At 38.0% G+C, this 68,774-nt stretch overlaps 1 protein-coding gene across 1 annotated transcript; it reads left to right on the top strand.

Moving 5' to 3' along the window:
- Positions 1-8,421: 8,421 nt before the first annotated feature.
- LOC111142178 (mitochondrial ribosomal protein L42) lies at positions 8,422-41,857 on the top strand. Its single transcript, XM_022495185.1, has 6 exons — positions 8,422-8,480; positions 10,073-10,236; positions 16,582-16,645; positions 18,500-18,584; positions 26,825-26,988; positions 41,689-41,857. The coding sequence occupies exons 2-6, from the start codon at positions 10,167-10,169 to the stop codon at positions 41,732-41,734; spliced, it is 429 nt and encodes a 142-aa protein (XP_022350893.1). The 5' UTR covers positions 8,422-8,480; positions 10,073-10,166; the 3' UTR covers positions 41,735-41,857.
- The last annotated feature ends 26,917 nt before the right edge of the window (positions 41,858-68,774 follow it).

Raw genomic sequence — 68,774 nt, 5'->3', positions numbered from 1 at the left:
ACTCTGGAGCAGAGGATTCCAAACTTTGGAGGGTTAAACACCTCAGAGGCTGGTTAAACATACAGGTGCAGGGGCCCCACCCAAGGTCTTCTACGTACAAGTCACAGGCCCCATGCATCTGTGTTTTTAACACACTCCCCAGACACTACTGAAGGGCCCAAAGTTTGAGAGTCACTGTCCCACATTGTCTGATCTGCTGGAGAAAACAAAACAGTTGCAACAGCAACCTTGACTTTTATTGTTCTTGTTCCTGTTTTGCTAGATCCTTTTTGACCCCAAACCCATAACTTTCCTCCTGCTTGCTCCAATTTTCTTGGTCCAGGTCTTAGATATTTCACATTGTTCCTGTTTAAGTTGGCCCAGGTGCTCAGTATTCCAGGTTGTTGGGTTTTGAGGAGGCCAAGAAATAAAACCCACTTTCCCCTCCTGAAACTACAACCAGATTGAAAGAGATAGAGATCAGTACATTCATTGCTTTCATTACTAATAAAGCTGATTGGAGAACATAGCTCTAAGTCTGCAGTAACTTGGATTTACTCACACTCCCCCCAATCTGCTCCCCAGTCACTTAGCACAGCCAAACAATGGCAAGCCCCATAACCCCAGCCAGAGCAGAGCTGGGAATGCTGGAGAACAGAAAACAAACTGCTGAAGAAGAAAGAGAAGAAGGAGAGGAGGAAGTGGAGGGGGAGAAAGAGGAGGAAGAGGAGGAAAAGAAGAAGAAAGAGGAAAAAGGACATAAAGAAAGGAAGAAGAAAGGGAGAGAGAGAACAGAAAAGAAAGGGGAAAAGGAGGTGGGGGGGAGAAAAGAGAGAAGGAGACAAGGCTGAGCAGACCCAGCTCATTATTTTAAATTCACCCATCAGAGAACTTATTCCTAGTAGCTTCAATTTACAAAACCTCTTGACATTTTCTTAACCTACTGCTTACTTTCTGTCTCCACTCCCCATATGCAACCTCAGCCCAGGGGCCAGACAATTTCATCGAAGCTTTAAATATCCCATGATTCATCATACCTACAATCTAACACCCCGATTTTCACATCTGGGTGCCTTTTTGCTCACGTTCCCCACCCCATCAGCCCACTCGTCTCACCCTCCTCTCCAAAACACCTTGCACAATATGTTCTAGCAAGTGCTCACTCTGATCATCTGTTTACAAATGTCCTTTACCACGCTGTGTGCCCTTGTAAGGCATATATGCAACTGTTTCTGTGTGTCCAGCAGTAACCTAATGCCCGACACACATTCCCCCTTCCTGCCTTTCTGCCTTCCTTCTTTCTCTGTCTATCATGTACTAGACCTCTCTAGCAACCGGTATTTTTTTTTCTTACTTAAATTCAATTATCCAACATATAATACATTGTTAGTTTTTGATATAATGGTCAATGATTCATTAGTTGCAAATAACACCCAGTGCTCATCACATCACATGCCCTCCTTAATGCCAACAAATATTTTAAAATGAACTGGGTAGGATCTCCAATCTGGAACGTACTTTCTAGTATGGGAAACAGATATTAAAACAAATTAATATATTTTATGTGGTAAGTCCTATAATTAAGATATAGAAGATACAGTGAAGAGTATACATAAGATACAGTGAAGATTTCATTCACTCAATTATTTAATAAATATTTAGTGAGTTCCTATTAAGTACCAGGCACAGCATTAGTTTCTACAGGTAAATGATGAGCCAGATCAGACATGGAATTGCCCTCTAATGGAATACTACTCAGCCATCAAAAAAAGAAATCTTGCCATTTACAACAATGTGGGTGGAACTAGAGGGTATTATGCTAAGCGAAATAAGTCAATCAAAGAAAGATAATTATCATATGATCTCTCTGATAGGAGGAATTTGAGAGGCAGGGTGGGAGGTTGAGGGGGAAGGGAGGGAAAAATGAAACAAGATGGGACAGGGAAGGGAGACAAACCATAAGAGACTCTCAATCTCAGGAGACGAACTGAAGGTTGCTAGAGTGGAAAGGGGTGGGAGAGATAGAGTGACTGGGTGATGGACATTGGGGAGAATATGTGCTATAGTGAATACTTTGTATTATATAAGACTGATGATTCACAGACCTGTACCCCTGAAACAAATAATACATTATGTGTTAATAAAAAAGAAAAAATAAATAAAATGGTGCTCCTTAAAAAAAAATTAAGGAACCTCAAGTAAACTGAGATTACCTACATAAGCAATTTAGGGGTGCCTTCTAGATAGGTTGTGAGGCTGAAGTCTGGAAGGACAGACTTCCAGGATCATCTTCTGAATGACCTGGAGGGAGAAGCAGAGCCCTCTTTTATGGTTGTGGTGCCAGTAGGAATTCCAAGTCAATGTCCACCAAATAGGGTCATCTCACTGCCCTTGTCACTTGAACTCACATTACACATTTACTTAATTCTTAGTGTGATTGGAGCCCCTTATCTTTTACCAAGGTTGTTTCACGGTTTGATTTAGCAACATATTCAATAAAGCTACTATTGCTTGAAACTATTCAGAATTCTTTCCACATCCTATCAGTATGGGAGAGTTGCATTGCTTATACATAAGTGACATCCAATTGGATTTTGCACCAATCTCTGGCTTTACAGTTCAACACTAGAGGTATGCTAACAACACTTATTCTGATAGGATGCCAGTTATCTTCCTTTTAGTCCTCCAGATCCACTCTTTACTTTGTCCATCCTGCTCTCTGCCCAGGAAGTTGATCTGAATGTACTACCCTGTGTGGAGGGGGTTCCCTGCCCTCTGGTTTGGGGAAGGATGGGGAGGTCAGCATAATTATTAACCTGGATTGGTCCCCGCAAGGTCACCTTAGGCTGGCTATGCCCTTCGACAAAAGATTATTACTCCTCTTAAGGTAGCCAACTATAGGATTCTCTCTTTCTGGGCTGCAGTTAGTAACCACTCCCTCTCTTTGTCCCTTCTGGTCTGGAAGGAACAGCCAGTGCTACTAAGCCTGAGTTACACTACTGTTAATTCCTTGTAATTCCACTCACATTTCTGTAAAGAATCTCTCTGTAGATAAACTCTTCTGGAATTATACCATTTTGAGTATGACATGTCTTTTGCTGTCACCCTAAGTGATATACCAACTTAAAGCTAGAAATTATTATTGTCCATTTTAGACTAACTATATTTTTCACTTTTAATTCCATTCATTAGATTATTTCTTACAGTCAAAAGGGAAGGATTAGGGCTCCTGGGTGGCTCAGTGGGTTAAGCCTCTTCCTTGGGCTCAGGTCATGGTCTCAGGGTCCCGGGATGTAACCCCACATTGGGCTCTCTGCACAGCAGGGAACCTGCTTCCTCCTCTCTCTGCCTGCCTCTCTGCCTACTTGTGATCCCTATGTCAAATAAATAAATAAAAGTCTTAAAAAAAAATCTTTAAAAAAAAAGGGAAGGATTATATTTTCGTGCCTAAGAAGTAAGTAATCTCCTTGGGCAAGATATTCATAAAAATTTATTATACAAATATTTACTAAGTACCTACATGGTATAATTATTGCTAGCATTGAATGAGTGATAATTACATTTGCTAAGCATTTTACTTACTTTCTTTTTTTTAACCCACCCACTCAACAATTCTATAAAGTAGGGGAGATCATTTTTGTACTCCTTTTATAAAGAATAAACTAAGACTCAAAAATATTAAGAAAATACATTTTCCCAAATAACAGAGTTAGGAAATAAGGGAATCAAGATACAAATTTGGGCAGAGAGGTGCACCTGGGTGGCTCAGTCAGTTAAGCCTCTGCCTTCAGCTCAGCTCATGATCCCGGGGTCTTGGGATGGAGTCCTGCTTCAAGCTCCTTGCTCAACAGGAAGCCTGGTCCCCCTCTGCCTGCCACTCCCCCTGCCTGTGCTCACTCTCTCTCTGACAAGTAAATAAATAAAATCTTTCAAGAAAACCCCGGACATTATTTAAGCTATTCACAGGAAAGATGTTCATGATACATTGTTGAGTTATTCATCTATTATACATATACATGTAGTTTTAAAAAAAGAAAATCTGTAAATGCAAGTATATGTTATTTATTTGTATATGTATATTTTTGGAATAAAAGAAAACATAAATATGTGTTTGTGTGAAAAAGAGAGAGATTGAGGGAGAACCAGGCTGTCTGGTTCATATGTCAGCTCCACTATTTACTGGCATAGGATTTTTTAAAAGATTTTCTTTATTTATTTGACAGAGAGAGACACAGAGAGAGAGAGTGAACACAAGCAAGGGGAGTGGGGAGAGGGAGAAGTAGGCTCCCCACTGAGCAGTGGGCTTGATCCCAGGACCCTATGATCTGGACCTGAGTCGAAGGCAGACGCTTAACTACTGAGCCACCCGGGCTCCCCAGGATCTTAAAACAGTACACATAACGTGTCCAATAAATGTTAGCTATTTTAATATGGACAAAAGAAGAGATGAAAAGTGGCAGATTATACACTGAAGTGTTACAGTGACTATCTTATTGGGTGTGTTTTTTTTAACATCTGTTAAATGTAAAAAACATTAGTTTTTTTTTTAATATACATTTTCTATTTGGAAATGAGCATTGCACAGGTTACACTGACGGGTGCTGTAATCAGTAGTTCCCAGGCTCAATTCACAGGTCTACCAGGTGTACCTGGCATGACGCTGAACAAGTTATTTCCCTTCTCTGTGCTTCTGGAACTTCATTTGTATAACAACAGTCACAATAATTATACCCACCTCCTAGGACTCTCAGAAGGAATAGGAAAAAAAAAAACCAAAACCTATGTAAACTGTTTGAAGATTAATGTCTGACACGTGGTAAGTACTCAAAACTGTAGACAATTTTATGTAATAAAAAATAAATTAGGGGTTGGGCGCCTGGGTGGCTCAGTGGGTTAAGCCGCTGCCTTCGGCTCAGGTGATGATCCCAGGTCCTGGGTTCAAGCCCCGCATCGGGCTTTCTGCTCAGCGGGGAGCCTGCTTCCTCCTCTCTCTCTGCCTGCCTCTCTGCCTGCTTGTGATTTCTCTCTGTCAAATAAATAAATAAAATCTTTAAAAATAAATTAGGGGCGCCTGGGTGGTTCAGTGGGTTAAAGCCTCTGCCTTCGGCTCAGGTCATGGTCTCGGGGTCCTGGGATCGAGCCCCATATCGGGCTCCTTGCTCAGTGGGGAGCCTGCTTCTCCCTCCCCCCTGCTACTCCCCCAGCTTGGGCTTTCTCTCACTCTCTGTCAAACAAATAAAACCTTAAAAAATTATTTTTAAAAAATAAATAAATTAGAGTTTTTAGAAAGATTAGCCCTCATGGCTTGGCAGTTATTGCTCTGGAGTCTTTGATCTCTGATTTATATAAAAAGTGACTTTATTCTGTGAAGTTAGGGAAGAAAAAAGGCCATCCCTTCTCAGCTGAAACCATTTGAAGCCAAAATTTTGTCTGTTTCATCACTTTATTCGCATGAATTTAAACTGCTTTTACGTAGGCCAGTGTAAGTTATTGCTGCCATTTCCTGTTTGTATTGGGGGGAATTATAGTTTTAAACTTGAGGGCATCAAATTTCTTTACAACATGCCTCTCTTAGCTACTCTAACCCCATGGTCTCTTGGTTTTCATAGTGCCTCTCTCCTCGCCACCTCTGAGACGTCCTTGCTGGGTGTCCTCTTCCACGCAACCTCTAAATGTTGGAATTCACTGGGCCCACATTCTGGGGCCTTTTTCTTGTTCTTTTTTCCTACAGTCTCTCCGTATATGCACTCAACATTCCCCTGGCTTCAAATCGGCATCTAGCCTACACTCTATTCTTCAGACACATCTGTCCAACCACCTGCCTCCTTTTATATTTTTATTATAGCTCTATTTACATCTCAGAGATATCTCAAACTCAGTAATGCCCAAATGGAATTACTCATCTCTATTCTCACCACCCCCCCAGCCCAGCCTGCTCCTCTTTCAGTCTCCCCTATCTCCTGAACCACACCACCTTCAAGGTAGTCATCAACAACTCCTGAGATGTCTTTCCTCTCTCTCAACTCCCACATCCAATAATCCAGCAGCAGGTTCAGCCATCATTTCTACTTCCAATGTATACCTGGACACTCTGCCCTTCGCTTCCTCTCATGATTGCCATCCTTTACCACATCACCACTCCTCACAAGTAGAGCCGGAGTAACATTTTAAAAACATAAATCTGGAGCACCTGGGGTGGCTCAGTTGGTTACGTATCTGTCTCAGCTCAGGTCATGATCTAGGATCCTGGGATCAAGCCCCATGTCAGGCCTCCCTGCTCAGCAGGGAGTGTGCTTCTCCCTCTCTCTCTGCCCCTCCCCCTGACTCTCTCTCTCTCTCAAATAAATAGATAAAAGCTTTAAAAATTAAAATATAAAAATAAATACAAACATAAATCATATCATGTTTCTTTTTTGGTGGTAGAACATTTCAGTGACTCCATACTGCATTTAGCATAACATCGATGCATATGGCCTCTGTTCTGATTCCATGTGGTCACTACACGGCCTATATGCCCAACATGACCTGGCTCTTACTCTCCTCATCTCCTGTCATTCTCCTCCACACCATATTCCAGCAGAGGATAAGCTCTTTCTACCCCCTTTAGACTTCTAAGTTATTCTCTTTGCCTAGAGCCAAACCATGGTTGGTTTCTTTTCTCATCTCAGCTTTGTCATTTTTTTTTCCTGGTCCCATGAAGTGAGTCTTCCTGTTGGTCAGTGGTCCCCACGCAGCTCTCAGCCATCAAGATGTGTCCTCTGGAGTCATTGTTGATCCAGTCCTCTTCTGCATTGCATAACAAATGTTTAACAAGTCCAGTTGATTGTTCATTCAAGTCTGTTTCTCCTCTCTGTCTCTTCCTACAACATAGTTCAGAGAGACATTACAAGACAGCTTTGAAGGATGGACAAGATTAGAAAGGACAGACATGGGTCCTAAGATTAGTAGCAGAACAAGCTTGGTATTCTGTAGAAGTAAGGCAAGACACCAAAGCAGCTCACATTTATTTTTCTTTACTGTGAACTTATATCACGTCCACTTATTTTCAATATTAACCACTCAGGATTATGGCCTTAAGTTTTTATTTTTGTTTTTTAAGTAGGTTCCAAGCCCAGCGTGGAACTTAAAACAGGGCTTGAACTCACGACCCTGAGATCAAGACTTGAGCTAAAAATCAAGAGTCAGACACTTAACCAACTGAGCCACTCAGATCACATGGCCCTTGACTTTCAAGGAGTTTATTGTCCCCCTTGAATACATGATAAAAGTTATGAATTCTTTTCAGAAAAATGTAGATATGTACTGATTTTTGCAAATCATTTAGGAAAGGAATTCCAGGCTAAACTGCTGCTTCAGCAGTCAATCATCTATTGTTTTGGATATCTGCAGGGTTATTGTTTCATTCATTCAACAAATATTAGAGGCCTACAATGGGGCCAAATGCAGTCCTACATGTTGGGTTTATGCAGAGTATAGAACAGGATAGGTACTTGTTCCTGTCTTCATTGAGCTTGCATTCCAGCATAAGAACAGACATTAAGCAAGGAAACAAATGATAATAGAATGTTGCATAATGGTAAATGTTATGAAGAAAAATAAAGGAGAGCAATGGGTTAAGAGCAGATGAAGTTATTTTTCTTTCTTTCTTTCCTTTTTTTTTTTTTTTTTTTAAGATTTTATTTATTTGACAGAGACACAGTGAGAGAGGGAACACAAGCAGGGGAGGTGGGAGAGGGAGAAGCAGGCTTCCTGCCAAGCAGGGAGCACATTGCAGGACTCCATCCAGAAGCCCCTGGGATCATGATCCAGGCTCAAGGCAGATGCCTAACAGCTGAGGCACCCACTGATATGGTCCTCTCCGAGATGTTATCGGAGCAAAACCTGTATGAAATAAGGCAGTTGTCATGAAAAGAGGTGAGAGAAAAGCATTGCTGGCAATAAGAACCGGAAGTGCAAAGGCCCAGGGGCTTTCTCTCCTCACAAAACAAAAGGCAATGTGCAGGATTTTGCACATTTTCTTCCTCTCCTAATGAATAGCCAGTATAATTCTAAGAACACAGTTTTGGGCTTTCAGGTGGAAGGGCCTCCCCACTTCCCTGTGTCAAAAGTCAAATCCAACCCCACAGGCCTTCAGTGCTTCTCTGAAGTTACTTCTTCCCCCCCCCCCCACCCCCGGAACCCTTAGCTTACCCACCAAGGGTCGGCCTTAAGCTCCTCTAATAATTTGTATAAAGTTTTTAAAAAGATAGTGCTTGTTACTTTCTAAGGATGTGTGCGTGGGGCAGTGACTTTGTGTTCTTTTTGAGGTAAGGTTGAAGCAAACAGCTACAACTAAACACAGAACAAATTTAGTGAATCCCGCCCTCACGATTCCACCCGGAGCTCTTCCCGCGGAGACTACATTTCCCAGAGTGCCCCGCGGGCCAGGGAGGCGCGTGAGACGGTGTCTTCTAGGACCCGGATTGAGGTAAAATGGCGGGCTCGTGGTGAGCGGCTGTCAGGTAACTGTTGCCCTCTCTTTCTCCGGTCAAGGAGTCTCTAGAAGCTAGGCAGGTCCAGAATCCTTACGGGGAGATGTCGATGTCTCCTACCTGTCGTCCCTGGCTGGGTAGAGCCCCTAGTTTCAACATTCTGGGTTCGTCCTGCAGAAGGGTTGGCGTATGGCCTTGCCCCTCCTGTGGGGCTCCCCTCGTGCCTGGGCTGATCGCTTGGGGACCTCTCCAATCCAGGTCTTTCGGTTCTGTCCCTGGGTGCTAGTCCCGACGCGCATGGTAGCGTGTTCCTCAAACCGCGGATGCTTTGAGGCTCTCCGCAGCTTTTGCTTCGGGGTTGAATTATGGGCCAAGGAATTTACTGTCTGAATTTCTATTCCTGGAGTAAGTAATCTGACCTTCCAGCTGCCGTGATTGAGGGGACCTAAGGTCCCCCCAGATATTTTGTTCCTTGGTTCGTGGTCAGAAGCTATGAGTTTGCGTTCCACCTATGCAACCTATAAAGCAGTGGTATGGTGGGCAGTAAATCGCTTGACCTCTCTGAGCCTCAGGTTCTCAGTATATAAAATGGAGATGCCTACTTCACAGACTTGTGAAAGAGCATATAATGTATAGGGCAGCGAGGTTATAACCTGTAAAAACCACGCTGTATGAACTCAGGGAAGTAGTGCAAATGTACTGACGGTGCAAGGAATCGCGCTGCATAATTTAGTCTAATAAGTAAGACTGCGAGGCCTATGTCCCAATTCCATTTTATCACTGTTGCGAGAAGGGAATGAAAAATCATCGAGGCGGATTAAAAACAAAGGATGTAGCAATGTTTATAAGTCATTTACTGACAAAAACCATGGAGGTTATGGTTGTTTTCCCCATTTTACCGTGAAGAAACAAAGGGTCGTTTAATTAATGACTTGCCCGAAGTTTCCCAGCTTATAAGTGACTGACTGTAAAATTCTTGGAAGCAAATCATTTAAATTTTGTACTTCATTTTTTTCATGAATGAAATAAAGATACCTGTCATGATCAGTAGAGTAAAATGAAATGGTAGTGAAAGCACATTGCAAAGTTAAAAAACCTTATACATATATAAGAGGGTGAAATTTTACTTGGGACTTTAGTGTTTATATGTGTTCCTCTAAATCGGTGTTTAATAGGTAAAGGATAGACCTTGTTTAATATTTAATTTAATTAGAAACAATCCTACTTCAAGTGATGTAATAAGATCTTGTGTATGGTACCTGAGAGGGTATATACAGACACTTTAGCATTATGAAGGAGGGTGCTTAGTGTAGCATGTGTGAGTGACTGTTTCTAAGCAGAATTACACATTTCCTGAGTGCTCATTAAGTGGAAAGAACTACACTAGGTGCTGAGAAGTTTTCATTTGAGAAAAATAGTAATGGACATAGTTCCAGGGCTTTAGGTCTTATATTTTGGTGTTGTTTTTTGTCATATATCACATGGAAATGGGAAGTTGTTTAGAAGTTTTTCTTGTGACTGTAGTTCTAGCTAGCAATTCCTCTTGTTCTGGTAGCATTCAATATATTGTATCATTTTAACTTATCATAGGTGGTACTAATTTTTTTTTATCTTTTATACAGGAATGAAAATAGAAATACCTTGAAGAAGATTTTAAAATCGGTTTCTCTTCAGATCATCTTCTCTCATACCACCCGATAAGGATCTTGATATATCATGGCGTTAGCAGCAGTAAAATGGGTGATATCAAACAGAACTCTCTGGAAACATTTATTTCCAATTCAAAGTGAGCTTTTTTTCAATGTTTGAAATTTTTCAAATATAGAAACCCATGTTCACTGTAGAAAATTTATAGTATTTAGTTGTTAGGCAAAAAAAAAAAAAAAAAGTGTTTAGTTATTTTATAAGCCTCTTAATGGGAGTGTTTGCAATGATGGGAAAGGGGAGAAAGTCTAAATGGCTCTCAAAAGGGGACGGATAAGTTTTTGGCACATCTTTTTTTTTTTTTAAATTTTTTAATTATTATTATTATTTTTTATTTATCTGACAGAGAGAGAGAGATCACAAGTAGGCAGAGAGGCAGGCAGAGAGAGGAGGAAGCAGGCTCACCGCTGAGCAGAGAGCCCGATGCGGGGCTCGATCCCAGGACCCTGAGATCATGACCTGAGCCGAAGGCAGAGGCTTAACCCACTGAGCCACCCAGGCGCCCCTTGGCACATCTTTATATCAAACAGCTGTCATCAACATGAAAAGATCTCTAAATAGAAGGGGGGAAAGTGTGTCACAGAACAGTATTTATTGTATGATCCCATTTGTGCATTTAAAAGATGATCTACCGGGGCACCTGGGTGGCTCAGTGGGTTAAAGCCTGTGCTTTCGGCTCAGGTCATGATCTCAGGGTCCTGGGATCGAGCCACTCATTGAGCCCCGCATCGGGCTCTCTGCTCCGCAGGGAGCCTGCTTCATCTTCTCTCTCTGCCTGCCTCTCTGCCTTGTTGTGATTTCTCTCTGTCAAATAAATAAAATATTAAAAAAAAAAAAAAAAGACCTACCATATACATATGTGTGTGTGTGTGTGTGTGTGTGTGTGTGTGTGTATATATATATACACACATATATTTATATACAGAGTAAAAGGTTTGGACCAAAAAGGTTTTCCGTATATACCACTAGTGGGATTTAGCTGAGGGCAAGTGAGGGATTGACAAAGAGGAACTTTCTGAATCACTTTACATTCATTATGTTTTCACATACCGCTTTTTTAGTAGTCCTTAATATTAGCAAGTAAAGGGCAAATTTACAATTCCATCTTACAAAAATCATTGCTAATATTTAGGATTTAAGTTTGTATTTTCTTTGTCCTTAGCCATTTAAAAATATGTATGTATGCTTATATTTAACATAAAAAATTTTATATTTAATAGTATATAAAATATTTATAATTTATAGGGGCATCTGGGTGGCTCAGTTAGTTAGCAGAGTGTGCAACTCTCAGTCCCAGGGTCATGAGTTCAAGCCCTGTGTTGGGCATGGCACCTAGTTTTAAAAAAAAAGAAAAAAATTTTTTTAAAGATTTTATTTATTTATGACAGAGAGAGAGAGATATCACAAGTAGGCAGAGAGGCAGGCAGAGAGGGAGAGGGGGAAGCAAGCTCCCTGCCAAGCAGAGAGCCCGATAACGGGGCTGGATCCCAGGACCCTGAGATCATGACCTGAGCTGAAGGCAGAGGCTTAACCCACTGAGCTACCCAGGTGCCCCCCAAAAATAAATTTATAATTTATGTAATATATAATATGTACTTTTCTGAAGAAATGTGCATGGTCTAATATTTTCTTCAAAGCCTAGGGATACATGTTTGATAGTCAAAACATTGACCCATATAAATAAATAGACTATTAAAATCTTATTTCCCAACCAGTCTTGCTTTCACTCTCCCTTTCCTCTGTGAACTCTCTTCTTCCATATCTAAAGCAGGTATGGTTAGAGTGTAATAATCGGTTTGCTTTTTCTTTAGTTGCACGAGCCAACTTTTTTTTACACATCTCTGGCTGACCTTAATCTCTTCCTTCATGTTTCCTATTTATTGCCATTTGTAATTGAATGTTTATTGAATTAGGGAAAAGAGTTGAAAACTGAGGTAAAAGGTTTAAGTATAATTAATCAAGTGAATTAAGGAGGAAATTGTTATGAGACTAGATATAAACTAAAATCAGGGGGTCCTTGGGTGGCTCAGTTGGTTAAGCGTCTGACTTTATTTCTTTTTTTTTAAGATTTTATTTATTTGAGAGAGAAAGTGAGAGACAGAACACAAATGGAGGGGGAGGGGCAGAGGAAGAGGGAGAAGTAGACTACCCACTGAGTAGGGAACCCAGTAGCTGGCTCTGTGTGGGGCTGGTCTGGGATTGTGACCTGAGCCTAAGGCAGACACTTCACCTGCTGAGCCACCCACGCACCCCTTTGGCTCAGGGTATCAGGGTTGTGAGACGGAGCCCCGCATTGGGCTCTGTGGAGTGTGGAGGCTCCTTACGATTCTCTTTCTCCCTCTCCCCTCCTTTCTCTCTCTCTCTTTCTCTCTCTCCCCATCGCTTAAAAAACAAAAATGAGAACAAAACAAAACAGTAGTCAGTTCTTGATCATTTAGGAGTATTTTTGTTGTTGAGAATTGGGAGAGAGACTTCCACTTGTCCTCCGCTTGGCTCTGACTAGAACCCAACCTCACGGCTGATGATAAATCAGACCTAATCATTTTTTCCTAGTTTATGTAGCAATTAGCCATCACTGAGGTCAATCTGAAAACCAGTTAATCTGCCCCAGGATAAGTGAAAATTATCTATGTATACTTTACCGACTAGATTATAAATTTGTAATGTTTATTTTGGTTTCCTTAGTACCTCTCATACATGGTAGATGATAAATGTTTGTGAACTGATTGGAATGGACTGGTGTTATCAAAATATCTAGTTAACTACGAATTAATTTAGGCTACCCCAGAAAATTACTGCATTATTACTTAGTCATCCTAATATTCAGTGACTGCCTAACTTCTTGTATCCTGAAGCCCCTTGTTCTCCACAAGTCCTATCATTACTATTATTGAAGGTAAAGTAGAATTACTGTTACTGATACCTCATATGAAAAGGAAGAACAGTAAGATTAGAGGCAAAGCAAAAGGGAGAAAGTTCAGTGAGCAGAAATAAAAAGGCCTCTCATATGCCAAAAGGAACATTTAAAACCTTCCAAAATATGCAATCAACAATGGGAATGTAGGGAATATTTTACATGTTTTTAAGCATACTAAGTCATTTGATCTTTACAACTTTGAATTTTGCAACATTGAATAATACTACATGGTAGGTGTTTTATGAAGATGAAGGAACTTAAATTCTCTGACCCCTCAGAAACTTACCCAAGGTTGTATATCTGGTAGATGAGAGCTGTGATCGAAACTTGGGTCTTCCCATCTTATTTAGTTGAATACACTTTGTGCTGTATATTCTTTCCTGTAGTAACTTAAAATATTGAGTATTTGAAGGTTAAGTGGGGCTGTCAGGTTTGTTTTTTTTTTTAAGATTTTATTTATTTATTTGACAGAGAGAGAGAAAGACAGTGAGAGAGGGAACACAAGCAGGGGAAGCGGAAGAGGGGAAGCGGAAGAGGGGAAGCGGAAGGCTTCCCGCAGAGCAGGGAGCCCCATGTGGTGCTCCATCCCAGAACCCTGGGATCATGACCTGAGCTGAAGGCAGATGCTTTACTGAGCCACCCAGGCACCCCAGGACTGTCAGTTTTTATAGATCTTATCAAAAAGCAGTTAAACGTGTGTACATAAAAAGAATAGCCTGTAAGTTATGGAGAGCTGACTCATTGAAGTTCTTTTTGATAAATTGAGTTGACTGATGTTAACTTTGGCATTCTTTTTTTAAAAAGGTTTACTTATTTGTTAGAGAGCGAGAGAGCATGCTCTCATGTGTGGGGAGGGGCAGAGGGAGAGGGAGAGAGAGAATCCCAAGCAGACTCCCCACTGAGCACATAGCCTGATGTTGGGCTCAATCTCAGGACCCTGAGATCATGACCTGAGCTGAAATCAAAAGTCAGACGCTTAACAGTCTGAGTCACCCAGGTGCCCCAAATTCTAATTATATATTTAAAAACCCTGATATTTATCATATTTAGAGTTTTTCTCTTGATAAAGTGTCAGATGAATATCTCTAATTATGTACTAATTGTGAACGAGTTAGCGTTTTAGAGGCAGTTCAGCAGTTGCTTCTCTGTTAGTAACCACTGTAAGGGAGAGAGTCATGATCAAGGTGTGGTTCCTGGCCTTAAGGAATTTATCTACACTTGTAGGCGAAACAGACGTTTATGGAAAAAAGAAACAACTGAATATGACATAGAATGTTACGTATGTGATGAAGGTACAAACAAATATCTGTGTAAGTACAGGGTAGAAATTTAACAGTTTCTTACTGAACTGAAATACTGTTGTCTTGAGTTTTCTCTCCTACCTATTTTAAAAACACTTAATTCTATCTGTCCTGCCTCTGCCACCCAACCCAACCCTGTTTCTTTCAGTGAATGTGTATCACCTAGCTGGTTTATATTCAGAGACTACAAACTTCTTTTAGTATTAATTCATACCTAATTGAGAAGATTCCCAACAGTGTGAAGAAAATAAGTGTAAATGATGTTTACGTCATCCTCTGACTTGTCATGCTGAATGCTTCTCTCTGTATTAGCACAGATCATTGAAAATCAAATCTTTTGAGAGATGAGGTTAAATTTCTAATTCTTTGTATTTTATTATATTACATCAATAGAATTTTGGGATTGACATTTTGCTGAGCAGTCTTTTGTGATAAAAGTGAGTTTTGTTAAGGCACTTTTTATGCTTTGGAGTAAGAATTTATGTTAGACCTTTATATGCAGTCCTGGGGAAGGGAGGAGTATACAAAGATGGAAAATATATCTTATTTACACATCTTTGATACATATAAATAACTGAAGCAGGAAAGAAAAAGACCACAAGGAAGGTATAGCAATGTGGTATGAGGCATAGGTTTTGGGACATGTGCAGCAGACTACTCTTTTCTCTGTGGTGGGAGTTGTGGGGAAGGAAAGGGAAAAAGGACTTCATGAAAGAGTAGCATTAGACTTTGAAGGATGAGTGGTGTTTAAACAAAATGGAGATTGCATTCCATACCATGGAGCAAGAGGCTCAGTTGAGAGAAGTTGATCCTTGGCTTTAGCCGGCACATACAATAGCTCACCCTTATCCACAGAGGTTACATTCCAGGACCCCCAGTGAATGCCTGACACTGTGGATAGTACTGAACCCTATATATACTATGTTTTTTCCTATACATACATACCTGTGATAAACTTAAATTTACTGATTAGGCACAATAGAGATTAACAACCATAATTAATAACAAAAAAGGACAATTCTCACAATGTACTGTAATAAAAATTATGTGAATGTGGTCTTTCTCAAAATACCTTATTGTCCTGTACTCACCCTTCTTCTTGTGATAATGTGAGATAAAATGTCTATGTGATAAGATGAAGCAAGGTGAATGACGTAGCATTGTGGTATAGTTTGGTTACTGCTGACCTGACACTGTGTCAGGAGGAGGCTCATCTGCTTCTGGACTGCGGTTGACCTTGGGTAACTGAGACTGCAGAAAGCAAAAACACGGATGGGGGGAGGACTCCTCTATTCAGAACCATTTTTAACTGTCCTGAGCTACATTTACATTTTTTTCTTTGTATTTAAAGGAGCACTGTTTCTCTGAACATAGGAGAAACTTAAAGTAATTATGGCTCTTGAATTTGCAGGTATTCTTAAAAAGGAAAATATGCTTTGAAATGTGAGCATTTTGATTAAGAAAAGTTAAATTTGAACAGTTTATTTTGTATTTCATCACTTACCATTCTCCCTTTGTGAACTGTGCACCTGGTCTCACAAAAGCTTTTATTTATTTATTTATTTTTACAAGTTTTTAGAATACCTAAATACTTCCTGTATTCCTCTGATCCTTAGCACTTGTAAATTCCTGGAAGGAACATTGTACTCACCCCTACCAACTCCTGCTTATCCCTCCATCCTTCAGAGCACCTTAGACATCATCTTTTTTTTTTTTTTTAAGATTTTATTTATTTATTTGACAGACAGAGATCACAAGTAGGCAGAGAGACAGGCAGAGAGAGAGGGGGGGAAGCAGGCTCCCCGCCGAGCAGAGAGCCCGATGTGGGGCTCTATCCCAGGACCCTGGGATCATGACCTGAGCCGAAGGCAGAGGCTTTAACCCGCTGAGCCACCCAGGTGCCCCACCTTAGACATCATCTTCACTGGAAAGGTGTTCTTAAACCTGCACAGTCCTATTTTGTAACCTGTGTGCCCTCTCCCAGTGCCTACCCTTCCTAACAGGGCTTGTCGTTTATTTTGGAATTGTTTGTTTACTTGTCTCTCACCAGATTTTCACCCTTTCTGAGAGCAGGGACTAGATCTTGTTGAATCCCTGGTCTCTATACGGCCCTGTTTCCTAGTAAACGCAGTAAATATTGGTTGAGTGAATATATGAGAACATATGCTCAAATTAACTAAATCCATTTTACTGCTTGGGGTTTTTGCAGACGGAGCTTTATATTGTGTTTGTCATAAATCTACATATTCTCCTCTACCAGATGACTATAATTGGTATGTATTTAAATTCAATTGGAAAAATAACAGTCTGTTAGTTGTATCTGAAATGATTTAATTTTATTTCTTGTTTTTGGTATCTTCTGCTTTCTTTTCTGATTATTCTTTAATTTTGTATTTAAAAATCATTTCAATGGCCTTATTTACACAGTATCTGGGCTCATAAATGTTTTAAATAAAAATCATTACCATTGTGTTTCAGTGAATCCTTAATTTGTTGTTAAGACAGACATGCTGTTAGAAATGTTGTCTTTTATCCCAAAGCGTTCTTTAGCTTTTTAGAAAAGTTAATTCGTTTTTATAGTTTTTTCTCTTGGGGTTTCTATCTTTTAGCTTAAGCAGTTATTTATCTCATCTTTTGTTTGATGGTGAATAACCCTAAATTACAAATAATTTGATTCAGTCACAATTTATTTGGTACTTATTCAATTCTAGTCACTATATTAAGAACTAGGCATAATATATGAATAAGATGTTCTTTTCTTCTCTGTAGTACAGTCTGATGTACAGAAACTGCAGCATACTTTCTTAAGCTATGATGTTTTTATTGCAATTTTAGTAAAAATATATTTTCTTCCCTCTTGACACTAGTTTTAATTTGAATTTTAGGTGTTTATTTAGTAAGTACTAAGATAGCAATGAAATTAGACTAGGTAATAGGTAACACTTTTTTAAACCTAAAAAGATTGAGTCTTAGAAGTGTTTTTTGTATCATGTAAAACTCCATTCTTCATCAAAAATCACTTGATAGATTAAATGTTCATTATAGCTGTGTTATGCTATTTGATCTTAAAATCATGGTGAAACAACCTAATACCGTGTCCTTTGTTAGCGAAAATATGCTGTAGTAATTGCAGATCTAGTTCAAATCTGGTTAGTATTGAAACCCTAGAAGCTTAAATTTATAGACATCTAGAGAACGTTGTTGTAAGGTTAATGAAAACTGAAAGTTGTGCTCCTTAGAATGTATATGGATTTAAGTATAATTGTAATTGCTAGGATCTTTGAAATACAGTCTCAGTCAGTTGGTACCTGAATGAGATCCAGCCAGAGTATTCCTTGAAAAAATATTTAGAGGAGTATTGCTCAAAATGTGATTTTCTGAGGGATATTAATGGAGGGAAGGGATAGTGTTCAGTAATTCTCAAATTTATTTGACTAAAGAACTCTTTCTACGGGAGGCTGCTTATAGCTGTACTGTTCCACCAAAGGCACTTGGAGAAGGCACTTGATCTAGAAAAAGGGCTCAGCTGCAGTCTTTATGATTGGAAGATTATGTACTTTGCTGATGTTTAATTCTAATAATTCAACAAAGTAATATACTTCTTACAGCTTTTTGAAAGTAGTCTTTATTTTTTAAGATTTTATTTATTAGAGAGAGCATGAGCAGGGTGGGAGGCAGAGGGAGAGGGAGAAGCAGCCTCCCAGCTGAGCAGGGAGCACAAGGTGGGGCTCAGTCCCAGGACCCCAAGATCAGGACCTGAGTTGAAGGCAGACGCTTAACCAACTTAAGCCACGGAGGTGCCATGAGGGTAGTTTTTAGATAAGGAAAAAAAGGTCTAATAATACTGATGAGTAAGCTTGAAGATCCCTTCCAAAGATCTGGGTAGTCTAAAAACAAATAGGTAAAATAGTGGCTTAAGCAATAACGGTTTGTTGTGGTAGTTAAGCTGACGTATTTTGTGGGATGGTCTGAGTTGTCCCCTATGATACGGGTACCAGGTCTGCCAGTCCAGTGCCATAGCATATGTTCTTCAGGGACTTATGATTAATTAATTTTATCTCTAAGAAAATCATTCTGCCTTGAATACAATATAACTCTGTTTCTAAAACATTCTTTTTTTTTTTTAGCAAAGTAGAGCTTGCTTTGACATCTGATGGCAGGACAATAGTGTGCTACCACCCTTCTGTGGACATTCCTTATGAACATACACAAGTATGTATAAGAAAATCTCTTGTAATTTATAATTTGCTGTTAGAAATATTCACATTTTCTTAACCGTATCCAAAGAGCATGGAATTGTTTGCTTTCCTTTATTTGGATTAGATCTTTTTTGTTTTGTTTTTATTTTACTATTTCAGTTTTTCTCCTATCTTTTTCGTCTTCTTTCTTTAAATAAAGACTTTTTCAGTACACAGAGTGAACCATTTAAACACAGTTATGGCATCAGTTTTTTGGTCTAAAATCTGATAGATGATTTTTGACTAGTACAGATTTACAAAACATACTGTCCCATACTACCTTATATTTTAAACTAATAAATCATGAAAAAATTGTATTTTGGCATGCTGTTTTATACCTTTTATATTGTATTGGTTCTGATAATCCTTTCAGTGTTTGGTGAATTTCTTTTTTTTTTTTTCCCCCAGTTTTTTCCAACATGGGCATATATTTTAAGGACTAGTTTAATTTTTTCCATATTTCTTCAGAAGCCAAGCATGAGATAGAGGAAGTTTTGGTTTTGTTTTCAGTACAATTTATTTTAGCTTGACCCAAGTCTTTTTCTTATTTTATATTTGAAATGCTTCCTTCTATGTTTTTAAGCCATAGTTTACTATATTTGGTAATGTTTGATTTGCTCTTTGAGGAGAAAATAATTAGATAATTCAAATCATCACATGATGCATCTAGTGGTAGCTATTTTTAAAAATCATCATTAGGGCCAGAATAGTGGTAGATTTGAGAAAAGAGCTTAATTTTATTTTGCTAGTTTTTATTCCCTTTTTAACTTCATCATTTTGTCTGCCTACTTTGTATTCTAGCCACATATCATAGGCAATAATTCAGTACCTCTTTAGTTCCATTTCTTGGGGCAGTGTGTAGAAAATAAGCATAAATCACTGACTTTTGGCTTGTAAATACTCCAGCTCGTGCTATATTGTGTCCTCCTCCACTGTTATTTTGTATTATATTTCTGGTTACATGGCTTATCTCTCTTTTAGTGGTTATACCAAGGCCACAATAACAAAGTCATTTCTCAGCTTCCAGACTTTCATCCATGTATAGTTTTTTACATTCCTGAATCTGACACTCTTCCTATCCTTCCTTCCTGTCTAAACTTTCTACTTTACTTTTAGCACTCACTATCATCATTAAAATCTCTCATCACATTAACTTCCAGAATTTTGCCTTCATCTCTGTCTCTGACAGAAACCTTATTGGACCCTGGGGCCATTACTTCCCCAGCAGGTTTTTAAGTAGTTGATGTTTCTTCCCTATTCCCTTTTGCTACTAGACCTAGAGGGGAAGTAGGGATCCCTCTAGCTCCTTGTTGTCATATGCAAACCATTTTTCCTCCTCCCTAACAATTTTCTGGCTTTGTAGTTTGTATCATTAAACTATACCATCTGCTCCTTTTTTTTTTTTTTTTTTAAGATTTTATTTATTTATTTGACAGAGAGATCACAAGTAGGCAGAGAGGTGGGCAGAAGGGTAGGGGGAGCAGGCTCCCTGCTGAGCAGAGAGCCCAATTCGAGGCTCCATTCCAGGACCCTGAGATCATGACCTGAGCCAAAGGCAGAGGCTTAACCCACTGAGCCAACCAGGTGCCCCTGCTCCGTTTTTTTTATTGCTGTTACCTACCATCCTTCAGTTCACTTCTCCTCCCCCAATCCTTCCACTCTTCCTCAGAGATTGTAGATGTACCATCACTCCCTCCGATACTGTTTCCATCCTAATTCTTTGTTATTGCAGTAAATGGAGATAATTTAATGCCCTGACCTCTCACTTCATCTTTTTCCCTGCTTTAGTCCCCACTCCCACTGCTTTACTCTAGAGATGTTCTAGTCGCAAATACCTGCTCCTCCTTCCTGCCAGTCTAGATTTCAAGAATTCCACTAGCTTCCTACCAGCTCCCCCAGTCTCCTAGCTCCAAGAATTCTTCATCTCCATACTGATACCTGCATCCATTGATCAAAGCACTTTTTCTTAGCCCTCATGCATCTCACACATTCTCACTTCTCTCCTTGCCTGGCATAGATTCCATGGTCCATCATTGTAATCACTCCCTTGCCTACATGTCCAGTTCCCTGGTTCCTTTTTTTCCATTGCACTCCCATTGTAGCAGTTGTCTCCTTTCCCATGTCATCAGTATTCCTTCCTCCTTCCCTTTTATTCTCTCTCTCTCTCTCTCTCTCTCTCTCTCTTTCTCTCTCGTCTGGAAGATCGCTCCTATCACTTTACATGTCGTCATTCCACTGCTAACCACACTGGCCTCCCTGCTGTTCTTCAGGTACATTAGGTAGGCTCCTACCTCCGGGCTTAATGTAGTACCCCTGTGGCTGGACTCCTTCCAAGCTATTGTCTTTTCCCAATAGCTTGTATCATTTCTGGCACAATAGATACTTTCTTGTATTTCTATCTCCCATCACTAAAATGCAGGCTCCATGAGGGCGCCTCTGTGTTGTTCTCTGGTATATCCTTAGCATCTGGAATAACACCTGTACTTGGTAAATGTACACTAAATATTTGTTGATTAAATGAATAACTTTGTTCCTCTTTTCTTCATGCTTATGGGTTTTCTGTTTTAGGGCTAAGAGACATTCACATGGGGAGGCATGGAATTTTTTTGTTGCTCAAGTAATAAATTGTAGATTAGGCTGCACAATAAGAAACATTCTTGCAAACACATTATTGTTAGAATTTAGAATACAGTGTGTTCTTTTTGAATCTAGACTTACAAATCTCATGCAGATAGTACATGATAATAAATAAATACCCTTCAACATGACTTGAAGTTTAGTCTTAATTTTTTTCTTTTCTTAAGGAGGTAGGGCTGCTGCAACTCCAGTGTGCCCTTTGATTCTTTAGGCCCTAGAAAGCATACCGCATACAAAGATCCTGGTCATATGTAGAAATAACTACTGAGACTGGCTTTAAGAAAGTTAGGATGAGGGGCGCCTGGGTGGCTCAGTGGGTTAAGCCTCTGCCTTCGGCTCAGGTCATGGTCTCAGGGTCCTGGGATCGAGCCCCACATCAGGTTCTCTGCTCAGCGGGGAGCCTGCTTTCCCCTCTCTCTGTCTCTCTGCCTACTTGTGATCTCTCTTAAAAAAAAAAAAAAAAAAAAAGAAAGTTAGGATGATTTGCATCTTTGGTTTTCTGCTAATTTAAAACATGTTGATTGTTTACTACAGATCCAGGTAGAAAGATCGTACTTCTTTTGCTGAGTATATATTTTATTAAAAGTACTAATATTCTAAAAGTGTTTTTCTAGAACTTAGGATTTCTTGTTTAGGAAAATAAAGATAATATACCAGGGGCAAAAATAGTGAGTTGGAAAGTTTAAAATGCAAGTACTAGGGGCACCTGGGTGGCTCAGTGGGTTAAAGCCTCTGCCTTTAGCTCAGGTCATGATCCCAGGGTCCTGGGATCGAGCCCCGCATCCGGCTCTCTGCTCAGCAGGGAGCCTCCTTTCCTTCCTCTCTCTCTGCCTGCCTCTCTGCCTACTTGTGATCTCTGTCTGTCAAATAAATAAAAATCTTTTTTTTTTTAAGATTTTATTTATTTATTTGACAGACAAGAGATCACAAGTAGGCAGAGAGGCAGGCAGAGAGAGAGGAGGAAGCAGGCTCCCTGCTGAGCAGAGTGCCCAATGTGGGGCTCGATCCCAGGACCCTGAGATCATGACCTAAGTTGAAGGCAGAGGCTTTAACGCACTGAGCCACCCAGGCGCCCCAAATAAATAAAAATCTTAAAAAAAAAATAATACTATTAAAATGCAAGTACTAAGCAATTCTTTTTAGTGGCTGATTTGGTGGAAAATTTCAAAAGCCAAATTTTGGGAAAATTCTTAAGAGAAAAAAGGAAAATTCAGGATGACAGTTCTGAATGTTTCTTAAAGTTGACAGTTTTATTTTAGTTTTTCCTTTTTACTGAAATAGTCATGTATCCTTCCTTTGAAGTTTGATCAAGGAGCTCAAATACCACCTAAAAATCAATTCTGAATCAGCCAGAGGCTCTTGGTATAGACTTTGAAGAATCCATTAATTCCAGTGTCTTTTATCTATGTGCCTGGAAAAGAAGTATTTTTAATCATACAAAGCAGAGAGAATTTGTGATATATGAGAATTGAGCCTGCTTGGGAATAGGAATAGAGACAGTGGAACATTCATGAATACTTGAAAACAATTTAACTTTTGATAATACTGAAAACTTTGATCTTTAGCAACAAGTACAGTCACCTAAAATAGAGAAAACTATTATAGGCTCTAAACTTGTGTTTGCTAGACCTCTGAGGGTCTCATAGTAACTTGCAAAGACACTTAACTTATATTTCACTTTACATACAAATGATAATCTTTTAAAATTACTGTAAATGCCTAAGGAGAACTTTTTTTTTTAAAGTAAATTTATATCACTTCTCTCCTGTTTGAGGCCTTAAAGAAATCTTAGTAGCTACCTACCATTATTGAACTCTTTTTTTTAAACATTTTTTTTTTTAATTTATTTATTTGACAGAGAGAGAGATCACAAGTAGACAGAGAGGCAGGCAGAGAGAGAGGAGGGAAGCAGGCTCCCTGCTGAGCAGAGTGCCCGATGTGGGGCTTGATCCCAGGACCCTGAGATCATGACCTGAGTTGAAGGCAGAGGCTTTAACCTGCTGAGCCACCCAGGTGCCCCCCATTATTGAACTCTTAATTAAGAGTACAAGGGACAGCTAAGCATACCATATATTATTATTTCATGTGATCCTCACCAAGCCCTTTTGGGTAGGTATTATTTCTCTGATTTTACAGAAAGGGAAATTAAGAGCTTAAATAACTTGTCATGGTCACAGAGCTGGTAAGTGGTAGAATTAGAGACCAAAGCTCAAGGTCTTAACCTGTTTATTATATTACCTCCTCATTCCCTCCCACACTAAGTGGTTCCTTATTTCTGCTTACTCCAAATTGTTACTTACAAGTCTAACTTTGAAGACCTTTCATAATCTGGTTTCTCAAGATCCATTTTTATTTTTTTAAAGATTTTATTTATTTGAGGGGCACCTGGGTGGCTCAGTGGGTTAAGCCTCTGCCTTCAGCTCAGGTCATGATCTCAGGATCCTGGGATTGAGCCCCACATCAGGCTCTCTGCTTGGCAGGGAGCCTGCTTCCCCTTCTCTCTCTGCCTGCTTCTCTGCCTATTTGTGATCTCTGTCAAATAAATAAATAAAATCTTTAAAAAAAAAGATTTTATTTATTTGAGAGAGAACCAGAGAGAGAGAGAGAGAGCGCACAGAAGCAGGGGGAGGAGCAGAGGGAGAGACAGAAGCAGACTGTCTGCTGAGCAGGGAGCCTGATGCAGGACTCCGTCCCAGGACCCTGGGATCATGCATGACCTGAGCCAAAGGCAGATGCTTAACTGACTGAGCCACCCAATTACCCTCAAGATCTTTTTTTTTTTAAGGCTTTATTTATTTATTTGACAGAGAGAGAGAGATCACAAGTAGGCAGAGAGACAGGCAGAGAGAGGGGAAAGCAGGCTCCCCACTGAGCAGAGAACCTGACCTGGGGCTTGATCCCAGGACCCTGAGATCATGACCTGAGCCAGAGGCAGAGGCTCTGAGCCACCCAGGCACCCCTCAAGATCTATTTTTAAGGTTTATCTCTTTATTATGTGTTCTTTCCTACTTTCCTTGTAATATTTGTTATCCCTTGTAGAACATATTCTGTACTCTGTAACAAGGCTCTGACTTGGCTCCTATTCTACTTCTCACCAATATCTTTTTGTTACTTTGCATTTCTGTAGTACTGAGCCAGTTGTGCCCCCTTCATGTGCTTAGATACTGCTTTTTAAAAAAAAATATTTTATTTATTTATTTGAGAGGTAGAGAGAAACAATGAAAGAGAGCATGAGAGTAGAGAGGTCAGCCGGAGAAGCAGACTTCCTGCTGAGCAGGGAGCCCGATGGACCCTGGGATCATGACCTGAGCCGAAGGCAGTCGCTTAACCAACTGAGCCACCCAGGCCCCCCGCTTAGATACTGCTTTTTAAAGAAGTCTTATTTTTTCATGTCCATATGCCTAACAAATATAAATACATGCTATGACATTTAATAGGGATGGGAGGTTATAGTAGTTGTCATTAATAGTGTATGAATGTAAAGACATTTATGTTTGAATTATTTTCTTTCTGGTTATAAATTCGTATTTTCATGTATTGTAATACATATATATGGTATTTATAAAGCAAGACAATGTTACCACCTTGTGTTACATACATTCTCATTTAATATTTAAAATATACATGACTTGACTTTCCAAAACCGTGATTCTTAAAGGCTTTAATGAGCTAGGATTACTGATGGGATTATGTTATAATCACTCAAATGTATTGGGAGGGAAATGAGATTTTTAATAGTTGATGTCTTTAGGTGAAAAAGTACTCACATTACCATAAAGTACCATTTGATGACATTTCAGTCACCTAAAATGAAAACACTGAAACTTTTTTGTTTCCTTTGGATAAAAGAAATACCGTTTTCATTGTATCTCACTTTAATGATAAGTAAGGTTAGAAGTTGTAAACTTTTTCCCCCCTAAGATTTTATTTATTTATTCATGAGAGACAGAGAGAGAGAGAGAGAGAGAGAGAGAGAGTAGGGCAGAGGCAGTGGGAGAAGCAGCTGATGCGAGACTCAATCCCAGGACCCCAGGATTACGACTTGAGCCAAAGGCAGATGGTTAACTGACTGAGCCACCCAGGCACCTGAGACAATAAACTTCCAAGTTAAAAAATAATGGGCAAAATTTACAGTTTTGGGAAATAAAAATTAAAGTTTAAGTGCTTTTTTTTTAATTGGGGGGACAATAACATTGAGAAATTTATTATTGGAGAAAAACCCCAAAACTTGGTATGAGAAGAAAAATATTTGACTCTTTTTTTTTTTTAGAGGGAGAGGAAAGAGATGGGGGAGGGGCAGAGGAAGAAGGAGAGAGGATTTTTTTTTTAAACGTAAGATTTTTTTTTTTTTAAGATTTTATTTATTTATTTGACAGACAGAGATCACAAGTAGACAGAGAGGCAGGCAGAGAGAGAGAGGGGAGAAGCAGGCTCCCTGCTGAGCAGAGAGCCTGACGCGGGGCTCGATCTGAGGACCCTGGGATCATGACCTGAGCCAAAGGCAGAGGCTTTAACCCACTGAGCCACCCAGGTGCCCCGAGAGGATCTTTTTTTAAATTTATTTTTATTTAAATTTAATTAACATGTAATGTATTATTGGTTTCAGAGGTAGAGGTCAGTGTTTCATCAATCTTATATAATACCCAGTGCTCGTTACATCATGTGCCCTCCTTAATGCCCACCACCCACTTAACCTATCACCTAACCCTCTCCCCTCCAGAACCCCTCAGTTTGTTTCCTATGATTAAGAGTCTCTTATGGTTTGTAAACAAGACAAATTTTGTTTTTTTCCTGTCTTCCCCTATGATCCTCTGTTTTGTTTTTTAAATTCACATATGAATGAGATCATATGATAATTGTCTTTCTCTAATTGACTTATTTCACTTAATACCCTCTAGTTCATCCATGTTGTTGCAAATGGCAAGATTTCATTTTTTGATAGCCGAGTAATGTTCCATTATACACACAGACACACAGACACACACATACATATATGTCATCTTCTTTATCCATTCAACTGTTGATGGACATCTAGGTTCTTTCCATAGTTTGGCTGTTGTGGACATTGCTGCTATAAACATTGGGGTGCAGGTGCCCCTTCGGATCACTACATTTGTTTCTTTAAGGTAAATACCCAGTAGTGAAATTGCTGGGTTGTAGGGTAGCTCTATTTTCAACTTTTTGAGGCGCCACCATACTGTTTTCCAGAGTGGCTGCACCAGCTTGCCTTCCCATCAATAGTGTAAGACGGTAGGGGTGGGGAGAGAGAATATTAAGCAGGCTCCACACCCAGTGTGGAGCCTGACATTCAAGGCAAGGCTCGATCTCACAGTCCTGAGATCATGACCTGAGCCAAGATCAAGAATTGGATGCTTAACCAACTGAGCCACCCAGGTGCCCCTGTTTTTGATTCTTTAATGAATAACACAACTAAGTAAAATTCTGTTCTGAAAACATACTAACCTACCTTGAGGTACCATAATGAATTCTGGAGTGTGGTAATTGTATTGTAAACTCAATCAAATGCTGGTTAACATACCTACATTTTGATCCTGTTGATTACTGATTATTTTGTAGCCTATCCCTCGGCCAGATCCTCTGCATAATAATGAAGAAACACATGACCAAGTGCTGAAAACCAGATTAGAAGGAAAAAATGAGCACTTGGAGCAAGGACCCATAATAGAACAACTTAGCAAAATGTTCTTTACTACTAAGCACCGTTGGTATCCTCGTGGACAGTAAGTTCTTTTCTTTAACCCCCACTTGACAATTAAAAGAATACATGACTTTTCCTGCATTAACAAACTTCTGAGGTTGTATTCTGCATTGGGAAATTAACACCCAGTATGATCACCTACTAAATTATATTTTTAGATGTACATAAAGGATAGCTAAAACGAAATAGTACTTATTTTTTCTTTTATTTTAGTGGGGGAATTTAACCAAAGCTTTCAGTGAATTTTGCAAGAATTCTTGAAAATTTTTCTGTTCTGTGATAAAGTCATTTACTGTTCTTATTCATCTTCCTGCCAAATAATTGATCTTGTTCTCAACCTACCTATCCATTTATTTAACAGATTTCAAGTTATTGTTAAAAAAAAAATGTGGTACAGCAAATGATTGGGCAGCATATATGGCTCTCAGTTCCTTTAGAAACTAGTTGCCCCGTTTGCTAATACTCAAATTATATTGCATGGATTCTTATCACCTGACTCTGGCTTTAATTATTTTTCTTCTTTTGATTCTTCTTTCTTTTATATGTGTCTTATTCCCTACCAAAACTGAGAGCTGACTATTTTTAATCATTTATGTTTGAGCAAACTTTGTTCTTATTCACTTAGTCAGCCAGTAACTAAGCACTAGGCTGGCACATTTCATGGCCGGACATGCTTATGGAATTAATGAATATACATTCACCCACCTGCTCTGCCAAGTGCTGGAAGATCAAAAATACAGTCCTTGTTTATAAGTTGTTTATAGTCAAGGAGAGAAAATAATACAGTAAATAAACAAAGTCAAGCAGTTGAGCCTTGAAGAATGGTTAGGAGCTAGCTATGGGGAAAAGGCTCCGCAGGCTGATGGAACAGAATGTCGTAGAGTATACTGGGGAAATTGCAAGTAGTTCAGCTTGGATGGGACCCAGAATATGAGGAGGGAGTGTAAGTCTTATGAAGGAGTTTGTGTTGTGCTGAAGTCAGATTTTATTTTCATTACCAAATTTTATTTTTTATTTTTATTTTTATTTTTATTTTTTTTTAAGATTTTATTTATTTATCTGACAGACAGAGATCACAAGTAAGCAGAGAGGCAGGCAGAGAGAGAGGAGGAAGCGGGCTCCCTGCTGAGCAGAGAACCTGATGCGAGGCTCGATCCCAGGACCCTGGGATCATGACCTGAGCCGAAGACAGAGGGTTAACTCACTGAGCCACCCAGGTGCCCCTCATTACCAAATTTTAAAAAGAAAAGTTAATGCATTAGAAAATCATGAAGTGGGTTCCATACTTGGGATACATGGAAGGTGTATATGGAAAGTTCGGAGTCAGGGGGAACTGTTTGGAAACTACAATAGTCTAGGTGAAATTTATTGAAGATCTCAATGAAAAGGCCAGAAATGGGAATTGAAATGGGGAAAATAAAAGAAAGGACTGTGATAACAGGAGGGAATAAAAGGAGAAAGGAGGGGGAAAAAGAGAATTTTAATCAACAGTGGTAGGTTACCGGCTAAGTGTGGGAAGAGACAGGCAGCCTCCCAAGTTTCTGAAGATGTGTTTGGGTGGATGGTGGTGTTGTTGGTATATGTGGGGAAACAGGTTTGACAGGAAGATGAACTCATTGTTGGTCGTGTTGAGTCTGAAGGGTCAACGGATCCTTCTGCTGGGGAGCAATTCTGAAAGCAAATGGATGTATGGATCTGGAGCTTGTTTTACTTACTTAGTTTCTCTTCAGAAGGTACTTCCTCTTTTATCCTTAGGTAAAATAGAGATTCCTTAGGGCTCTAGTCTCATACTCTGTGTCTTGCTGAAATTCATTCTAAGAGCTTTAATTACATTTACTATATAGATGCTATGCTCCCTTATACTTTTTTTTTTTTTTTAAATTTCCTTGGTCTACTTGTCTACTTTTTTTTTAAGATTTTTAAAAATTTAGGGGCGCCTGGGTGGCTCAGTGGGTTAAGCCGCTGCCTTCGGCTCAGGTCATGATCTCAGAGTCCTGGGATCGAGCCCCGCATCGGGCTCTCTGCTCTCTAGGGGAGCCTGCTTCCTCCTCTCTCTCTGCCTGCCTCTCTGCCTACTTGTGATCTCTCTGTCAAATAAATAAATAAAATCTTTAAAAAAAAAAAAAAAAAAAAAAAGATTTTTAAAAATTTATTTGAGAGAGAGTGCACGAGCAGCGGGGAGCAGCAGAGGGAGAGAGAGAAGCAGGCTCCCCGCTGAGTAGGGAGCCCGATGCAGGGCTCAGTCCCAGGACCCCGGGACCATGACCCACGCAGAAGGCAGGCACCCAACCGACTGAGCCACCCAGGTGACCATTTATTTTCTTGGTCTTATTCCCAGTATCATTGTTCATAGAAATTTCAAAATAGGTATCTGTCCAAAGTTTTAAATTCATTATAACAAAAACATAGCTCTTCTTTTTCTGTCTTAAAAAAAGTTCCTCCCTTAATAATCTTTCTGTAATAAGAGTGATATTTCTGTATTAATTTCCCAGGGAAAAAAATCTGCAATTCCTTGGCCACCATGGTGTCTTTCAATTCCTGCTTCTGTTTTATATCCCCTTTGGTTTTTCTTTCATATTTAGTATCCACTTTGTTTATACATGCTCTCCGGGTTTAGAGTATGTAGAAACAAATTAGTAAACCATTTCTTAGCCCCATATCTATGTCATTACTGTATTCTGTGATTTCTTTCCATGATTCATAACATTACTTGTGTTTATATTTTATTTTGTCTCATTATCTAGATATTTTAGTTCAAGCCCGATCTTGAAATTCTTCTGTGACTTTCAGTACCTGTTTTCTTCTTGTGTGTTCCATATTGCTACACTTGTCTTCCATCTTTTGTGTATAACCAAATCACTGTAGTTAATAAAATCCTGTAAAGGGGACTCTAAGGGAACAAAATTGAAGGCAGGAAGACTATTGGGGAGTCTTAAAATCATGCGTGTTAGCCTCAGACTTTTATGTGTAGTATCCCACCTATGTTTCAATATTTATTTATTTATTTATATTTTTATTTATTTATTTGACAGACAGAGATCACAAGTAGGCAGAGAGGCAGGCAGAGAGAGAGAGAGAGAGGAGGAAGCAGGCTCCCTGCTGAGCAGAGAGCCCGATGCAGGGCTTGATCCCAGGACCCTGGGATCATGACCCGAGCTGAAGGCAGAGGCTTTAACCCACTGAGCCACCCAGGCGCCCTGATGTTTAAATATTTACTTGTTTAATCTTGTTATTGCTTATTAGCTTTTGACTGCTAATTAATTTAATCTCTTGGTATGTCTTGTCCCGTCAGGATTACCAGGCACTTGCAATTTTAAGCAGACTTTAATTAGATGCAGTTGATTATCCCAGTATCTCTCCTAATAAAGTTTAGCAGAAATACTCCAGATACTAGCTTGTGTATATAAAGAAAATTTTTACTAATAGACATTGTCCTTGTGAGGCATCATCTTTCAGAATTTTGAATAAGCTAAGGTATGATCACTAATCATTCAACAAGTTTTTGTTTGGTATCTAAATATTTATTTTGGACTAATGTAAGCCGTTTTCAAGTATTGATTTCTAGATGTCATTGAGGTCTTCTTAAACGTCAGGTAGTGCATAGAGGGATGTTTTATTAAATATTTCACAGTTTTTAGATCCTGGCAATCAAAAGACTGGAACTCATTATGAATTTAATAATTGCAGGTATATAGTATCTTTTTAAATAAGTTTTTATTAACAGATACAAAATGCTTGTATCAAGTATTTTTAAACAATGCAGTGAAGTGTAAAGTAGAAATTTTCTTTATACTTACTCATTCCTTATGCCCCATAAACACTGTTAAACTCTTCCTATATGAATAGACCTATCTCATATTATAGTCAGTCTTGTGCTTTTTAAACTACAGTAAAGCCAAGCTCTTTCCTGAGCGTACAACTTTGTTTTAAAGGGGACTGGGCTTACTCAAATCATCTCCTCTGCTAGTTACTAGCTATTTATTTAATCTTGTTATTATTAAAGAAAATAGAAATGATAATGCCTAATTTGCCTGGCATAAAAAAGTAATTAATTAATTCTAGTGTTACATTAGTTTCAGGTGTACAATATAGTGAATCACCAATTCTATATATTACTCAGCGCTCACGATAATAAGTGTACTCTTAATCCTCTTTATCTATTTCATCTGTCCCCCCACCCACCTCCCCTCTGGTAACCCTCAATTTGTTCTCTACAGTTAAGTATCTGTTTTTTGGTTTGTCTCTTTTTATCTTTGTTCATTTGTTTTGTTTCTTGATTTCCACGTGAGTGGAATCATATGGTATTTGTCTTTCTCTGACTGATCTATTTCACTTAGCAATGTATATTGTCTAGATCCATCCATGTTGTTGCAAATGGCAACATTTCATCCTTTTTTATGGTTGAGTAATATTCCATCGGAAAAATGTGTGTGTGTGTGTGTGTGTGTGTATAGAGAGAGATTTATATCTCTTTATATATGCCACATCTTCTTTATTCATCTATAAATGGACACTTGGATTGCTTCCATGTCTTGGCTATTGTAAATAATGTTGCAGTAAACATAGAGGTGTGCATATCTTTTAAAATTAGTGTTTTCATATTCTTTTGGTAAATACTACATGATGATTTTGATATAAAATATAATAATGTAAGGGGCGCCTGTGTGGCTCAGTTGGTTAAGCATCTGCCTTCATCTCAGGTCATGATCCCATGGTCCTGGAATCGAGTCCCATGTAGGGACTCTCTGCTTTGTCTGGAGCCTGCTTCTCCCTCTGCCTGCTGCTACCCTTGCTTGTGCTCTCTCTCTGTCAACAAGTAAATGAAATCTTTTAAAAATATATATATAATCGTGGGAGTTAAGCGCCTAGCATATAGTATATGCTCAGTGATGATACCGTAATGATAATTATTAATATTGTCTCCTACTCATAGTTTTCATCTTACTCCTTTTGAAGTATCTTTTCTTAGATAGATGGTTTTGAGGTATAATTTACATACAGAAAAATTCACCAGTTTTAAGTACACATTGTGATGAGTTTTGACAAATGTGTATGCAATTGTATGATTACTCCTATAGTCAGAATAAAGACTGTTTCATCACTCTAAAAAGTTCTTTCTTTGGCAGTGAGTTTTTCCCCTTTAACCCTCACCCTTGGCAGTCACTGCTCTCCTTCCTGTCTCTTTAGAATTTCATGAATTTCTAGATTTTTGTGTTTTTCCCTTTCTAGGATTTCATGTAAATAGAATTATACAATCTGGAGTAAAAAAAGTAAAAAAACTTTTGACTATTTTTAAAAAGCAGATTTGTTGTCTTATTATGGTGTAAAACTTGTGGATCAAAGTCCTTTGTGAGATAAATATCTTGCAAATATTTTCTTTCTGTGGCTTGCTTTTTCATTTAATAGTGTATTTTAAGATAAAAATTATTATTTTCATAAAGTCCAACTTACAAATTTTTCCTTTTAGTTCAGGCTTTTTACATTCTACTTTAAAAATCTTTGCCTTATGGGGCGCCTGAGTGGCTCAGTGGGTTAAAGCTTCTGCCTTCAGCTCAGGTCATGATCCCGGGGTCCTGGGATTGAGCCCCCAATCGGGCTCTCTGCTCAGCGAAGAGCCTGCTTCCCCTGCCCCCGCCCCTGTCTGCCTCTCTGCCTACTTGTGATCTCTGTCAAATAAATAAATAAAATCCTTAAAAAAAAATCTTTGCCTAAGCAAAGGTCACTAAGACTTTCTGCTATGTTTTTTTTCTAGAAGTTTTTATAATTTAAGCTCTAACATTTAGGTCTCTGATCCATTCATGGTTAATTTTTATATCTGGTGTGGGGCTCAAGTTGAGGTTCATTTTTTTTTGGAGATAGATATATATATATATAGAGAGAGAGAGATATATACATATACATATCTCTCTCTCTCTATATATATATATATCTCCAGTTGTCCTCCAGTTGTTCCAACACTATTAGTTGAATATATTCTCTTTTGCCGCTGAGTTGTCCTACTAACTTTGTTGAAACTCAGTTAACCATATATGTGGGTCCTAGACTTTTCATTTTGTTCCACTGTCTGTCTTTGCCATACCATTCTGTTTTGGCTAAATAATTTTAACTAAGTCTTGAAATCAGGCAGAGTCCTCTAATTTTGTTCTTTTTTTCAAAGTTGTCTCAGCAATCTTAGGTCTTTCGCATTTCCATATAAATTTTAGAATCATCTTATCAGTTTCTACAAAAAACCTGCTGGAATTTGAAGGAGATTGAATTCAGTCTCTAGAACAATTTCAGAATTGCTGTCTTAATGGTATTGAATCTTTCTGACCATTAAAATGGTATATTTCTCCATTTATTTAAATCTTTAAAAAATTTTCACTTAACAATGTTTTATATAAATTGTGTGTATGAGTATGCTATATTTTTTGTTAAATTTACTTCAAATATTTCATAATTTTTATGCTATTATAAATAGTATTGGGTTTTTAATTTCAGTTTCCAAAAATTTGTTGTTTATAATAATTTTATTTGTTGTAGAAATATGATTGTTTATTGATGTTGTCACATGTGATCTTGAGAGTAGTTCTAGTAGTTTTTAAAATACATTCCTTAGAGGGGCGCCTGGGTGGCTCAGTAGGTTAAAGCCTCTGCCTTCAGCTCGGGTCATGATCGCAGGGTCCTGGGATCAAGCCCTGCATTGGGCTCTTTGCTCAGCGGGGAGCCCGCTTCCCCCTCTCTCTCTGCGTGCCTCTCTGCCTACTTGTGCTCTCTGTCTGTCATATAAATAAATAAAATAAATAAAAATAAAATACATTCCTTAGGAAAAAACAGATAAATAAATAAATAAATAAATAAATAAAATACATGCCTTAGGATTTTCTGTGTTGATGATCATGGTATCATTGAATAAAGGCAGTTTTACTTCTTTTATAATCTGTATGCTTTTTATTTCTTTTTCTTTTTTTTTTTTTTTTTTAGATTTTATTTATTTGTCAGAGAGGGAGAGAGAGCGAGCGAGCACAGGCAGACAGAATGGCAGGCAGAGGCAGAGGGAGAAGCAGGCTCCCCGCCGAGCAAGGAGCCCGATGTGGGACTCGATCCCAGGACGCTAGGATCATGACCTGAGCCGAAGGCAGCTGCTTAACCAACTGAGCCACCCAGGCGTCCCTTTATTTCTTTTTCTTGCCTTATTTCACAGCTTAGAGTCTCAAGTACAGTGTTGCATAGAAGTGATAAGAATGGACACCATTGCTTTTTTTCCAGTTTTAGTGAGGGAAAGCATTGAGTCTTTAAACGTTAAGTGTGATGTTTCAATATGGTTCTTTTTATAGCTGCCCTTTATCAGGTTGAGAAAATCCCTTCTATTCCTGGTGTGGAGAGTTTTTATCATGAATGGATGTTGAATTTTGTTAGATGCCTTTTTCTGTATTTGTTGAAATGATCATAACATTTTTCTCTTTTAGTCATGTGGTGAATTATATTGAACGACTTCAAATTGTTGTATTAACCTTTCGTTTGTGGACTAAACTTCACATGGTGATGAGACATATATATACATATATATATATATATATATATATATATGTATGTTTCTTTTTTATGTATTGTTTGGATTCTATTTGCTAAAATTTTGTTGTAGAATTTTTACATTTTTATTAGGGATATTGGTCTATAGATTTATAATATCTTTGTCTGGTTTTGGTTTCAGAGTAATGCTTGCAACATAGAGTAGGTTTGGTACTATTTCTCAGTGTTTGGGAAGAGTATGTGTAGAATGGGTACTATTTCTTAATGTTGGAATTTATCTGGAATTTTCTTTGTGGAAAGAGTTTTAACTGCAAATTCAACTTCTGTACTCAGTAGATAGGACTATTTAGTTTATCTTTTCTTGAGGGAGCTTTGGTGGTTTGTATCAGATCGTTTCAGGATTTGCCCATTTTATCTAGATTGTTGAATTTATTTGTACATAGTTTATAATATTCCTTTATGTCCTTTTAGTATTTTCATAATCTGCAGTGATGTCATCTCTCTCATTCCTGGTGTTGTTACTTTGTTATTTTGTTATTGTTACTTTGTTGATTTTTTTGAGAACCAGCTTTCACTTTAATTGATTCTCTCATCAGTCTCTTCCTCCTCTCCCTTCCTTCCTTTTTTTTTTTTTTTTTTTTTTTTTTTTTTTTTCTTCTTTCCTTTCTTTTTTTTTTTTTTTTTTTTTTTTTTCTTAAGTAGGCTCTACACTAGGGCTTGAACTCAGGACCCTGACACCAAGACCTTAGCTGAGATCAAGAGTTGGATCAGGGGCACCTGGGTGGCTCAGTCTATTAAACATCTTCCTTTGGCTCAGGTCATGATCCCAGAGTCCTGGGATTGAGCCTACTTCTCCCTCTTCCTGCCACTCTGCCTACTTGTGATCCTTCTCTCCCTGTCTCTCAAATAAATAAATAAAATCTTTAAAAAAAATAAAATAAAAGAGTTGGATGCATAACTGACTGAGCCACCCAGGCGCCCCAGTTTTCTATTTTTGCTCCTCGTCATTTCCTTCCTTCTGCTTACTCTGGGTTTAATTTGTTCCTTTTCTAGTTTCTTAAGGCTTATTGTTTAGAAACCTGTCTTCTTTTTTAATTTAAGTTTTTAATGCTGTAAATTTCCCATTGAGCACTGCTTTAGTGCATTCCACAAATTTTGATGTTTTCATTTTAATTAAGTTCAAAATGGTTTTTAATTTCTTTTATGATTTCTTCTTTGACCCATGGATTATTTAGCAGTGAGTCAATTTCTAAATATTTTGGAAATTTTCAGATACCTTTCTGTTACTGATTTCTGGTTTAATTCTGTTGTGATCACAGAGTATACTTTGTATGATTTCAGTCTTTGAGATTGTTTTATGGCCCAGATTATGGTCTGTCTTGGTGAATGTTTCACATACATTTAAAACTAGGTGTATATTATGCCATTATTGCTGGTAGTGTTCTAAAAATATCAGTTAGGTCTACTTGGCTGATAGTGTTGTTCAAGTTTCAAGTTCACTAATTATTATTAGAGGAACATTGAAATCTGCATCTGTACTTAATGGATTTTTCTGTTTCTCCTCCTAATTCTGTGTTCATATATTTTGAAGTTCTGTTATTAGTTGTATATATGTTTACTCTTATATTTTCTTGATGAATTGACATGTTTATTTTTATAAAGTCTTCTTTTTAATTGCTGCTAATATTTCTTATTCTGAAATATAATTTGTCTAGTATTAATAGCCTATCCAGCCTTCTTTTGACTAGTGTTTACATGATCTGTTTCTGTTCTTTTACTTTTAACCTATCTGTGTCTTTATATTTTAGATGGGTTTCTTAGAAATGGAATATAATTGGATTTTGCTTTTGTCCAATTTGACTTTTCATTTCAGTATCAAGCCATCTTAAATGCTGTTTCCTTTGATTTTCAGTACTTTCATTTTTCTACCATTTGCTCTTAGCTCACTTTATTCATAAAATTTAATTTGGTTATAGTTATTTTGAATAGCTGTTATCCCCGTTAGCCCAAGTATATATAACTATAGGTGACTAGATAATGTTAATGTTATATTTATATTTGTGGGTAATTTTTTATTTATATTTCTTGCTCTAAATTATTCTCTCTTCATCAGGAATGCATCTTTTGTTTTGTGCTTTTCCACATGATCTCTAATACAGTAGTCTTAATACAGTATGTGGGATCTCAGTTACTGTCTGGTAAAATATTACCTTACCTAATTATCTTCACAGCTTCTTGAAGATATTCTGTTTTTCTTCGAAATGGTACTTTATTTATGGTAGTTTTGGGGATGGTCCACTGATAAATTTCTCAGTGATTCTTAGAAGTTTTATTCCCAGAGTTTAGCTATCAAATTATGTGGGTTTATTCAGTTACCATTTATTTAGAGTTTCAGGTAGAGTAAGATGTTCCTTATTATCAAATTCTTTTTTTTTTTTTAAGATTTTATTTATTTATTTGACAGAGAGAGATCACTAGTAGGCAGAGAGGCAGGCAGAGAGAAGGGAGCAGCAGGCTCCCCGCTGAGCAGAAAGCCTGATGTGGGGCTCGATCCCAGGACCCTGAGATCATGACCTGAGCTGAAGGCAGAGGCTTAACACACTGAGCCACCCAGGCGCCCCTTATTATCAAATTCTTAATCAAGGTCAGCAAAGTGAGTTATGATCCCAAGGTGTTGCCTCACTTCATTCAGTTCTGAATCTACCTGCATTTAATTATTGACCTGACCCAGAGTGGGTGGGCTGGAAGGGTAGGTAAGTATGACTGTACAAAACTGATTCTGAAATAGCCCAGTGGCCAATAAACATTGGTGATTAGATCATCTCAAGCCTGGAAGTCTAAAGTTAATATTGTTACTACGAAATTGGTGAATTGCCTTTTGCCTTTTCCTAATCCTGATGATCTTACTTACTTTAGAATGGCAATTCAAAGAGTCTTAGATTTTCGGCTTTATGGTGAGAGTAGGTGCTAGGGCTGTTTTGAATTTTTAATGTTGGGAAGTGGGTGCTGAGGAAACCTAGGACATTGAGTTTGGGGTTAAATTGAACTTTTAGTTCCTTACCCTCTGCCTTTGCCTGAATGACTATTTTTACATTCATTTGTGCAGAGTTTGATTTCAAAAGATAACATATGTAACCATGTGGTTCCTGCTACTTCCTGTTTAATGATATAACGGGTATGAAAACAAATTAAACTAGCTTAGCCATTACATTACAGTTACCTGAAGTCATGGAACTTGGAACATATTCTTTGAAAGGTGCGTCAAGTGTGATGGTGCATTCCTTCCATTGTAATTCTTTCCAGAACACATCATTTTAACAGTGTTACAGTCCCTAATGGTTGTATGTGGGTTTTCTGTTATTTTTTCTCCTTAATTCAACCTTAATAGCTCATTGAAACTCTTTTTACATATCCAAATACTATCTTGGTTTCTCCTACTGATTTCTTTTCATCTTTTTTACCTCTTAAGTTCTGGAGTCCTCAAGGATCAGTCTTCGATTCTCCTCCCTTTCCTGTCCCATTTTCAAAGACGGTGATCTCATCTGGTCTCGTAGCTTTAAATACCTTCTGCATTCTAATGGCTCCCAATTCTGTCTCTGGTCAAGACCTGTCCCCTGACCTCCAGAACTGTATCCATCCAGCTGCCTACTTGACATGTCTAATAGGCATCCCTAACTTAATATTGTCTCCTAATGGAGCTTCTGATGGTCTCCCACAAACCAGCTTCTCCTTCAGCCTTCCCTATCTCAGTTAATGCTTGCTCCATTCTTCTGGTGGCTTAGGCCAGAAACCTTGGTGCCATTCTTTACTCTTCTCTTTGTCTCACACCCAGCATCTGGTCTGTCAGCAAATCCTATTAGCTCTGTCTCCCCAAATGTATCCACATTTGACAATTTATCACCATTCCTTTTGCCACCATCCTGGTCCATGTCACCATCTTTTGCCTGGTTTATTGAATTACTCAATTGCCTAGTCTCCCTCCTTCTACTTTTACTTCTCTACAGTCTGTTCTTAGCACATTGCCAGAGTAACATTGTTTATACTTCCCTTAGTTCTTATAATTTTTCTATTGAAAACTTCCAATAGTTTCGCATGTTACTCAGAAAAAAGCTAAAGGCCTTAACTGTTAACCTATAAGAACCTGTATGATCTGATCCTCCATTACCTCTCCACTCTCATTTCCTATTTGTTTACTCTGTTCCAGCAACATGGCCTCTTGACCGTTCCTTGAACATGCCTTTCCTTCAAAGCCCCTACACATGCTGTTCTCGCTACGTAGATTCTCTTCCTGCTAGTATCAGCAAACCTAGCTTTCTCACTTCCTTTGGGTTTTTACTCCCTGAAACCTTCCTTGTCCAACTTAACTTGTTTTCCTGTCTCCTGCAGTGGAATGTAAGCTTCATGAGGGTAGAGATTTTGTCTTGTTTTGTGTACTACAGAATTCTTAGCCTCTAGAAGTAGTCGCTGGCATGTAGTAGATGCTCACACATCTAAAAATTAATAAGTGAATGGGTAAATGCCTCTGATTCTCATAATACCTCTTAAAAGAGAAGATAGTAAGCTAACATAGCTCTACTAGGTATAAAGTTACGTTGAGGGAAAGAAGGATGGAAGGATTAAAAGAAGGCTGGATGGAAAGTAAGAAGGATTTGGAAAATAATTTTAAATTTCTTGAAATGTAGAGCAATCCTATAAATGTATGAATAGCAATACTCCTTTATTTAAATAACTTTTATTAGTTTTCCATGGAGGCCACAAAAATTAGTTACTCCCATCGGTAGGAAACAGATTTGAGTATCAGACTGCAGTGTGAACCAGGAGATAAAGTTCTCTGGATTAAGAACTGTGGACAGGGGCGCCTGGGTGGCTCAGTGGGTTAAGCTGCTGCCTTCGGCTCAGGTCATGATCCCAGGTCCTGGGTTCGAACCCCACATCGGGCTTTCTGCTCAGCAGGGAGCCTGCTTCCTCCTCTCTCTCTGCCTGCTTCTCTGCCTACTTGTGATTTCTCTCTGTCAAATAAATAAATAAAATCTTAAAAAAAAAAAAGAACTGTGGACAGTTATTTCAGATGTCACTGAGTCATTGTGTAATTTAAGAAGGGTAACAGTGTGTCTTGGTATTCCATGAGTAGTCTTGGTTTAACTCTCTTGTTAATTATTAGTAGGATGGGTTTTTAATTCTCTCAAGGGTTTGAGTCTTGATGATAAGTTATAAGGGTACCCTAAAATTAAGGTGCTTGCCCCTGGCTAGTGATTATAGCAGATATTGAAAGTCATGTATCATAAGAAAATGTGACTTCCCGGGGCACCTGGGTGGCTCAGTTGGTTAAGCGTCTGCCTTAGCTCGGATCATGATCTCAGGGTCCCAAGATCAAGCCCCATGTCTGGCTCCCTGCTCCACGGGAAGTGTGCTTCTCTCTCTCCCTCTGCCCCTCCCCTCCGCTCATGTGCATATGCTCTCTCTCTCCCGCCCCCCATCAATAAATAAAATCTTTTAAAAAAAGAAAGTGTGACTTCCCAACCCCCTATTCTGGTGACTAGCTGCTTTGAGAGAACACCTTTCAGGGCTGCACTAGTAAAACCTTGATTATCTGGCACATAACTGGAGCCCTTAAGAAAATGATACTTTTCTATAATTTTTCTATGCCAGTATAAGTACCTGTAGGAAAGTTTATGTAAATTATATTATGCTATATGTTTTATTCTACAACTTAATGTTCTGTGTTTTATATAGATGTACTTCATTTTTTCAACTTAATTTCTTTTTTTGCAATTTAAAAAAATCAGTATCAAAAAACAATGTATAGGAGAGTTGCCAGTATGAAACCATAAAATAAGCAAAAAAGAATGCTTTACTATCTTAATCACAAGTAAAGAGCACAAGCTATGTGTCTTACCATTTATGGTGTAGAAATCCTTACATTGGATTTCCACATTACCTGAAAATTAAATAAAACTTAGACCAACTTGCCAAAATGCAGTCTTAAGGGAATTTTTGAAGAGAACTCATTACCATAAACACATGTACTCTGCGTAGAAATTCTCTTAAATCAATAAATAAAAATAAGGAAAGCAAAGGAACAAAAAGAAAAATTATTCTGATGAAATCACTCCAAGTCAATCACTGCTAACAATGCATTTTATTTCTCTTTTTATATCTTTCCTAAGTTTTGTTAGTTTGTATATTTTTATATGGCTTTAATCATACTGTATATATAAATTTACATCCTGCATCTCCCCCTCCCTGATTAATCTTGAATATTTTAGTATTAAGATATTAATATTTTAACTATTTTTCTATATGCTTTAGACTAGATTTCCAGAAGAGGAGTTACTAGATCAAAAGCTATGACTATTTAAAAATATTTTTTGGTATATATTGCCACACTGCTTTTCATAAGTGTTGTACCAGTTAATACTTTAACCATTTGGGTCTGACGTTGTTTATTTCATCACACCTGTGCTTGGGTTAGGCATTATGATTTTTAAAATATTTGTGATTGCAAAAACAAAAGTTCCTCACTGTTCAATTTGTACTTATTACGTTTTTTGTGACGTACATTTTCTAGAAACAGTATTAATTGTATCCTATTATATATTAAAACATGATTTTAAGAGACTTCCATTTAGGGGAGAACATCCTCTTATAAATAAAACTTTAATAGAGCATGTTCAAAAGACAATTATTGATTTTTGTGTGTGTGTCTTTTTAAAGTTTTATTTTTTATTTATTTGAGAGAGGGCACAAGCAAGCACAAGCCAGGAGGAGGGGAAGATGAAAAGGGTGAAGCAGGCTGCCTGCTGAGCAGGGAGCCCAATGCGGGGCTCCATCCCAGGACCCTGGGATCATGACCTGAGCTGGATGCAGCTGCTTAACTGGCTGAGCCACCAAGTCACCCCAAGATAATTGTTAATTTTTAATTAAGAATTAATTATCCAGGTTACCATATTGAAATTAACTTCAAGAGTGGCAAAAAAAACCTTTCCAAAATGCTTATTTAGTAGAAAAAATTTTCACAGTGGGGAAGTGGCTTCTTGTTAAGAAAAATTTAAATATTTATCTTGGATATATCTAACATCTATCTATATTAGGTTTCATTGAGATCATTGAGTACTAATGAACAACAAACTAATCATAGAAATTTGGTGTTTCTTTCAGGAACAGTTAACATTTACTAAAATAATACCTTAAATATTTTCTTCTTTTCAAGGTATCATAGACGTCGTAGGAAACTGGATCCTCCAAAAGACAGATGATACTGAGGTTTTCAGGAATCGAAAAGATGTTATCTTGTGTCTCATTCGCCTTTTGAGAAAATGCATTGAGTATATTCACTAACATGTTATATAGCAAAATAATAATAAAATGTGTTCATATATTAGAATGTATGTTTCTTTATATATATTAGGGAATTATGGATTTGACATTCTTACTTACAGAAACCTACTTCATCTTACTTTAGACATTAAGGTCTGCCATTTATTTTTATGTGTCAACTGTGATTAAGTATTTTTACATCATCAGCCAAATATTGTTAGTAGTGTAAATATGATTAATAGAAATGTGCATGGTTCTCCTTCTCAAGGAGATTTTTAAATTGCCTTTGGAAAGAAACTCATGAGGTCTACCCAGAAAATAAATGTTACAATTCTTCCTTGTGGCTTCTAGGAAATAATTAAATTGCAGTTGATCCTGACCAACACGAGTTTGAACTATGCACGTCCATTTATACACAGATTTTTTTTTTTTTTTGGATAAATATAGTCCAGTACTGCAACTGTATTTTCTCTTGATATTCTTAGTAACATTTTCTTCTCCCTAGCTTTATTGTAAGAATATAAAATACACATAACATGTAAAATTATATGTTTATTGACTATTTATGTTATCAGTAAGGCGACAAGTCAACAGTAGGCCATTAGTAATTAAGTTTTGGGGGAGTCACATTTATAGATGAGTTTTTGACTGCATGGCAGATTGGTATCTCTAATCCCCTTATTGTTCAAGGGCCAACTATAGTTACATTTTAATTAGTTCTACTGTCTGCTGGGTCCTTTATATACATTATTATTAAATTCCCACAAAAATTCTTTAAAGAAAGAGCATTATCCCTATTTTGTGGGTAAGACCAAGTGACTTGAACCCTACCTACTTAGCAAGTGGAAGAGCCAGAATCCAAATGGTCATGTGCCAGAGCTCTTTTATAGTGCATTACAGTGACAAAGGGGTATTTTCTTTCACCCAAGAATGTACTTTCCTAGAAAGAAAGTACATTTTGCTTATAAATTATATAATTTGTTTCGAGGGGTTTTTTTTTTTTCTGGCTCTTCAAAAAATTATGCTTGCTTCAGAATACGTGCATTTCTGGTTAAAATGTTAGTATCACTGAACTAGTGTTATGAGAATGTTAATAGACTATTCTGCTGTTGATTGTCAGTACCACCTTATATGTGATCCTTGATGGCCTTACTGCCCCTGTGATTTCTATTTGGGAGGTGAGGAATCTCTTAAGAAAGTGGAGAAGTATTCTATTCAAACTCATATTTGTGGTACTTTAAAATTTGATGTGAAAAATTATTTCATTGAGTGAAATTGAAATGAAATTCATTGAAATGAAAACTTCATTTAAAGTCTGTTGTTTAGTTCTTTTAATAAAGGAACTCTGTCTGAAGGTTTAAGTATTTGGTAGGATGTATGGAATAATAAATAGAGAAGAGTAAAGGAAATAATTAATAGTGGCCACCCTCTGTTACCAAAAGGAAATGTTTTTTAGCGGCTTAAATTTTCATTAATACATTAATTGGGGGGAAAGATCAAAGAAAAACAAGTTGATAGAACTTAACAATCAGAAACATTTACCAGACATGTTTAATGACACTGAAAAATGGTTAAATTTTTTCAGATTGATTTATATCCAGATTTTTATAAAAATTGAGGCATGCTGCATTTTAAAAGTAGGAAGGATAAAGAATTTAATTAAATTTTTTTTTACCTGGGGTGCCTGGGTGGCTCAGTGGGTTAGGGCCTCTGCCTTCAGCCGTGGTCATGATCCCAGGGTCCTGGGATCGAGCCCCACGTCGGGCTCTCTGCTCTGCAGGGAGCCTGCTTTCTCCTCTCTCTCTCTGCCTGCCTCTCTGTCTACTTGTGATCTCTGTCTGTCAAATAAATAAAATCTTTAAAAAAAAATTCTTTTTTTTCCTAAGTACAAACATGTACTAAATGGAGATTGTTCAACTGTAAGATGCTTAAACCACACATCCACATGTCAAAACTTTAGAGAAGGGGCGCCTGGGTGGCTCAGTGGGTTAGGCCGCTGCCTTCGGCTCAGGTCATGATCTCAGGGTCCTGGGATCGAGTCCCGCATCGGGCTCCCTGCTCAGCGGGGAGCCTGCTTCCTCCTCTCTCTCTGCCTGCCTCTCTGCCTGCTTGTGATCTCTCTCTGTCAAATAAATAAATAAAATCTTTAAAAAAAAAAAAACTTTAGAGAATTAACTTCAATCTTACTGTATTGGAAATACAGATTAATACTGTAGTTGTTGGAATTTTGGTTTCCGTGGATTGCTGTTGTTTAGTTTTGCTAAATAAATACGTATTCTATCACCACTATCACCTCCTTTCTGCTCCTTCCATTCCCCACTACTCCAGGGGCAACTTACCTGCCATCACAAGCATCTTATTAAATGTCTACTTATTTATTTGTCTCCTTTTTTCCTTGAAACGTAAAAACTACATGGGGTGGGACAGTCCTTTAAATGGAATTAATTTAGCTTCATGAAAAATTCACTACCCAGTTCTTTTTTTTTATTTTTTTATTTTTTAAACTACCCAGTTCTGTGTCTGTTGGTGAGGCAGATCAACACAGCTCAAGCTGATAAAAAGCGCTGTCAGTTGAACCACGAGAGGGCACTCTCACATAGTGTTCAATTCCGATGTTGCTCACCCAAAGGTAGTAGTAACTCAAGTGCTTAATTACCAGAGAGTATTTGGATATTCTTTAGGTAAGAATGACTAGTGGAATAAATGGCAGTAGTGAACTTATGTGTGTTGAAATATTCTGAGGCCATTATTCATTCTGTTCATCTAGTTGTGAAGCATTTGCCAAACACCTAATACATACGAAGAGGCATTATATTTTTTGCTTAGGCCAATACCCAAAAAATGGTCCCTTCTAAGGATGATTGTATCTACTTCATTAGTATCTACTGAGCCCTTAATTTTTATAATGGTGTTTTTAAACTATGAACATAATACATTATTTTTTTAAATTAAAAAACAGATAAAGAGAAAATAAAAATTACCCCTAATTGTCCCTTGTAAAGATAACACTGAAATTTTTGCTTTCCTTCCATTTCACTTCACTGCATAAATATATTTCAGAAAGTAAAAGTAGTATTAATTATACATGCTATTTTATAACTTGCTTTTTTCATTTAATATAATTGATTTTTTTTTGCCATATCATTAAATACTCTCATGTAACAAATGTGTATTATTGTATAATCTGATTATCAAAATTAACTCCCTACTTTTAGATATAATCTTGGTTTGTTTGCCCCTATTATAAACAATGCTGTTATTAACATCTCAGTGGATATACTTCTCCTTTTTCCTAAGAGACTTCATTTTTAGGGGCACCTGAGTGGTGCAGTTGGTTAAGTATCTGACTTGCTTTCAGCTCAGGTCATCAGCTCAGGGTCTCTGCTCAGCACATAGTCTGCTTAAAACTGTTCCTCTCCCTCTGCCCCTCCCCAACTCAAACAAATAAACCTTTAAAAAAAAAAAGTAAAAGACTTTATTGTTTAAAACAGTTTTAGGTTCACAGCAAAATTAAATGGAAGGTACGGATATTTCCCATATCCCCACACATACACAGTTTCCCCCTTATCAATATCCTGCCACAAGTATAATACATTTGTTAACAGTTGATGTATCTACATTGACACATCATCACCTAGAGTTCATAGGTTTCATTAGGGTTCACTTTTGGTGTTGTGCATTCTGTGGGTTTTGACAATATAGACTGGCATATATCTACCATTATAATATCTGTAGTGTAGTTTCATTGCCTTAAAAATCCCTAAAAATGGTGTCTGCCTTCATCCTCTTTTCCGTCCTAATCCCTGGTAACCACTATCTATCTTGTCTTCATAGTTTTGCCTTTTCCATAATGTTTTATGTTAGAATCATACAGAATGTAGCATTTTCAGATTGGCTTCTTTCACTTACTATGTCTTTTCATAGAAAGAAAAGTATGTCTTTTCATATCTTGATAGCTAATTTCTTTTTAATGCTGAAAATTGTTCCATAGTCTGGATATACCACATTTTATCCATTCACTACTGAAGGTTATATATTCATATACTGAAGGGTATATTGGTTGCTCCCAAGTTTGGGAATTATAAATAAAGCTGCTATAAACTTCTGTGCATAGATGTGTGGACCTAAGTTTTCAGCTCCTTTGAGTAAATGCAAAGGAGCATGATTACTGGATTGTAAGGTAAGAGCATGTTTAGTTTTGTAAGAAATTGCCAAGCTTGCTTCCAAAATGGCCAGAGCATTCTGCATTCCCAACAGTGAATAAGAGTTTCCATTGCTCCACATCTTTACCAACAACATTTGGTGATGTCAGTGTTTTTAGATTTTGGCCATTGTAATAGGTGTGTAGTGGTATCTTAATTGTTTTAATTTACATTTCCTTGATATATTGCCGGTGGAGCATCTTTTCATATGCTTATTTCCATCTGTATATCTTTGGTGAAGTGTCTGTCATTAAGGTCTTTGGCCCATTTTTTAATTGGGTTATTTGTTATTGTTGAGTTTTAAGAGTCTTTTTGTATATTTTGTATATCAGTCTTTTATTAGATAGGTGTCTTATATATATTTTCTCCCACTCTGTGTCTTGTCTTTTCATTCTCTTCCATTGTCTTTTCACAGAAAAGAAATTTTTAATTTTCATTAAGTCTAGTTTACCAAGTTTTTCTTTCATGGATCATACCTTTGATATTGTATCTAAAAAGTTATCACCGGACCCAAGATCATCTAAATTTTCTATGTTCTGAAAGTTTTATATTTTATAGTTTTGCATTCTACATTTAGGTCTATGATTGTATGTGTGTGTGTGTGTGTGTGTGTGTGTGTGTGTGTGTGTGTGTATGTGTGTGTGTGTGTGTGTGTGTGTGTGTGTGTGTGATCTATTGAATTAATTTTTAGGAAGGATGTAAGGTCTGTGTCTAGAATCAATTTTTTGCATGTGGATGCTTCATTGTATTGGATCTACTCCTATGTCAAGAATCAGTTGACTAGATTTATGTGACTCTATTTTTAGGCTCTCCTGTTCTGTTGAAATATTTTGTCTATTCGTTCACTAGTACCACAATCTCTTGATAATTGTAGCTTGATAGTAAGTCTTGAAATAAGATAGTGTCAGTCCTCTTTGTTCTTCTTCAATACTAGGGGGTTATATTAATTGGTTTTTGAAAGTTGAACCAGCCTTGTATACCTGGCATAAATCTCATTTGATCATGGTGCATAAGTCTCTTTTATACTTTTTAAAAAAAATTTGATTTGCTAATACTTTGTTGAGGATTTTTGCTTCTGTGTTCATTTTAGGCATTGTCTTGTAGTCTTTGTCTGGTTTTGGTATTAGGATAATGTTGGCCTCATGGAATGAGTTAGGAAGTATTCCCTCTGCTCTATCTTCTGAAAAAAATTGTAGAGAATTGGTATTATTTCTCCCTTAAATGTTTGGTAGAATTCACCTCTGGGCTGGGTGCTTTATGTTCTGGAAGGCTATTATTGATGCAGTTTCCATTTACTTATTTTTTGTTTATTTATTTTAAAACCTTATTTATTTGTAAGAAAGGGAGAGTGCATGCACAGTACAAGCAGGGGGAGCAGCAGGTAGAGGGAAAAAATAGCTACCTGCTGAGCAAAGAGCCTGATGTGGGACTCCATCTCAGGATCTGGGATCATGACCTGAGCCAAAGGCAGATGCTTAACTCACAGTGTCCCAGTGGAATTTCTTTAATTGATACAGGCTTATTCAAGTAGTTTATATCTTGTGTGAATTTTGCCAGATTGTGTATTTCAGAGAATTGCTCAACTTCATTGAAGTTGTCTGTGGTTATAGAGTTGTCCTTGGGAATTTTAGTTATGTCCCTTCTTCCATTTCTGGTATCAGCAATTTGTGTCTTCTCTTTTTTTCTTAGTTAGCCTGGCTAGTGGCTTATTATTTTTCTATTGCTCTTTACAGAGAATCAGCTTTTGGTTTTATCAGTTTTTTCTATTGATTTCCTGTTTTTAATTTCATTGATTTCTACTCCAGTTCTTACTATTTCTTTTTTTCTGCTTACTTTGGATTTAATTTGCTCTTCTTTTTCTAGTTCCCTAAGGTGGAAACTCAGGTGATTAATTTCAGATCTTTCTCTTTCTCTAACACATATGTTCAATGCTAAAATTTCCCTTTAAGCATGGCTTACAGTGCATCCCACAGATTTTGATAAGTTTTGTTCATTTTCATTTAATGAAAAATACTGTTTAATTTCTCTTGATATTTCTTCTTTGACTCCTGTTATTTAGCAGTGTGTTATTTAATCTTCCAAGTATTTTGAGATTTTCCAGCTGTCTTTCTGTAAATAATTTCTAGTTTAATCCCATTGTGGTCTGAGAGCAGACATTGTATGATTTCTCTTTTAAGTTTGATAAATCATGTTATATGGCCAAGAATGTGGTCTGTATTAGTGAATGTTCCATGTGAACTAGAGAAGAATATATACTCTACTGTTGGTTGAAGTAATCTGTAGGTGTCTTTTATATCTGGTTGATGGGTGGTGTTTTTGAGTTCAGCTATATTCTTACTGATTTCCTGCCTGCTGGATCTGTCCATTTCTGATAGAGGGGATTAAATTTTGCAATTATAATACTGTAGTCATCTATTTCTCCTTGCAGTTTTAGCCTCACATATTTTGGCATTCTCTTGTTAGGTGCATACACATTAACAGTTGTTATGTCTTCTAGAAAAATTACCCTTTTATCATTATGTAATGCCCTTCTTTTCCTGGTAGGGTTCCTTGCTCTGAAGTTTGCTCTGTCTGAATTTAATATAGCTACTCCTGCTTTCTTTTGAATAGAATTAGTATGGTATATCTTTTCTCTCTCTCCCTTTATTTTTAATCTATGTGTGTTTTTCCATTTTAAGTGGGTTTCTTACAGACAACATGGAATTTTGTTTTTTATCTACTCTGACAATCTCTTTTAATTGATGCATTTGGACCATTGACATTCAAAGTGATTATTGATATTGATACAGTTGGGTTATTATCCACTATATATACTTCTGTTTTCTGTTTGTTTCCCTTGTTCTTTGTTTCTGTTTTTGTGTTTTACTCTTTTTCTGCCTTTTGTGGTTTTAATTTATATGATTCTGTTTACTCTCCTTTCTTAGCACACTGTTATCCCCCCCCCCACCTTAAGGCCTTCCCACATGCCAGGTCCTATTGTAATATACTTCTTTTTTTAAAATCTTTTTTTAGTGGTTGCCCTAGAGTGGTTGCATATATACATTTGCACCTAAGCCAAGTCCACTTTCAAGTAACACTATATTGCATCATGGGCAGTATGAGTACCTTATAATAACAAAATAATCCTAATTCCTCCCTCCTGTCTCATGTATCATTGCTGTCATTCATTTCTCATACATAAGCATAATAAATAAAATCAGATACACTGTTGCTATTTTCGAAAATATATATTTTTCGTTTTTAAGTAACCTCTATACCCAACATGGAGCTCAAACTCACAACGCCAAGATCAAGAATTGCATGTTCCACCAACTGAGCCAGCCAGGTGCCCCTGTTGCTATTTTTTAAACAAAATTATTAGATCAGTGAAAAATAAGAAAAGTTAAAGTTTATATTTTACCTTCACTTACTCTTTCTTCATTGCTCTTTCTCTGTGTAGATCGGAGTTTCTGACCTGTATCATTTTCCTTTTCTCTAAAGAAATTCTTTTAGTATTTTTTTGTAAGATAGGTCTATTGGCAATAAATTCTTTAAATTTTTGTTTGAGAAAGTTTTTATTTCTCCTTCACTTTTGAAAGATAATATTGCAGGGTACAGAATTCTAGGTTGGTAGGGTTTTTTTGCTCTCAATCTTTGCTCTAAATATTTCCTTCTAGTCTCTTCTTGCCCCCGTGGTATCTAAAGAAAATTAGATATAATTCTTACTCCAGAGCACTTAATCAGAGTTTTCAGTTAAGTATTTGTCTGTGTGTGATTAGATAAATATCCTTCTTGTCTACAAGACTGTAAACTCTATAGCTTGCAAGGTCCCTGACTGGCTACACACACCACTGTGTCCCTAGTGCTTAATACGGCCTGGTACATTCATTGTATCACAGACATGATTTGATGAAAGAATTGCTGTAGTGCAAAGGATTATAAACCTCCCATTTTATGAGTGGGATTTGGGGTTGAGGGCTATCTATGAAACTCCTGAAGTTGTGTAGAATTTTGAGAATATGTATCTTGTGTGTTTTCCTGGAAATAGAATCTATAGTTCTTCAGTTCATTAAAGGCTATGTCACATCGTGCCTTCATTCTTACTTGCATGCAGGTAAGTACATGATAACATTAGCATCGGAATAGTATTGATATGCAAGATTGAAAGTGTGGTTTCCACATGTTCTATGAGAGCAACCTTAGATTCCAAGCATTTTTTTAAGAATGGAAGAAAGCAAGATCATATGCCTTCATTTTGGAAGAAAGCAAGATCATATGCCTTCATTTTAGAAGGCTCTAGCAATGTGAACAAACCCTGACTTAAGGATTATTTTTCCAGTTTCAGATGCATATTTTACAATTTCCAGAAATGAGTCAACTTGAATATCAGCACATAAATACAAGAGGTTAGCAAATTACTTTATTTGCTAAAGGCATAAATAAATGTCTCCATGGCTTAAAATCAAAGGGAATGATGTCTTAGATCTTTTTTTCTCTGAAGTTCAAAATGACTTGCTAATATTCTTAGCAAAATAATTTGTAAATATTGTCCCAGTTGCAGTTCGGCCACTACCCCCTACTATTTTCTAATGTGCTGTTTAACCTTCTGAAAGAAGTCATATTTTAACACATCAGGAAGAAATGCTCAGGAAGAATATGTAATATGCTTTCTAGTTGTGCACAAAGACACCTGCTTTGACTTAGTAACATCACATCATATTTATATAACATCTTCCTATAGGAACCTAAACTGCTTCACAGTTGTGATTGCCTAAATTCTTACAGTGTTGCTTATAAATTAGTACATTTTTAGATGAAGAAACTGAGGCAGAGTTCCACAATTATATCTGGAAATTGCAAGTAGCATCCTGAGTCAGTCTTTAATTCAGCAAGATTGTATTTTCTAATGTTCTCTCCAGGCATCTAATTATTTCAGTGAATTTTATTAAGCACCTGTAGAGTTCAAGACACAGTGTTTTCAAAGATGAGACCTCATTCCTGATTGACAAAATATCTTGCCCAGACCTGCCCTCCTGTCCCTTCTAGTCAGAATTCACTTCTTCCTTCTCCATAATCCAAAGCACATTGAATTACTAATGTATCACTTTTTTAAGTCTCGAATTAGAGTGAAGTTGTGATTAGTGTGACAATTTTAAAGATTTTATTTTATTTTATTTTATTTTTTTATTTATTTGACAGAGAGAGGGAGATCACAAGTAGGCAGAGAGGCAGGCAGAGAGAGAGGGGGAAGCAGGCTCCCCGCCAAGCAGAGAGCCAGTGTGACAATTTTAATTAATCCCATTGGCCTTTTTTCATCATTGACACCCAGCTATAACTACTCGCAGTAGGATCATAGAAGATAGAATAATAGACCCAAAAGACATCTTCAGGATGATTTTTGGGTACATACTTCAATTTTACAGATAGGAGAACCGAAATTCAGTAAGACAACTGATTTGCCCAATCTCAATGGGCAAAAGTCATGGCAGAACCAATCAATGTCTCCTTTAAACATTAAGGGTATGTTTATATGTATATTTATGCATACACATACTGATGAAATTTGCCTGCAACAACAGATGTGCTAATTGGCATACTAGTAGAGGTTCAACAGCTGGCTCTGCCTGGTCATGTTTGCCAATTTCCAAGGTGTAAATGATCCCATTATGGCTGATTTAATCTACCAACAGTCTAACAACTGGCTCACAAAATTTCCGAAAATTTAATAATTGGATCTCAGATTGCTATGAACCAGCTCTAGCATGCCACTGGATGTGCCCCTGATTAAAACATTAGGTCAGTTTCTCACTCATCCAAGTTATCCTTTCAAAGACACTCTACCTTATTTTCTGATTAATATTTCCAGGGGGAAATAAATGATCTTTACATGATAGCTTTAACCTTCACTTTCAGGGGTTTTTTTTAGGGGTGTGTGTGTGTATGTGTGTTTTTAAAGGGGTTAACAACTTGCAGGGTCTGTCTCTTAGGAGAATTTTGGATGAAGCTTTGAGTATCAGTTTCCTATTTGCTAAGTTACAAGTCACCCCAAATACTTACTAGTTGAAAAAAAACCAACCCTGTATTTATTTACAGTTCTCGGTAAATCTTTTTGTCTAGGTTAGGCTCATCTGATCCTGACTGGATTTGCCAGTGCATCTGAGGTCTTAATTGGGTTGATGAGGCTGGCTATTCTTAGCTGGTGTCACCCATACGTCCAGTGATTGGTGACTGTCAGCTGGAGCCATAAGGGGAACTTTGTGTTTCTCAGTAGCCAGCAAGTCAGGCCTGGCTTGTTCAGATGGCTTCAGGATTTCAAGGGTATGAGACTGGAAACTGCAAGGTCTCTTAAGGCCTAGGCTGCAAACTGGCACAACATCACTTCCACAAATCCATCCCAAGTTCAGGGATTGGGGAAATAGACTCTACTTTTTGAAGGGAGAAATAGTAAATACTGTGGCCATTCCATTCCATTCCATTACTGATTTGTTTTGGGGTTTAGATTGTCTTATCTATGGGACGGATATATTGTTCTAACTGGCAACTAGTGAATTGAAAATGAATTTTGAAAATACAGCATCACTTGCTTCATTTTGGACAAAGTTAAAAATGAGTAGTCTGAGCATCTGGAAATTATTTTAAAACCTCTTTTTTCCATTTTCCTCATCATCCTTTTGTAAATACAGTTCTTTCATGATATTAAGGCAACACAGAAGAAGCAGTTTCAATATACATCATTCATTGTCAATGAATGTAGTATTGTCAATCCAACCTGGAGTAGATATTTTAGTAAGAAAGAAACTAGCTAATCTGGCATATTAAAAACTTTAAAATATTCATACATATAGTATTTATTCAAAGTATGTATGTAATGGCCTAATCTAGAGAATTACTATTTCACTCATAATTTTCTTCTGTTACAATTAAAGAACAACAAAATGTTAAGAATTCTAGAAATCCTCTAATCTTAAGTGTGCATTTACAGTGAGCAAGGTTTTTTTGTTCTAATTCTAATTGCTGAAATATAATGTTCATTGAATCAGATAGTAAAAAATTTAAGCCCCTACTTTTATTTTTTTCTTTCCATGTTTAGTAATTTAGGGGTTTTTTTTTATAATCTATAAAAGTATCAGACCACAACAGATTAAAGAACCATCTCCTTCAACAGAAGATTTAACAACTCCTGTTTCACAGTATACTTTCCAGACCATTATTCAGCTTTGAATTGAACTCTTCTAGTAACTAGGAGATCATTACCTTTTCAGGATGCCAACTCATCATTGGACTGTTCTGATTATTAGTAAATGTTTTCTTAGATTGAATGGAAATCAATCTTCCTATGATTTATAGTCTTCAAACTTGATCCTACTCCTAGAACTGTACAAAATAAATTTACTCCCTTCTGCATGTGACAGCTCTTCGGATATTTGCAAACACTTGTCATTATCCCTCCTTATTTTTCTGTAAGCCTCACTTGTTCTGATTATTCATGTGATATGGTTTCCAGAACCTCCTTGTCCTGATTGCCCTCTTCTGGACATACTCTTTTAATAATGTCTTTCTTAAAATGTATTACCCAGAACTGAACTGCACATAAATTTCTTGTTCTGGACAATAAATACACTTCTGCTAATGGTGCCGGCACCATTAGTAAGTTTTTTAGCAATCCTGTCATTTTATTGTTTCACCTGGAGTCATAATTTCTTAAGACAGAATCAGAATATCAAAACAGTCTCCATATTCAGTTGATTCCTCATCCACCTTTTTTGATTCCTTTTAGGGAGAAAAAAAATTAATTTTTCTTGCTAAGCTTACTGATTTTTAATTTTACCATTTAAATATTAGCAACAGGGCTGGTAATGTAAACAAAGGAGATTTTAAGTAAGGGTGCTGTATTTACCCACATCATTGTGGGCAAAGGGTGGAGGGGAGCTGATGGACTGGAACAGGAGGGAGATGAAATGTCGGATGAACTGTTCAGTGACTGATGTAGTCATTCAGATGACAAATGACAATGACCTGGGTTAGAGAGGAAGCAAAGAAGATGGAGAGAAGAGGGCAAAGCCCAGAGATATGTAAGAAAGTTACTAAGACCCAGTAACTAATTTACATGGGAATAATTTCCATAATAATATATGGGAATGAGGAAGGGGGAGATGGCAACTCCTGAAACTCAGAAGCCAGCCTGGCCTTTACAGGTAGGCCATATTATTTCCTGCTGGGCATAAGAACCTTGCAGAGCACAATCAGATAAGATTATTCTGAGGCCATAATAACATGAGACAAAACAGGTTCATTCCCTAATTTTGTCTAAGCACAGAGGAAAGCAGTCACTGTGCCATCCACCAAATTGCAAACACCCTCTTCTTTCAGCTGAAATGAGTGACAGCTACTTCTTACCAATTATTAGCATTACCTTTGCTCTGGACTGTCCATTCTGTATGTAAGATGTGTTGTGATCTCAGTCATAGAATTCCCCCTCTTTTTATGACAGCATCCAATCTAGAATAGGTCTCTGCTTCCTTAGACCCTCTCAAAGCGCTCACACAAATAGCAAACCCTATAATGGTTTCTTTATAATGTTCTCGTACCGAGTTCCATGGTTCCCTATGCTGTGTGTTCTTCCTTAAGTGAGTCATAAACTCACCTCCTTCAACTAGAGATGTGTTCCTGGTTGTATCTGGCTAAAAGATATTAAGAATAATCCAAGTTTGGGGCACCTGGGTGACTGTGGGTTAAAGCCTCTACTTTCCGCTCATGATCCCAGGGTTCTGGGATTGAGCTTTGCGTCGGGCTCCCTGCTCAGGGGGCAGCCTGCTTCCTCCTCTCTCTCTGCCTGCCTCTCTGCCTACTTGTGATCTCTGTCTGTCAAATAAATAAATAAAATCTTTAAAGAAAAAAAAGAAGAATCCGAGTTTCTTGCTTGGACAATCAGGTGTTGGTAGTACCAATAACAGAAATAAAGAATACTAGATGAGAGAAAGGTAATGTCTTCACTTTTTAACAGGTTATCTTTGACATAATCATGGTTTAAACTTTGTGTAGATATCCAGGAGGCTTTTGGTTGTCTATATGGCTCTATGGCTTAAGAGAGATGTCTGTGCTGTGTATTTACCTCTCATCTCTACCCATACATAAGGAGACTCAGAAATACATATTTGAGAGCCATTATTTATGTAGTAATTAAAGCTGTGGGGTTAGCTAAGATCACCAGGGAGGGAATAAAATGAGAAAAGGGCTGAGGACAGAATCCCAAGGAACACCTATATTTATGAGGTGAGTGGAAAGTGAGATACCCAGAAAAGACTCTTTGAAGAAGCTGCCATTGAGAAAAGAAGAGAATCAGAAGTAGAAAAAGACCAGAAGTTAGAGGAGGAAAAGGTTTCAAAAAGGAGGATGAGATTAGGAGTTTTGTATGCAGCTAAGAAGTCAAGTGACGTAAGGAGCTGTTCAAGCTTTTGACATGCCCCATCATTTTTGAGTACCTCTTTACTTTCTCACAGAATAGGATATTCAGCCTCCTCTTATTCTTCCTTGCCCTAGCCCTAGCATCAGCCATTTGTCTAAGGACTCCTGTTTCCTTTGAGTGGAAAAGGTATTTAGAAACCATGCTCTGGGGTATTATTCCTTCTAAGAAGCTGTGAAGGCCTATGGCCACATGGTGATCACATGAGGGAATGGAAGGTCGGAGAGCAGGGGGAAACTTGGCTTAAGTAAAGATAAGTAAAGGAGAGGTCTGATTATCAGACCTGAAGCTTAAGGTCAGAAGCAAGATAAGGATGATTAGACCTTGAGTCCCAGAGTGGCATATAGAACTCCAAAGGTTAGGATTCATTTTAGGAATCTGGGTGAAGCTCTCCCTTTCAGGAAGCATTAAGTGAGGCCATCTGCAAAGGCTGGGCACCAAAGCAAAGACTGAAGCCACTTGTGAAATATTTGGGTTATCTCCTGTGTCAAGCATTTTATCCTGGCATGTGGGCTCTCATGTTGGAATTGTTAGGTCTCTACTTATTAAAGTGATAATTATATTTATTGACTTTAATAGTCTTTATCATTAAGAAAAGAATGGGGTGTCTGGTGTAAACATCTCTGATTTTGTCGACCAAGTATTCCAACCCTTTTTCTTCTAGAAAATGTCCATTTTCCTCCCACAACCATCTATAGGGAATTCCAACTCCTGGCTAAAGTTTATTGGACTAAAGATGAGTAACCACATCAAGTAAGGCTGATCAAAATACTGTGTTTTGGTCTTCAGTGAGCAGATGACCTAAACCAGGCCAGGGAGGGTCCTTCCTTGGGATTTGAAAAACTGATCCTGGGGAAGAAGCTTACTCCCTTTCTAAGACAGAGAGGTGGGGAACCGATATGTTTGTGGCATAATTCCCAGGAAGAAGCCAGTACAGGAGAAACAGATGAGAGATGAAAGACGACTCCAGGTGGCATTTGAATCTCTGATCCCTTGTCTGCGAGGCCCAAGTGTGCTCTTGCCATCTCAGAACCAATGAGCCTTCCAACACAGATTCCTTTTTGCCTAAAATAGTTTTGACTTGGGTTTCAGTCACTTTTCACCAAAGGAGAGAGACCTCACTCGTACAATGACTTCAAATAAATCTTGTTTGAATTTATATTGTCAAAAGCTCATTACTTCATTTATATTGTCAAAGGTTAACTTCATTTCCCCCTTTTTAAAGTATATTAACATTCAGTGTTATATTAACTTGACATGTCCAATATAGCGATTCAACAATAATATCCACTTCTTAGTGCTCATCAAGCTAAGTGTTCTTTTGATCTCCTTTATCAATTTCACTCCTCTTCCTACCCATCTCCCCTGTGGCATCCACCATTTTGTTCTTTGTATTTAAGAGTCTGTTTTTTGGTTTATCTCTTTTTAAATTTGTTTGTTTTGTTCCTTAAATTCCACATATGAGTGAAATCATATGGTATTTGGTATTTGTCTTTCTCTGTCTGACTAATTTCACATAGTATTATACCCTTTACATCCATCCATGTTACAAATGGCAAGAACTCTTTTTTTTTTTAAAGATTTTATTAATTTATTTGAGAGAGAGAGAGATCACAAGTAGGCAGAGAATCAGGCGGCGGGGGGGGAGAGCAGGCTCCCTGCTGAGCAGAGACCCCCCCCGATGTGGGGCTCAATCCCAGGACCCCGAGATCACGACCTGAGCCGAAGACAGACACTTAATGACGGAGCCACCCAGGCGCCCTAGAGCTCATTCTTTTTTATGGCTTTTAATTTTTTATGGCTAAGTAATATTCCATTATATATATATATATATATACTCATGTAAGTATATATATCATATAAACATATATAAGTATAAATATATATAAAAATCACAGCTTTATCCTTTCATCTATCAATGGATACTTAGATTGCCTCCATATCTTGGCTATTATAAATAATGCTGCAATAAACATAGGGATGCATGTATCTTTCCAAATTAGAGTTTTTGTTTCTTTGAGTAAATACCCAGTAGTAGAATTGCTGGATCATAGGGTAGTTCTATTTTTAACTTTTTGAGGATCCTCTGTACTGTTTTCTACAGTGGCTGCACCAGTTTGCATTCCCATCAGAGTGCATAAGGGTTCCTTTTTCTCCATATCCTTGTCAACATTTTTATTTCTTGTGTTTTTTATTTTAATCATTCTGACAGGTATGAGGTGATATCTCATTGTGGTTTTGATTTGCATTTCCCTGGTGATGAGTGATGTTAAGCATCTTTTCATGCATCTGTTGGCCATCTATATGTCTTTGGGAAAATGTTCAGGTCCTCAGCCCATTTTTTTTAATTGGGTCATTTGTTGTTTTTTTTTTTTTTTTGGTGTTAAGTTGTGTAAGTTCTTTATATATTTTCAATATTAACTCGTTATTGGATATACCATTTGCAAATATTTTCTCTCATTCAGTAGGTTGTCTTTTTGTTTTGTTGATGGTTTCCTTTGCTGTGTAAAAGCCTTTTGTTCTGTAGTATAGTCCCAGTGATTTATTTTTGCTTTTGTTTCCCTTGTCTGAGGAGACAAATCTAGAAAAATGTTTCTATGGCTGATGTCAAAGAAATTGTTGCCTACATTTTCTTCTGGGAGTTTTATGGTTTCAGGTCTCATATTTAGGTCTTTAATCCTTTATCCTTTAAATCCTTTAAAATGAAGTTAACTTCATTTTGATAAACATCTCAAACATTGAACCCAAATGGTAGGAAACAAAGTGACCACAAATGGCTTTTTTGTTTTTACTAATAAAAACAGCAGTGTCCAAAATGATTTTTTTCCTACCTATGCCTAATATTAGAAAATTTATCTCAAGTAACCTCCCAAGGATCTTTGTCATATTAACAATCTTAGTTTAAATTGTATTTCCCTTCCTTACTTTCCCCATCACTTATTGCTCTGATTGTATATTATCTTGTTTATTTATTAAATCATCCATTCCTAAAGAACAAATAAATGGTTTGTAGGATAAAGTATGTATACTTTCTTAACTTTCTCCCCTTTAGTTACAAATAACCTACCAAGTGCTTGCTCAAGCCTACACTTTCTCTAACAAAGAGTCATTTGACAGGTTTTAGTGTCTACTCTTTCAGCTTTTTTAGTCCTTAAGGGTAGTAGAACCCTTAATATTTGTGTTACCCAGACATTTGCTGAGTTCAAGGACAGCTATACAAGTTGGTTAATGGCTTTGTTCTTTAAAAGGAATCTGATTGGGGCGCCTGGGTGGCTCAGTGGGTTAAAGCCTCTGCCTTCGGCTCAGGTCATGGTCCCAGAGTTCTGGGATCGAGCCCCGAGTCGAGCTCTCTGCTCAGTGGGGAGCATGCTTCCTCCTCTCTCTCTGCCTGCTGTTCTGCCTACTTGTCATCTCTGTCAAATAAATAAATAAATAAATAAAATCTTTTTAAAAAAAAGGAATCTGATTTTGGTTAGATGCTTATAATCATTAATGTATTCATTGCAGTGTTAAGTCATTGTGTTCCATGGTTTTTCCTTGCCTGCCTCAGTGGAATTAGCCTGTAGTTTTCTTCTGGGGATTTACCTTTTCCCCATTCTGAGTCTGTGAGGTCTCAATGCACTCTCCATTTCAAGAGTGGAGCCATGACCCAGGCCTAAGGCAGCCTGCACGTGTGTTCCTGAGGTAGCTGCATGACCTAAACCAGTGCAGCCTGAGGACATTTCAGGATTTCTAGGAATGCCACAGTAGATATGTTTTTCCTCTCCTTAGAATATGAACTTAAGGGTCTATGAGTTTGGTATTTCTGCAGCCATCTCATGAACATAAAGGGATTATCTGAGAATGGAGTCAACCTAAAAGACATGGAGCCAAAAGATGAAGAAAGAGAAACCCAGGCCTAATTACTTGAATCAAAAATTAACTTTTTGATCAAAACCATCTGAATGAGTCTTTCTGTTCCTTATAAACAAAAGGATCTTAACCAATGTAATAATGATCATGTGACATTCACTTGAATAAGGGGAAAAATTAGATAAGTACATATATATCTGAATTTTTTTAGAGCAATATCTGAGAGACAAATGAAAACTCTGACTATTGGCCATGTCAGCTTGTCCTACATACTTGCCAAAATTAATCATCTAGAAAAGCATAAGAAACTAGGCTCTGAGTATTCTAAAAAAAAAAATCCAATCAATTGCTTGGGATATCCTGAGTCTGAGAGATATAGCCCAGCCCTGTAACAATGCATTTTAGTGAGAAAAGTTCTGAGTAGTGATCACGAGGTACCGGGAAGCCACAGTTATCACAAAGAGTCATAGACTCCGCGGATGGAACTGAGGTTATTATGCTCATCGAAATAAGTCAGGCAGAAGCAGGACAAATACCATATGATTTCACTCATATGTGGAATTTAAGAAACAAAACATTAACATAGGGGAAGGGAAGGAAAAATAAAATTAGTTGAATATAGAGGAGGAGGCAAACCGTAAGAGACTCTTAACTTTAGGAAACAAACTGAGGATTGCTGGAGGGGAGGTGGGTGGGGGGATGAGGTAATTGGGTGATGGGCATTAAGGAGGGCACTTGAAGGAATGAGCATGGGGTGTTGTATGCAACTAATGAATCACTAAATGCTACCTCTGAAACTAGTAATAAATTATATGTTAATTGAATTTAAATAAAAATTTTTAAAAAATGAAGAGTCATAGGCTCATAGAATTTTAGATCTGGAGGAGTTAAAATCGCCTACTGTTTAGTAATACAGGGGAATGGACTCATGCCATTTTCAACAATGTAGGTTGAAATACATGGTTTAAGTTAATCCTTAAATAACTGAAAATTTAAATATATGAACACAATGGTTTTCCAGTCTCTCCTACTGACTAAAGCTCTACAGTACAGGAGAATTTTTTTAAAAGATTTTATTTATTTATTTATTTATTTATTTGGGAGCGAGAGAGAGCACGAGCAGGGGGAGGGGGAGGAGAAGGGGGGGAAAGAAGGGCCGAACTCCATGCTGAGCCCAGAGCCTGCCATGATGATGACAACGATGACAACGATGGAGGTCATCATCATGGGCTCCATCCCAGGACGCAGGACGCTGACATTATGACCTGAGCTGAAGTCAGATGCTTAACTGACTGAGCCATCCAGTACAGGGGAGTTTTTTCTTGACCGAGACTCATCAGGTCTTGAAGGACATAGAAGTTTAACAAAGAAACTCTATCTCTTTTTCTCCTATTTCAAACTATAATTCATATAGTGGGATGCATCTTCTATTTCTCAAAGCAATCTTTGAAGAATGTAACATATTTTGATTCGTATTATTTGGGAGGAAAGATGTGGAGTAGAAAATAGAAGAAATTTAGAGTTAGCAGGTTTCATTTGCATCCTAGCCCTGTCTGTAACTGTGTGAGCTACTAGCTTAAGCCCCATGAGGGCATAGCCCAGATTTGTCTTAATTCATTGATGTACACACAGGGCCTTATTGTGTCACAGTATCTGGCACATATAACAAATGCTCAGTAGACTTTTGTTAAATTAATATCTAGATTTTGCATGAGTCCCTTAACATTTCTTTGTTAGTTAGTTTAACCCATATAATAACCACCAAAACTTCAGTGTCTGGACACAACAAAGGTTTATTTCTCACTCCCGTTACAGTGGAACTTGGGTCAGCGAATGGGAGAAAAAAAAAATCTCTGCTCCACAGAGTCATTCAGGGAACCCAGGCTCCTGCCACATGGTGGTTCCTCATCCCCTGCGGCTTCAGGTCCTCTACTGAATCCCGTGCATCTAATGCTCTAATGGTGGGCACAAGAGAAGAGTTAATGTGGGGAAGAGAGGATTGTATGCCAAGTTTTAGTCAGCCCAGAAAGGGGGGGGGCTTTTTGCCACATTCCATTGGCCAGAACTCAGTTCTCTGTCAGCGCCCCCCCACCAGCTGCCAGAGAACTGAGAACTGTGACCTCGTGGTGTGTCCTACAAAGGGAGAGGCTTGAGCATTGAGGAGAACGAGCTTTCTCTGCACCACGCTTTGAGCCCCAACTTTTCTTCTGACAAGAAAAATTAATAATTGCTGTTTGCCAGCACTTTATGAGGATTTAATGAGACAATAAATGTGGAAATGCTTGGTGACATGCTAATCAAATGTTCTTAATGAATATTTCCAGGTAATTTTGTTCCTTTTACCTCTGCATTTCTTCTGTGAAATGTGTAGGCTGATATGCTTTCTGAGAATCCTTTCCAACTCTGAAATGATTAGATTTTGTCGTTCTTTTAAACCTTCAGCAAGCAGATGCCTCAGGATTCCAGCACACGTGATGTGACAACCCAGTCCTGCCCCCAAACCCTCTTCCATTGCTTAATATTGCCCATGTTCTTGTGGAGACATAACCTAATTCTCATCTCATTTTAATTCTGTTCATTCTAACTATAGGTAAAAGATAATTTTTCCTGCCTATTGCATCAACCAGTTCCAGCCTGCTCCATTTCCTAATCTCAGAAGAATAATTGTAGATGTGGGGAGGAGAACCTAAGAAAGCATTTTAGCAGATTTGAAATAATTAAAACAAGCACGATTACTTTAATCCTGTCTTGAAAGAACCTATGTACTAGAAATCTGGTTGGACCTATTTCCTTTGTCTGTGGTTTCCTTAGTGCTCTTAGCCCAGTTTCCCAGCTTTTTTTTTTTTTTTTTTTCCTCCAGCTGAATTTCATTTGTGGTCCATTGACAACTGCTTTGCACAGTTCCTGGGGGATGTCAACAAGGGGAGGTCTGAATTGTACTTGACGGCTGATGAGGGGCTGATACGCACTGATGTTCAGGAGTATACTGGCCCCTTCTTATCCTTCTCCAGACTTTAGAGTTAGCAGGTTTCATTTGCATCCTAGCCCTGTCTATAACTGTGTGAGCTACTAGCTTAAGCCCCATGAGGGCATAGCCCAGATTTGTCTTAATTCATTGATGTACACACAGGGCCATATTGTGTCACAATATCTGGCACGTATAACAAATGCCAGGGGACTCTTGTCACATGACAAATCCCATGTCATTGCTGTGCTTTAAACACTTTATAGTATGTACTATACTTAAAAAAAACCCAAACACCCAACTTTGATATATGTTATACAAATAACACAATGCACAGATGTTTAGTACAGTTTGAGGAGTTTCAGTAATTGAATGTGCCTGGGAAGTCACCACCCCAAATAAGATACAAAACATTTCTTTTTCATATCTTTTTACTTCAGAAAGTTCCCTTGCTCCCTTTTCCTAGTCATTGGCCCCTCCCCGTCTTTCACTCCCAGAAGCAACCACTTTTTGATTTTTATCACCATGGATTAGTTTTGCTTGGCCTTTGGATTTGATACAAATATAATCACAGAGTGTGGACTTTTTTGTGCCTATTTTTACTTTATGTAAGTTTTTTTTTAAAGATTTTATTTATTTATTTATTTATTTGAGAGAGAGAGCATGAGCAGGGGAGAGAGGGAGAAGCAGGGTCCCCGCTGAGTAGGGAGCCCAACTCAGGGACTCAATCCCGGGACCCTGGGATCATGATCTGAGGTGAAAGCCGATGCTCAACTGGCTGAGCAGCTTAGGCGCCCCCTCAATGGAAATTTCTTGAGAGTGTTCCATGGTGTTGTGTTCATTCCTTTACATTAAGTATGAATATTGCCACAATCTCTTTATCCAGTCTTTTGTTGATGGATGTTGGGATTGTTTCCAGTTTTAGACTGTTTTAAGGCTGCTATAAACATCCAGGTCTTTTGAGGTCATAAGTTTTCATTTCTCTTGGGTAGATACTTAAGAGTGGAATTGTCAAGAAATATGGGCTTCGACAATCTAAAGACCCATTTAGGATGAAGACCAAACCCCCTGCATGGCCCTGATCACATCTCTGGAGTCTGCACACGCCCCCTTCTCCTCACTCTCTGAACTTAAGTCCCTCTGTGCATGTTTTTCCCTCTGACAGAAACACAGTCCGTCCCACAACTGCCCGCCATCCCCATTAAGCTCATTCCATATCATACGCATTCATGATCTGTGTTCTTGATGCCCTGGCACTTACCAAGAGTACGGTTTTATATTTATGGGCGTGATCATTTGTTTAGTGTTTCTCCTCACTCAAGAGCAAGCTCCATGAGGGCAGGTTATCTGCCCATTTTACTCGCACAGTGTCCCCCCAGCCTAGTTTCTAGCATGTACTAAACATTCAGTACCTCGTTGATGGGTGAACGAATGGTGGTCATTCTTCACCCACCACAGATTCTGTTCTCCTCTTTGGTAAAACGCCTTTTGGTCAGCCGGAGAAGAAAGTCTGCCCTCGTTGGGGGTTTTGCTACAACCTGGACTGAGTCGGGAGGAAAATCCCAGGCGGTCAGTTCCCTTTAGGTGGCCTGGCTTCCAGGAAAGAGAAAAGCTTGAATTTCAATCTTCATACCTCTTGTCTTAAGCAGACCATTTTAAAAACAAAATTCCTGCTCAGAGGGGCTTCTGATACAAATAAGACAACAAGGCAATGCAGTTAGCAGATATTCTCCCTCAAACTAGACCAAAGGGGACTTGCTCCTGGTTCTGTTTTTTTCCCCCTAGTGTATCTTTTTGAGCACCATGTTCTGGGGACATTCTCAGGGTGGCACTGGTTCTCTTGGAAAGCAGAAATTTTTCTTGAGCGGGAATGAACTTATTCCAGAAAATACTAAAGGACCAAGTGCTATGCAATGAAATTTACTTCTACGTTGAAAAGAACCTCTGTGAGGTATTTTTATCATTTGATTTGCCAGAGCAGAGATGCTGATGAGCTAGGAAGGCTCATTTACCCCACTGCTCTGTTATTGTGAGCGAAGCTATCCAGGGATGTGTTTAGCTACACATTGTCCCTCCCCCCCAAACCCCAATATGAACAATAATGAAGATGATTACTGTATTCTTACATACCTTTGTATCATTCTGTATTTCTCATGGATGATTTCCTCCCCAGATTGACCTCTTGTCTGAACAGACGAGTATATGGCTACTCTCTATTCTTTAAGTGTTTTTTCCTTTCCAAAAAGAATGTGGAAATGTGATCCTTAAAAAATGAGTGTGGGGGCACCTGGGGCTCAGTGGGTTAAGCCTCTGCCTTCGGCTCAGGTCATGATCTCAGGGTCCTGGGATCGAGTCCCGCATTAGGCTCTCTGCTCAGCGGGGAGCCTTCTTCCCCCTCTCTCTCTGCCTGCCTTTTTGCCCACTTGTGATCCCTCTCTCTGTGTTAGATAAATTTTAAAAAAAAATCTTAAAAAAAAATGAGTGTGGTACAGAAAGGACTAGAGGTGTTCAAGAAAACAGCCTGATTACTTTTATTGCCATCTGGAAGTAAAATTATTTTAAGAATCAGCAAGCCTCTATAGAAGGAATGGATTATGCTCTCCTGTCTTTAAATAGTGGTGGGTGATTCCTCAGTTGAAGAGGAACTGGGAAAGTCAGAGGTGATAATATGCTTTGGAAAGCCTGCCAAAAGTATTTATCAAGAAACTTAAGTGTTCATACCCTTTGATCTAGTAATTCCACTTGTAGATATCTGTCCTGTAGAATTAATCATAGATATGGACAGGCATCTACTACAAAGAAGATCAATACTGCATTACTTATAATAGGGAGACATTAGGGATGATCTAAATGTTTAACAAAAAGAGAATGGCTAAATTAACTCTGGGCCCTGCTTATTATAAAATGTTATAATATTAAATCACGTTTGCAAAGAGATTTAATAACATAGGAAAATTCCCCTAGTGAAAGAAGTACCTAGGGGCACCTGGGTGTCTCGGTCGTTAAGCGGCTGCCTTTGGCTCAGGTCATGATCCCAGGCTCCTGGGATCAAGCCCCGCACTGGGCTCCCTGCTTCGCAGAAAGTCTGCTTCTCCCTCTCCCACTCCCTCTGCTTGTATTCCCTCTCTCTCTGTGTCTCTGTCAATTCAATAAAATCTTTAAAAAAATAAATAAAAGTACCTAGAATAAGGCCTGAAATATTGTAGGTACTCAATAAATATTTGTTCAATCAACAGATGAATGGATTACTGCCAGAGAAATGAAGGTTAACATTTTTTAAAACTATAGGTAGGGTTAACATTCCTGGAAAGACATTGTAGAGGGAGAAGAGATAAAAACAGTTCTCTCCCCTAAAAAAAAAAAAAAAAAAAGGAAGAAAGAAAACACACCAAAAAACTTGATCTTGAATGTAGGCCAATGGAAAAGCCTTCCTTCCAAGACATTTTAAGTGGAAATGGAGTCCATTTGCCATCCTGGAGGTGCTTTCCTCTAAAAATGAGATTCCGTTAACTTAATAGTTCTTGAGCACTTCTTCTGTGTGCCAAAAATTTTGCTGAGATGTTAGTTTGAGGAACTTCTCTAATTTAAGAGTTTCATCCTTTTACCATTTTGTTAGGTGAAGAGGTGGAAATATTTTTACCTCATTAAACAGCCTCGATTCCAAAGACCTAGACAGAGTGCCTGCCGCGCAAGCCTATTTCCTACACTTGCCCGCTAAGGTCAAGACTGGCAGCTGTAGGCATTCTTTTTTTTTTTTTTTTAAATATTTTATTTATTTATTTGACAGACAGAGATCACAAGTAGGTAGAGAGGCAGGCAGAGATAGAGGAGGAAGCAGGCTCTCCACTGAGCAGAGAGCCCGATGCGGGGCTTGATCCCAGGACCCTGGGATCATGACCTGAGCCCAAGGCAGAGGCTTAACCCACTGAGCCACCCAGGCGCCTCAGCTGTAGGCATTCTTGAAAGTGTTTGCCTTGTACATTTTAGCTCAGTTTTTAAAACTGGCTCACTGCCATTCTGCTCTCCAGCTTGTGATGCTTAAATAGGAGATTCAAATGCGGCAGATATAAAACTGCGTGTGTGTGTGTGTGTGTATGTGTGTGTGTGTGTGTGTGTGTGTGTGTGTGTGCGTGTGTGTAGGGTGATGATGGGGAGAGGCCCCAGAAGGAAAACCAAAAAAAAAAGATATGTGTGTTGGAAGCTATGCTATGAGCCAAGGGCTGCACTTTTTTTTTTTTTTTAATTTTATTTTTTATAAACATATATTTTTATCCCCAGGGGTACAGGTCTGTGAATCGCCAGGTTTACACACTTCACAGCCCTCATCATAGCTCATACCCTCCCCAATGTCCATAATCCCACCCCCCCAACCCCCCTCCCCCCATTAACCCTCAGTTTGTTTTGTGAGATTAAGAGTCACTTATGGTTTGTCTCCCTCCCAATCCCATCTTGTTTCATTTACTCTTCTCCTACCCCCTTAAGCCCCCATGTTGCATCTCCTCTCCCTCATATCAGGGAGATCATATGATAGTTGTCTTTCTCTGATTGACTTATTTCGCTAAGCATGATACCCTCTAGTTCCATCCACGTCGTCGCAAATGGCAAGATTTCATTTCTTTTGATGGCTGCATAGTATTCCATTGTGTATATATACCACATCTTCTTTATCCATTCGTCTGTTGATGGACATCTAGGTTCTTTCCATAGTTTGGCTATTGTAGACATTGCTGCTATAAACATTCGGGTGCACGTGCCCCTTCGGATCACTACATTTGTATCTTTAGGGTAAATACCCAGCAGTGCAATTGCTGGGTCATAGGGTAGTTCTATTTTCAACATTTTGAGGAACCTCCATGCTGTTTTCCAGAGTGGTTGCACCAGCTTGCATTCCCACCAACAGTGTAGGAGGGTTCCCCTTTCTCCGCATCCTCGCCAGCATCTGTCATTTCCTGACTTGTTAATTTTAGCCATTCTGACTGGTGTGAGGTGGTATCTCATTGTGGTTTTGATTTGTATTTCCCTGATGCCGAGTGATGTGGAGCACTTTTTCATGTGTCTGTTGGCCATCTGGATGTCTTCTTTGCAGAAATGTCTGTTCATGTCCTCTGCCCATTTCTTGATTGGATTATTTGTTCTTTAGGTGTTGAGTTTGCTAAGTTCTTTATAGATTTTGGACACTAGCCCTTTATCCGATATGTCATTTGCAAATATCTTCTCCCATTCTGTCAGTTGTCTTTTGGTTTTGTTAACTGTTTCCTTTGCTGTGCAAAAGCTTTTGATCTTGATGAAGTCCCAATAGTTCATTTTTGCCCTTGCTTCCCTTGCCTTTGGCAATGTTCCTAGGAAGATGTTGCTGCAGTTGAGGTCGAAGAGGTTGCTGCCTGTGTTCTCCTCAAGGATTTTGATGGATTCCTTTCTCACATTGAGTTCCTTCATCCATTTTGAGTCTATTTTCGTGTGTGGTGTAAGGAAATGATCCAATTTCATTTTTCTGCATGTGGCTGTCCAATTTTCCCAACTCCATTTGTTGAAGAGGCTGTCTTTTTTCCATTGGATATTCTTTCCTGCTTTGTCGAAGATTAGTTGACCATAGAGTTGAGGGTCTATTTCTGGGCTCTCTATTCTGTTCCATTGATCTATGTGTCTGTTTTTGTGCCAGTACCATGCTCTCTTGATGATGACAGCTTTGTAATAGAGCTTGAAGTCCGGAATTGTGATGCCACCAACTTTGGCTTTCTTTTTCAATATTGCTTTGGCTATTCGAGGTCTTTTCTGGTTCCATATAAATTTTAGGATTATTTGTTCCATTTCTTTGAAACAAATGGATGGTACTTTGATAGGAATTGCATTAAATGTGTAGATTGCTTTAGGTAGCATAGACATTTTCACAATATTTATTCTTCCAATCCAGGAGCATGGAACATTTTTCCATTTCTTTGTGTCTTCCTCAATTTCTTTCATGAGTACTTTATAGTTTTCTGTGTATAGATTCTTAGTCTCTTTGGTTAGATTTATTCCTAGGTATCTTATAGTTTTGGGTGCAATTGTAAATGGGATGGACTCCTTAATTTCTCTTTCTTCTGTCTTGTTGTTGGTGTAGAGAAATGCAACTGATTTCTGGGCATTGATTTTATATCCTGACACTTTACTGAATTCCTGTACAAGTTCTAGCAGTTTTGGAGTGGAGTCTTTTGGGTTTTCCACATATAGTATCATATCTGCGAAGAGTGATAGTTTGACTTCTTCTTTGCCAATTTGGATGCCTTTAATTTCCTTTTGTTGTCTGATTGCTGAGGCTAGGACTTCTAGTACTATGTTGAATAGCAGTGGTGATAACGGACATCCCTGCCGTGTTCCCGACCTTAGCGGAAAAGCTTTCAGTTTTTCTCCATTGAGAATGATATTTGCGGTGGGTTTTTCATAGATGGCTTTGATAATATTGAGGTATGTGCCCTCTATCCCTACACTTTGAAGAGTTTTGATCAGGAAGGGATGCTGTACTTTGTCAAATGCTTTTT

Source organism: Enhydra lutris, unplaced genomic scaffold (genome assembly GCF_002288905.1).
Source record: "Enhydra lutris kenyoni isolate GAN:26980312 unplaced genomic scaffold, ASM228890v2 scaffoldscaffold7, whole genome shotgun sequence".
NCBI lineage: Eukaryota > Metazoa > Chordata > Mammalia > Carnivora > Mustelidae > Enhydra > Enhydra lutris.
The sequence above is the reverse complement of the archived record's forward strand: the minus strand, read 5'-3'. Positions and strand labels throughout refer to the sequence as shown.

Coding starts and splice junctions, on each gene's coding strand:
- LOC111142178 (XM_022495185.1), top strand. CDS start 10,167: ATGGCGTTAGCAGCAGTAAAATGGGTGATATCAAACAGAACTCTCTGG. Junction 16,646..18,499: donor CTACCAGATGACTATAATTG/GTATGTATTTAA, acceptor TTTTTTTTTTAG/CAAAGTAGAGCTTGCTTTGA. Junction 18,585..26,824: donor TTCCTTATGAACATACACAA/GTATGTATAAGA, acceptor ATTATTTTGTAG/CCTATCCCTCGGCCAGATCC.